At 40.2% G+C, this 72,089-nt stretch overlaps 1 long non-coding RNA gene across 1 annotated transcript; it reads left to right on the plus strand.

Moving 5' to 3' along the window:
- Positions 1 to 8,774: 8,774 nt before the first annotated feature.
- LOC308289841 lies at positions 8,775 to 12,484 on the plus strand. Its single transcript, XR_013962268.1, has 3 exons — positions 8,775 to 8,817; positions 10,380 to 10,519; positions 12,014 to 12,484. It is a non-coding gene; the product is annotated as an uncharacterized lncRNA (long non-coding RNA).
- Positions 12,485 to 72,089: the final 59,605 nt, after the last annotated feature.

A 72,089-nucleotide genomic window follows, 5' to 3' on the forward strand; every position in this document is an offset into this window, starting at 1 on the left:
GCGTTCCACATGTTGGTGGTATAGCAGGAGAACGAATTAGAGCCTTTTATGTTGTTAAATCGAGGTTGAGCATGATTAGTGGAGCTGCCTCTGGTGTTATGACCGTGTATCTTGTACTGTTTGCCACCCCCATGTTTTTGTGTGTGAAATGACACCTCTGTATGTGTGCCAGGCAGTGAGACCGGGATGGTGATCAGATCCGGTCCAGTCACCAGAGTGCTGGAGAGGACGAGACCTCATTATCACGCAGTGCTTTGTCCAACCTCGTTTCTGTGGTGCCAACACTGGCCTGATGTGAGGCTGCCAATGCAAAATGTAAGCTGGCAAGTCTCTCTGCCAATATGACTGGGCCTGCATGCTGTAGAAGGACATGGCAGAGAGAGAGAGAGAGAGAGAGAGAGAGAGAGAGAGAGAGAGAGAGAGATGTGATTTGCCACAGTCACAGTTGCCTTCAGAATCATAGTTTTATTGTAAATCGGTGGTTGAAAAGTGTTTTTATGCTATGCAGCTCAGGCATTGACACTAAGGCTTGCCCACCTGCCCCCGTCGGGTAAATAAAACTCTCGGGCAGGTGGATTTTGCTTTCAGGTTGCCCGACCGGGCAAGTGCTAGTTTGAGAGGGAACCCAACACCAGATATCTGTCTAAACACCTGAACGTGGCCAAAGTGCTGTGTCTTCTGGTGGAATGTAAAGTAAAAGCACTGTTTACCTATAATGTGCTGTTTTCACTGTTCACTATAAAAAATATAAAATAGGTGTTATATTTGAAGTCATATTCCATCATAACTATGTATGTACTGTAGGTATGTGGATAAACAAATATGGTATGACATTTTTAAAGGGTTAAATTGAACGGCAATTCAAATTTTACTTCATCATTTTCTAATGGGCAATATACTTTTCGGGCAAGTGGGCATGACCTGTGGGCAAGTAGAACATGACCTCAACCCCTGCAGCTCCATAATTGTGTTGAGAGAGAGGTAGAGTACAAGGAGGAAAACAGAAAGAAAAGATAGGCCTACTGTATTTAGCAGGGGTGTTTTGGGTCACCACGCTGGACACCCTGGCGTTCCCACAGTATTTTGAGCATACAGTAGCATGGTTTACTGGTGAGCGTCCTCATACATGCGATTAGCGATTAGCCGAGGGTTAGGGTTAGGGTTAGGGTTAGGGTCTGCTATTTTCACAATAGAACCGTGTTATCCAAAATGTAATGCCTTTTTTCCACGAGGACTCCCATCTTTGCCATACCCTAGCTTTTGCTGAACTGACGCCACTGATTAAGTGGGGGTCCGTAACCTAATGCATGTCAAACTGGGGGTCATTGAAATTAAAATGGTTGAGAATCACTGCTAGAGCCGTAAAAATCTTTTCAAATGGGTGTTCGTGGGCTAATAAGTGTCAATCTGGGGGTCCTTGACATGAAAAGGTCTGAGAACCACTAGACTCAGGCCATCACAGCGTCATCACAAGGTCACCAGTGCGTGTCCTGGGTTCATGTCATGTCTACATGTCAAAGAGTGTATAACATGATGTGTTTGTATAGGGATGTCATTATGTGTATGTATATTGATGCTGTCTTTGTGAAAAACATTCTGTTTGTATTATGTAATTCCTCATATTTGTCAATTAAATATAGCCTAGTCTCCTCTTTGCTCCTCATCAGGACCACCTGAGCAGACATCAGCTGGCTCGAGCTGAAAGTGAAAGTCCCCTGTGGGATTCTAAGGTTCACCCTCCTCTGTGTCCACACAGGTCAATAATGTCATACTTTTAACTGGTGCCACCCATCCTGACTCAAGAATGATATGCTTGCATTTAGGGATGGAAATCGGAATCGGCCAATATAAAAAATCGGCAGGTATGATATCAATCCGGCCGAATCGGTGACCGGCAGGTCACTGACATAAATACCGGTTTTATGCCAATTGTGTCTATGGCACTGCACAGCATGATGCTCTGGTTCCTTACCTTTGCAATGTAAGGATATATTCCATAATCCTGTGTCAATGTCGTCTCCAAAAAGAAGGGGGGAAAAAAGCATGCGTCACCTGCTTTCCTCCTGCCTAGTCCAGACGGTCATATTAGACTGGATATTGTCTGTGATTTTGGATATTGTACTATTGTAATTGATTTGGCATTAGTGTTCTTCTAGCTTATTGGTACTGAAATTGAAGTATGTCTTGTAGGCCTACTTGGCCTGAAAAGGGATCGATATCGGAAAAATCGGTTTTGGCAGTTTCAGACCTTCATAAAAGCGGTGGATCGGTATCGGCCAAGAATTTTGCAATCGGTCCATCTCTACTTGCATTATGATTAGGGTAGTTTTTATTTAGTTCTTATTTCGTTTTCATCAGTTAAAAAAGGTCATAGTTAGTCATAGTTTCAGTCTACGCTACTACTCCCACAGTTTTTGCGGCAGACACTTTATGTCAAATCAACCGGCTTCATTGATCATGTGCTTGCATCTAAGAGATACGTTTTATAGTATAATTTATATACATTTTTTGTGAATTAATTTTCTCCTTTGAATGGGAAAAAGGGAAAAAAAAGTTTCCACCTACGCAGTACGCATGGTCTATACTTTCTCATCAACGTATGTATTGGTTCACCTGAACGGAAACCACAAGCATGAATGAACACAGATTGACTGGGGCAGCATATCAATGGTGTTACCTGTTTATTAAGCTATTACTATCGACCACAACAAATGAGACATCAGTTGAATGTGTTTGGGAATGGACATCATGATGAGACAACACATTATTTTGATGCCGTGAGGGTGAAGAAATGAAACTCGGAAAGACTCTCTCTGACAAACCACAAATCATTTGACCTTTCCAGCAAACAGAGAACTGAGACAAAGAAATAAGGAAGTGAAATCTCACTTGTGTCACATGTACGGAACTGGGTGGAGCTCTGTCATCTGAAGAAAGAGAACTCGTGGACTAACCACACATCATCTTGACGAGACATTTCCAGCAGAAAGAGAACTAAGAACAAATAAATAAACTAGGTTACTGAAATGTAAACCATTTTTATACTTATTAAACTATTGACTTATTGCCTTTGCATTATTTGAATTAGGGGTCTAAAATAAGATGAAAAGGCAGTGGCTAAATCTTATGCCCACAGTGAGACTGTTGGGGCCCAGACTGTTCTAACCTTCTTGAAAATTATTGACCAGTTATTTTGTAGTTCCTCCACACAGCTGATTCATATCACTTAACAAGCACCATGTATTCATAATAGATAAAAAATAACATCAGAAATCATAACCAGAAATAAGACTCAAGACAGCCGTTTCTGATGAAGGCACTGTATTCCAAGGTACAGACAGGGGTTGATTACAGATACATTAAAGATGGTAAATGGTTCATTTATATAGTGCCTTTATCCAAGGCAGGGACCTGCTGGCCATTGGGAAAAGCGTGACAACTCCCGAACGGCCGGTTCATTCCCGCCCGGTCCAGGCCGGCCATTAGGAAAAATACAAATAAAATGTCGGCCTTCGTTCCATTTTTGGGCCTGGGCGGCCAACAAAGTAAATCGTCACTGTCGGGCAGAAACCTCGTATCTCCAAGTTTCAAATTTGTACATTTTTTTGCAAAGCAAAGCCCTGCTTCATCATACAAGGCCGTCGCACAAAAGTACTGAAAACAGCAGATCTACAAGCACACAACGCCTCGCGGTGCGAGGCGTTGTGTGCTTGTAGATCGGCTGTTTTCACTAGTTTAAATCATTTTTAAAATGATAAATACAAAATAAACGGTTTTGGACATACAAGGTTTCCACCCGACAACGACGAAATATAACTCATGTAACTGGCCCACTGGCTTGTCACTTTGTCACAAATCTTTGAGTAGCAGCAGCGCTATAGAGAGAGATCTCTCTCTATAGCGCGCAATGAGGGCCTCTCCAACTCTTTTTCCCGGGCTGAATCAGGGGCCCAGCACGTCCCCGCCCATTCACACACATATTCACACACAATGGCAGAGGAACAAAAAGGCACCAACCTGCTCACCATGCAAGAGTCTTGCTCAAGGACTCTTCAACACTAACTCTGGGGGAGCCCGGGATCGAACTGGGAACCCTCCGTGTCCTATTGACGGTTTCTCTACCCCTGAGCCACTGCCGCCCTGATGCAGAAGATGCATTCTGGGTTCCTACTCCTAATTACAGAAATGGAGACAGCTTTTAACATGTTATTATCTCAAGGATGTTTACACAAAGGTCAGGGATCCCCCGTGGGATAATAAAGGTATCTATCTATCTATTAGTTTAGTTTAGTTTAGTTTAGTTTATTTGATCATTTCATACTTTTATACAGGTCATACATTCATATAATCATTGTTACAGGTGATCAAAAGGAATAGGCAGAAGCTGAAAGCTTGTGAATGCCTATACGTATTCATGAATTAAGACATTGATTAGTTATAAGAGTGTTAAAAAATGATCATAAAAATAAAAATAAATAAAAATAAAAGAAATCTATCTATCTATCTATCTATCTATCTATCTATCTATCTATCTATCTACCGGTATCTATCTATGTTTTCATGTTGATATCTTCACATGAGTCTAAACGTTAATATCCAGAGAGGCGTCAGCAGGATGGTCATGAGTTCTTCTTCTTCTTTCGTGTATCATCGTCCTTGATAATTGGTTGGCAACATTTTATTTCACAAGATTTCCTGTTACTTATGATACAGTGTGGGCACACAGGAAACTTGTGGATATAAGTAAGTCCTCACTCCACTCCTCCACTGACCACACATTGAACAAGACACTTCTCTGACTGACGTCTCTTCAACACTTTGAAACAGTAGGTATCTATGCTTTTATTTTATTGTCTTTATAATGTAGACATGAAATGATTGCTATCTAGAATATCGTCGTTGTCGGGTGGAAAGTTTCAAATTTGTACATTCTTTCACAAGTAAAGCCCTGCTTCATCATACAAGGCCGTCACACAAAAGTAGTGAAAACAGCAGATCTACAAGCACACAACGCCTCGCCGTGCGAGGTGTTGTGTGCTTGTAGATCGGCTGTTTTCACTAGTTTAAATCATTTTTAAAATGATGAATACAAAACAAACGTTTTGGACATACAAGGTTTTCACCCGACAACGACGATATAGAGCTATTTAACACATCAAGGCCTGTGGCCGATTCCACAAAATGCCTTGTATTAATCAGAAGGCATTTCTTAAACCTCTCAAACGTTTTGTGCGTCAAGAACCCCCCAAAATGATAATGCCAGGAGACCCCCAGAAGAGAAGATTTGTTTTAAATATGTTACTTACAAAATGTCGAAAATGTGTAAAATGTCTCGTGCCGAGCATGGCGGATCTACAAGTAGGGGTGTAATGATACATTTTAAAGGAATAGTTCACACACAAACACACACACACACACACACACACACACACACACACACACACACACACACATACCTTTAAAACACACATTGACCTTTTAACAAGGAATTTGCGAATGAAGCTTGGCTTTTTCTACCGAAATAGATCATGCTTTCCATGGCCTAGAGGCTTATTGAGGCACTGTTCCTCTCTGCTCTGGATTATGGAGACATAATCTATAGAAATGCATCAGCTACCACACTTAAATCATTGGACTCAGTTTATCATTCTGCACTCAGATTTATAACAGGTGACAGCTATAATACCCATCACTGCATACTTTACAATAAGAGGATGGCCCTCCCTCGTGGCTAGAAGAGATCAGCACTGGTTTTTATTTATTTATAAAGCCTTAATTGGGAGATTACCTCCCTATTTAAACTCACTGTTGAAATGGAGAACCATTCCTTATCAAACGCGCTCTCAGGACTACTTGATCCTTGAGACTCCAGTTGTCTCCACTGAATTTGGGAAAACTGCATTCAGATTTTGTGCCTCAGATACCTGGAACACATTACAGGCTTCACTCAAGTATAAATCTCTTGTTCCCCTCGGACGTTTTAAATCGGACATATCAACTTTGGCAAATCAAAACTGTATCTGTTTTAATTGATATTGATAACTCATGTTATAGAAATTTCTTTGGATCATTAGTGTTATTTACATACTATGTATTCTCATTTCCCTTGCATATTGTTGTTGTATTTTGTATAACTATGTTTTTGTAAATCTGTTGACATTTTTTGTAATCTCGGCACTCCTGAAAAAGAGGGCACCAGCCTTCAGTGTGTTACCGAGAACTAAATAAAGGTTGAAAATGAAAATGAAAACACACACACACACACACACACACACACACACACACACACACACACACACACACACACACACACATCACTTATTTTTATTTTCTGTTAATTACACATTTTTTGGTTGTGTTCCCGAGCCAATAATTTGCTAATGATGGAAGGATGCTAATGTCTCCTACCAGAGACTCCGCAAGTCTGAAATTAATAATGATTACTCTGCCGGTCAGTGGCGAAATTAGACCTTATTCCCCATGGGTTTTCAGATCAAGGGGGCCCTGATCAAAGGGGCCCGGGTCTGTTGTCTTTGCGTGATTTAAGCGCAAACTACAATGATTAATCCACAGATTAGGAAAGTAGGGCCCTGGGACCCCTAATATATTGGAAATGACAAAATATATATAATATCCTAGTATGAATTTATGTAGATATGGGCGCATTTTTTTTATTTAGGCCTATTAAAAACAACATTTATTTTCACCACTAGGGGGGGCCCTTGGGTTTTTAAAACCCTATCAAATTACGCTTGTGCTGCCGGTCATCAGATGTAGGCTAAAATCTCACAGCACGTCACTTCATACTGCATTGCAAGTTTGTATACATTCTCTTCGGGATTTGTCTGGAAAAATGTATGCTTTCTTTTTTTACATAAATCTTCTCTTCTTGGGGTCCCTAGAACAAACCATTTTCAGATGGGGGTCCATGGATGGGGGATATTGTTTTTTTCTTTTGCTTGTTCAGCTCCCAGGCCTTGATGCCACCTCCCCAGTCCCCACATACTGTATACCTGTAAAACAATAAACATTTCATTCACAGAGAGAGTGAAAATATCACCAAGTCATTTTGAAAAGTCTGGTTGAATTTGATACACATCCATAATCACAGACTAATCACGCCAAGGAGGTTCCCCTGGCAGACCCCCGCCCTCAAAACCTTTTTCCCTCTCTAAACCAAATCTCTTCACCGAAAATAATTGTGAGCCTTATTGTGACCTTGTTATTTTCTCATCTTTCTTTTCTTTTTATTTCTTTTGCTCATTTTCGATGAACAGGGATGTTGTTAATGTAAAAAGTTCACAAAAAACATTTGGCGGCCCACCTTTAGTACCTCTGAGGACCCCCCTAGGCGTCCCGAACCCCCTGTTGTAGAGATGTGGTCGGACAGTGTTAGGACACTACTTGAGTATTTTCCTCTACAGTGTTATTGCAGTTATTTGGAAGAGGAAGGAATGCATGGAACTAGCCGTGTGTTTTGGTCAGAAAGAGGATGTTGGTCCCCCAAAGTCTATTCAGTGGTGAATGCCAGGGAGTCTCACATCACCCCACACTGCTGTCATTCTTTAACTGGCTCATGACTTTATTCTCTTCATACAATGCATCCAGTCATGTCCAGCAGCCTTAGACCTTCCCCTATACTGTCATGTCCACACAGAACAAATACCACCCTGAATCTGTAACTGCACTGTTCCTGTTTTGGAAATGATGGGCACGGGTCATTCAGCCATTTCCCAGAAGTACAGTACAGTCACGCAGAGAAGTTCATAAACTGTGTGGCAGCCCTTCATGCAACGTGAAAATATTCAAAGGTTTTTGTGAGGAAATAACTCACACTTTCTAATGTCATCTGACCAGTGTAATAAGTAAATCATATATTATTACTGTATTAACTCCACTGGCTCCCCGTTTGGTTTTAGAATAGATGTTCCCCTCCATATTTATCTGATCTAATTGAGCCCATCCCAACCAGAGCCCGAGATCGGCTAACCAGTCGCTCCTTGTGCCTGATATTCAGTACAAGACCCAGACTATGGAACACCTGGCCACTCCACATTCACTCTGCTCAGTTGTATTTGTTTTGAATGAATACTTCATTAACAGTTTGCAAATATTACAGTGGTACGATACAATGTTGCTAAAAGGATAAGACAAAACTACCATTGTGGTCCATGTACTGTATGTGTTTTTTTTATGTTTTAAAGACACACATCAAAAGCAGCGTCCAATTCCTTCCCTATGGAAGTCACATGGTTTTGAAGAAGCAACTTCCTTTACGGCTGCTTCATGGTGGGAAGGGCAGAGTATCTGTTTATTAGGGTTTTGAGCGGTGGTAAACCGCTCCTATTCATGGGTTGCATTTGTAGTCCTACGCCAGCCATTTTGAGGACCAACACAGGTGTTTTGATTAACGTAGAACATTGGTTCTATGCCAATCAGACACATTGAACACCTGTGTTGGTCCTCAATATGGCCGGTTTAGGACTGCAAATGCAACCCATGAATACGTGGCTGTGCGTGTGTCTGTAGCCTTTTTCCTCAGCGTTTTGCCATGGCAAAATGTGTGTACGTAGCATCATGTTTGTCTAGTGATCTCATATGTCGTATGTCTGTAGCCTTTTTTCTCAGCGTTTTGCCACAGCAAAACGTGTGTGTGTAGCATAGCCTTTACATCCTAGACTGTACATCCTAGACTCAAATCCTAGTCTGAAGACGTTATGCAAGCACGACCACCGCTCACTTCACATTGGGTGTGGTTTTTATATTTATTTCCCCAGATAATAAAAGGTGATCATTCGTGAGGACACATCATGTACAGTGAGTATACCCCACCCACATAACTTTATTACTTTCTTTTAAGTACATTTTGATAGCAATACTTTTGTACTTTTACTCAAGAACATTTTTAATTCCTAACTTTTGCTTGTAAGGGCACGCCGCACTTTTATTCTACCCATTTCTTTTTCACCCAGTGTGAATTTGTCTTATGTAATCCTGGGCGCTACTCTCCCTCTGCCAACCTGGGGAGAGCAATGGACCTCGTGCTTCCTTCTATGAGTCCAAGCATGTGGAAGGAACACGTTATTCCAACCAGTTCCTTTCCCCTCCATCAGGCTCCTTGGCTGGTCAGGGGGAGGCAGTATAGAGACCAGGATTACTGCATGTTTTTTGAACATTCCACACAAATTCCACACAGAAAGGCCCTTTTGCCAACCCTACCTAGGGTGTGGGCACTGATTACGTGGAGGAGAGAACACACCCCCCTGCGCCCACAGTGTCCCCAGTGGGAATCGAACCCCCAGGACCTTCTAACCCTTTGCAAATGCATTTCAATAGGAATGGAGCAGTTTGAAAAAAATCTGCTCAATTTCCATTGAAATGCTTTTGCAGAATCTGCCAGCATAGGTAGAATAAAAGTGTGGTATGACTGTGCCCTTAAAAAGTATTTCTACAATCCAGTATTGGTACTTTTACTTGAGTAAAAAATTAGTACTTTTCCAACCACTGACTACTACCGCCACGCCCACCTTGCATCCAAAAATCTTCAAAGATAGCAAACATAGCTGATCTACAAGCTAACAATGTATTGTGAGCTAGTAGATCAGCTGTTTTTACATTGTTTCAACTCGTTGAATATTGCCCCCATGTGACTACTCCCAGGGACGTGCTGGCCATTGGGAAAAGCGGCTTCATTCCCGGCCGGTTCATTCCCGGCCGGCCCAGGCCGGCCATTAGGAAAAATAAATAAATAAAATGATGGCATTCGTACCATTTTGGGGGCTGGGCGGCCAACAAAGTAAATCGTCACTGTCGGGCAGAAACCTTGTATCTCCAAGTTTCAAATTTGTAAATTTTCTCGCAAAGCAAAGCCCTGCTTCATCATACAAGGCCATCGCACAAAAGTAGTGAAAACAGCAGATCTACAAGCACACAACGCCTCGCGGTGCGAGGCGTTGTGTGCTTGTAGATAGGCTGTTTTCACTAGTTTAAATCATTTTTTAAATGATAAATACAAAACAAACAGTTTCCACCCGACAACGACGGAATATAACTCATGTAATTGGCCCACTGGCTTGTCACTTGTCATGATCTGAAATGGCAAATCTTTGAGTAGCAGCAGCGCTATGGAGAGAGACCTCTCTCTATAGCGCACAATGAGGGCCTCTGCATCTCTTTTTCCTGGGCTGGGGGCCCAGCACGTCCCTGACTACTCCATTACCAAAAAAAGAATACTTGCTTATGGGAGAACGCCCTCTAGCGTTATCACAGAATCAACACCTTACAAATTCCCAAATATTTTCATAGGTAGGGTAGCTGAGTCTGTCATCCAGCCGGGGCTAAGACTAAAACTAAAGACATTTTCTCTATATGCAACTCAGACACAATGGAAGGAGGGCAATCCACCCAGAACATCCCATTGATCCAAACCTATGTTGAATCACACCTGACCTGGTCATTCTTCAACACGTTCTGCTGCTGTTTCCCACTGGGCATCATTGCTGTCATCTACTCCAACAAGGTGATGATTAGTGTGCAATTACCTCTAAATCCACACGTTTCATGTATAGAAACCTTTTCATGTTTTGTCGAAAATGAAAGCCTTAACTTCATCATACATCGGGTGAAATTGGTATCCCGACCTAGCCTTGCGTAGCCAGGCTTACTCATCTGCGAAGAGAAAAGCCTGGTCAAGATATGAGGCAGAGACTGTTCTAGGAGGTGGGGATGAATATTTGCGGAAGTTGTCTTCTTTTCACAGTGCGGTGTCCCTGCAAACGTATTCCCCGCTGGAAAAAAATCGTGTCTACGTCTCCTGCTCCGTCAGTTGCGCTCACAATAAACAATATACAAACAAAAACATTGATTCAGGCGATATTACACCTATTAAGAGCAACCCATTTAGTGCTCCAGACGTGAACGGGTTAAAATGTCCAGCGTGCCTCTCGCAGGCTCCATCCGCGGCCATTCTCTTATTTTGAAGGCCAGAAGTCCATTGCGTAAACATTTCCGGTTTGACGTCATGACGTCATTCAACGGAAGCGATCGTCACCCCATGCCGTTGCTGTAATGGCCGATCGTTGCCTTTGTTATTACGTCATTGTAGCGATAATCTAATGCCATCCTTGGCTTTAAAAGTGTTTTTTGGAGAAAATGAACATTAAAGATGAGATCCACCGTCGGCCTCCATGTTAAGGGATTACTATTTTGTGCATGTGGATCCGTGATGATGATGAATCGGCGAGTCCAATCGTGCCAGGACTTTCCAACGGACCGTAGGGTAAGAGTGCCAGCGTTACTCTATATACAGTATTTTACGCGAGTATACTCGGGATCGGCACTCTAAATACTCGAGTATTTTTCACGAGTATACTCGGGATCAGCGTTAAATGAGTTAAGAGCGAGTTAAGAGCTACAATCAATTTTTGTTTGTTTTTTTTCGCTAGGGAATGTAAACAGACCCGCACTGCATGACGTAACTTCTGTTAAACGCAGCACTTCCGCTAGAAATCTTGGAACCAAGCGGAAGTCATATCTTGGCCAGGGTGATCCCGACCTGAAAATATATGTTCTGTTTACTAAAGAGCTAGACAGACGGGGAGACCCCTGTTACTGAACAAACACTCTATATCACTGTGAATATAGAGCTATTTAACTACAACAACAACTAGACTGCACTCAGTCAAGATGCCAACTTGCGCCTTGTGCATTCGTGGCCATATATGGCCTACATGTGCGCCAGCAGAGCGTGCAACTACTGACACGACGCGACGCGTTTTGAGCTTAGATAGCGTAGATCGGCTATTTTTGCTACTCTCACTGGAGATGAGAGGTTTTTGCTCGACAGCAACAATATGCCAAGGGATGTGGCCCTCTGGAGTGAATGTGGAAATATAGTGGCCCTCTCTATCATCAAAGTTGCCCACCCCTGACTTAGAGCACATCACAAAGTATCAGAAAAATATGAAAATATCTGAAAACGTATTTCTGAACATTTAATATACTTTTTTTACAGGCGCAAATGTGCACTCTTGTAGGGCAGACTGCAGCCGCTCAGCAGGCTTCCAGGACGGCTAGGAACCTCAACATCGCTTGTCTGGTCCTGGGACTGATTGTACTCGCCTTCTTTATATATCTGATTGTTGAGAGGGTGAGAAACCTTCCACCTTTTACGCCCCCCCAGTGACTGGGGGGCGTGAACTTTGGCAACAACCTGCAGCGAATCCACTCCACTCCACTGTTGAGATTTTGTGTTATTTTGCTTCCTAAACGTTTTCTTTAAAAAGAATTCTTTAAAGGCTGTTTAATCAAAATGAATTTTTCCACATACCCAGGGGGAAAGAAATCTCCACTTCAGTTGCAGTCATATACACCAAACTTTTCAGTTTTGTTCTTATCTATATCCTGAAGATTTTTACAGAAGGATTTGTTAATACAGTATATAATTCATGGCCTGATTTACGTCACGTTATTCCTAAAATCATAGGATTTATATGCCTGTTGACAATATTTTCTGATTTATGGAGTGATAAGAAGAGATAGCTAAAATCCCCCCTGTAATTTGTTTTGTCTGTAATTATGTCAAGAAAATGAAACAAGTTCTGAACCTGGCTTTATCCAGTATAAAGATTTATGTACCCGAAATATATGCAAATTAGGCATTATATAGCACATAATGCCTAATTTGTATATTTAAACATATAACTTCAGAAAACTAGTAAATACAGAAATGTTTACTCTAGTCACCTGCCATGTCTCGCCTTGTCATTGCAGCCCGACAGTATAACTAAGTACATTTACTTGAGTACCTGTATTGATGTATTAGCTTGCTTATTATAAATCACTATGGATTAAGAGTGAAACTCTTAAAACTGTACCTATTCCTATGCAAACTTCTAATAAATACTTCAATCAATCAATCAAAGTTTCAATTTTTCAATTGAGTGCCTTTTTGAGTGCCTTTGGCCAATGATCGAGAGTTTCATTCCTCTGTAGTTTTCATGATCCTCTACAATACAGACTACCAGTGACATCATAGTTAGGCAGGTTAGGTCATTTTAAAAACATATTTCAAATGTTTCATTCAATCATGGTGAGAACAATGCATGCTAACTTCCCAGGAGGAGAGAGTCTGCAGCTTCTATTGGAGAAGGTAGAGAAGATTCTCCACTGATGATGTCACTGGTGGTAGGTATAGTAGGTTTCTGAACTGTCCGCAGCAGCAGCCCTACTCTGATCGACAATGGGATAAAAAATAAAAATGGCACCATATAATAATGAGCATTAGTGAGGACCAATTTTATGAAGATAGCTAGGTTGAAAGTGGTTGAAGTGGTCCTTTAAGTCGCTGGTTCTCAAACTTCTTTGATTGCAGTAACCCCTTATATTGATTTCTACCCTTTACCCTGACTACAGCATTTTGCTTATAAAATCTACATCAAAAGTCCAAGTTGGCAGTTGCAATGCCAATATGTACAAAATAAAACAGCATAATGGCAAACAAACATTGCTTTCTATTCAATAACAGTTGTACTAGTCAAGATAGTGATGTAATTTGGTTTAACAATTTACAGATGAGAAGGTTCACACAAAGACTGTCAATGTTTTGTCATTACCCATAACGGTAAAATACATATTCCCATGTTCTATACTGTACCCCCTGCAGTACCCCTGTTCACCCCGATTTGGGAAACACTGCTTTATGTAATTTGTACTTAATTTGTACTTTTGAATTCTTCCTCCAGTACTTTTAACTCAATTACAGATGTAATTTAACCAAGTACAAGAGTCGAGTGCTTTGTCCAACACTGATGAAATGTCTGATAGAATGCTCTGCCAACCAGAGCCCTCCTGTTTGAACCTAAACCACACCCACCCAGTAAAATGTGGGACCCCAACTCAACACCCACCAAACCTATTGCATCCAGTCAGACATCCACAAAGAAAGTGCAGCATACAGTACGTCCACTATGGCAGAAGAACGCCAAAAGACCCCTAATTTGGAAACGTATCTGGGATGGTCCATCTTCAGCACTCTATGCTGCTGTCTGCCACTTGGAATCGTAGCTATTTGCTACTCCAGCAAGGTAGGTTATTATTCTATAATCACACACGCACGCACGCACGCACGCACGCACGCACGCACGCACGCACGCACGCACGCACGCACGCACACACACACACACACACACACACACACACACACACACAATCTGTCTTGTTTGCCCTGCTCCACACTGATTGCACGCAGCTGCGACCCCTGCCTGGGTGCATACCTGTTTATTTCCATGATTCAGAGAGACCCGACCATTGATTATTAAAACTCCTTAATAGTGTGTGCCTTTGCCTTTCATGTGCCCAGGTCTCACTGCAGCCGTTCACTGATTGACAGGGCACTGCAGCTAGTGTGTGTGTGTGTGTGTGTGTGTGTGTGTGTGTGTGTGTGTGTGTGTGTGTGTGTGTGTGTGTGTGTGTGTGTGTGTGTGTGTGTGTGTGTGTGTGTGTACATTGCCAGATTTACACTGACTATATTTAAGTCAGTTGTTTCCCCTGACCCTGCGGTCCCTTCTCGCCCTTAAGGCGTCTTACTTGTTTATAACATGTAGAACTAAGTTTCTATGCAACATCGGCTTTAGTTCTTAGTAATCTGTGGGCCATCATGCCATGAATTGGAATAAACCTAAGTTAAATATGATGAAATAGCTACAGAAGATAATATGATTAACTACCCACATTCATTTAACACACAAACAAAAGTCTTGGTAATGAAATTGACTGATTGAAAAGTCTCCTGTTCATTGCCAATCTCCCATTACACCTGCAATCACAGGGCTTTCATTATTTAGTGTTAATTCTAGAATCCTATTCCTTTTGAAAGATTTATCTACGTTAACAAGCCATGGCTGATTATGTGAATAATGTGAATGTTGATTTGGGATGGATTATTTGTTTAACGTTGACCCACACAACTGTCAGTTACTGTATAGAGTAGGGGTGGGCGATATGGGGATAATTATCGTGGAGACGATACAAAGTCTCCACGATATGCCTTTTCAGAGGTATCGTATATATCGTGATACAATTGAGAGAGCCTTGTAAAAAAATCCTGTTTAATTGTTAATACAGAGATTCATTGCAGAATTCAATTTAAACCTGCATTTTGGTCTAAATCACTAGTTCTCAAACTTTAAAATGTCAAGGTCTCCACTTAACTCAGACAGTATACAAATGAAACCAAATGGACCCGTAAGGGTCCATTTGGTTTCATTTGTATTCAGAGTTACATACTTAGATAGATAGATAGATAGATAGATACCTTTATACTTGTAAAGTTCACTTTAGACCTCCCAAAAGGAACCCAGAGAGACTAGTTTTTGTCAAGTCAAGTAACAAAAATAACCATGAAAAACCAGTGTGAAAAAGAATTGTGATAAAATCATGTATCGTGATACAGCTTGGGAAAATATCGTCATATTGTATTTTTCCATATCGCCCACCCCTAGTATAGAGTATAGAAATGTGTTGTACGTTCCAGAACCCCCTCAATGAACCCACTGAAACAACGGTTAAACTGAATCGAATGAATTAAATCGTAATTCTTGCAAATTGAATGTTAATGAGCACATGATTTGAAGACATCAGACTCAACGCACTGTTTTGCTTTGCTTTTATTTTGTTCCAAGGCGCAAACGGCAATTAACAACGGTGATACAGCTGCTGCTATGAAGGCGTCAAGCAATGCCAAGAGAATCAACATCGCTGCTGTTGTCTGTGGACTTGTGATTGTTGTCATCTTCATCTACATCAGTGCCACCCAGGGCCAGGGATAACTTGGTCCTGTTCAACTAAAGAGTTCCTTTTCATGTTTCTCCTCGCCACCATTTGTTGGAATATCAAGTTTCTTGTTCCCATGCGATCTTCTCGTCCATCATACATGCAGTATACTGTACCTCGGGATGGCTAATTGGAACCAGTTGTGCGTGTGCATGCACGTGCACGTGCACACACACACACACACACACACACACACACACACACACACACACACACACACACACACACACACACACACATGCACTCGCCACACACACAAGTTTGTGAGGAGATCAAATTTTAGACCTGTTGTGAGCTTGTCTAGATCGGCTTATTTCCTGTGCGCAACACTGCCAAGCAACTAACCCTCAAGCATAATTCTGACCCCTAAACCTAACCTCTAAATGCCTAACACTAATCCCAACATGAATCTGGTCCTAATTGTAGGCCTAACCCTAACAACATGTTTTTAATCACTTAATTGCCCAGAAGCCTTATGACCTTGAACCTGGCAGGCTTATGCAAAGCCTAACATGTTATTTAGATCAGAGGTTCTCAACCTGGGTGTCGGGACCCCCAGGGGGGTCCCCAAATTATTTTGGGGGTCCCCAGATGATTAACTTATTTGCAACATTGTTTTCTCACTCAACAGTAAACAAAGCAACATAAAGTTTAAGTGCACATTTCTAAAGTGACAATTTAAGGACTTTGTAATACCTCTAAATAAGTCTAAAATGACAAACTAAACATTGGCTAACTGTCAAATATTAGAGGCAGAAATTGTGAAAATAGCAGATCTACATGCTCACAATGCTTCACAACGCGAGGCGTTGTGAACGTGTAGATCAGCTATTTTCACAATAGAACCGTGATACAAAATGTAATGCCTCAACTCTCAGTGCTCGTCAGTGTGGGGGATCCCCAGTTAAAATATTATTATTTTGGGGGTCGCGGCCTGAAAAGGTTGAGAACCACTGATTTACAATAGATAGCATGTTATGTAGACTGATGCCAGGTCATTTACAGTTTTATAGTTTTGAATCTTTCGATGTACAGATTCTATTTTTTATATATTATACTGTTTAGACTGATGATAGGGTCTTGGTTTACCTATGATCCTGGATTACTATTTCTATGCATTTGATGTACTGTATGTGTGTGTGTCTATAGCATGGTAATGTCTGCTAAATGCTTAGATTGTAAAATTGTAATTGTAAATTGTAACCATAAAAACAACCATTTTGTTAGGTTCAGGAAAATAGTTCTCAATATCCATTTCTGAAATTCTATTATATATACTTTGGCCCTCACGTATAGTAATACTAGTACGACACCCTAAGGACGAGAGCACTGAGACCACATGAGAGACATTCCCAGATATGGGCTTATTATTGATGATCAGGGATCTCCATATATGGACATAAAAGGGACAATGACGGCCATATATGGAGCGTGAGTATGTGACCTGAGGCATGACTGACTGACATGAAGCGGAGGTTTTGATACTAACTGCTCCCATCAGTCAAGTCAAAGAGTAAACACACTCCAGGCACTGAACTCTTATGGTGTGTTATGATAGAAAACACATGTAAACCATGTTCATCTCCAACTTCAGGAGGAAGTTATTGGCTGGATGTATGATTAAATGTATTTTCTTTTTTATTTGCAATTTTGTTACAATAAATAAATATTGCACCATCAACCAGGGTGATCTTTTTTATTAAAATCAACACTGAAATAAATAAATACATAATTATAATGAAATACAATGCATCTGCAACAAATGTGTCCTATTTTTAGTCTTATTTTGTCTCATTTAGTCTGTCAGACCAATTCTCTGTATGCTCTTCCATGTTTTCTGTTCCCTTTTTGCATATATTCTGCATAATTCACTTCCTTTTTCGAATAATTACACCAAAGAGGATCCCCTGGCAGACCCTGCAACCTTGATACTTAGTAAAATTGACTGGCTCTGTACTTGGTCTGCTCTTTTATCCCGCTTTACACCAAATCTCTTCACTGAAAATTGCCGATCTATAAGCTCACAATGCATCGTGACGTGTTGTGACCTTGTATATCAAGTTGTTAATGTAAAAACAAAGTTCCTATGACAAAAAGCATTTGGTCTTTAGTACCTCTGAGGACCCCCCTAGGGTAGGGGTCCAGCACCCCCTGTTGAAGAGCTGTGGACGTGGAGTAGGGAGTGTCACAGCTTGAGTATTTTCCTCCACCAGGGGTTCCCAAACTTTTTTGTCTCAGGGCACCCCATAAATATTTTTTTAATCAGAGGGACCCCTACATTATAATTTTCACGCCCAACACCTTATATTATTTTATAGCATATCGTCGTTGTCGGGCGGAAACCTTGTATGTCCAAAACCTTTCCTTTCGTATTTATCATCTATAAAATGTACTAAACATAATGAAAACAGCAGATCTACAAGCACACAACGCTTGTAGACACAACGTTGTTTGCTTGTAGATCGGCTGTTTTCACTAGTTTTGTGCGACAGTCTTGTATGATGAAGCAGGGCTTTTCTTTACCAAAAGACGTACACATTTGAAACTTGGAGATACGAGGTTTCTCTCCGACAGTGAAGATATTTTAGTGATTATGTTCCGAGGAAAACGTTGAGATAATTGCCATTTTGGTTAGAACTGACTGAAAATAACTTTGTACTTCATGTTTAAAATGATACAAAATATTATTTCAAGTGTCCAAATAAATTCCAAACATTATCAAATTATCTCGCGGCACCCCTGGACTGCCGTCGCGGCACCCCAGGGTGCCCCGTCACCCACTTTGAAAACCCCTGCTCTACAATACAGTATTATTCTGTTATTTGAAAGAGGAAGGAATGCATGGAACTATAGCTGTGTGTTCTGGTCAAAGAGAGGATGTTGGGGTTTGGACGTGTAAGTGTGACCCAAACGCTCAGCAAGGACGAGGCAATAAAGGGTTAAAGCCCACCCGGGCGTGTTTATTAACCACAGAGTTAAACGCACAAGGTGCGGGGGGGCAAAGGCAGAATGGGCTCTGCTGCAGCTCTGCTGCAGCTCCGACTCGGTCCGGGCCGGGGTCTTGAGAAACTGGGAAGGAGCTACTGTATAGGAGAAGCACGGTCAGCAATAAATCCACAAGAATAGAGTGCACTGCCACTGTGTCTAGAGTGAACAGGCTATTAAAGAGCTCTGCTAAACTGGGAAAGCTAGTCTGCAAGCTGTACTTAAAGGTGATACACCATGAAATTTCACTTTTCCTATTTTAAAACCTTTTTTTGGGGTCCCACTAGCACCTTCTATCCTCACAAAGTCCCATTTCTGACCGTTGTGTCTTTCTCTGGTTTTGAGAAGGCGAAGGTTAAAAGTATCCCACGGGTTCTCAAAACAGGCTATCCAGATTTGACGTCATCATCGGCCGTTTTTGGGGGGGGGGGGGGGCGCAGTTCAGGCCAAAGGTGGTACTGCCACGGGTTCTCAAAACAGGCTATCCAGATTTGACGTCATCATCGGCCGTTTTTGGGGGGGGGGGGGCGCAGTTCAGGCCAAAGGTGGTACTGCAGCTGAAAATGCTCTGAGAGCCATTCAAAAATGAGAGAGGCTCTCTATTCAGGAGTGGTAATTTAGCCTCAAACCTTTTGAAAAACGTTTTTGGGACATAAACAATATGACATAAATACTTTTTAAATGCATGGTGTATCACCTTTAAGATGAGGATCCGGTGCAGAGTTGTGTGCCGGGCCAGGATCTTGTTAGCCTGGGATCGCTTCCAATTTCGGGGTTTGATCAACTCGTAGCGACTAGCAAGACTACTCTAGGCGGTTTACCTCGGCACTCTAACGCTGGTGAATGCTAACCTGGTGAAATGCTAACTTGCCAAAGCTGGTGAATGCTAACCTGGTGTTAAGATTGGGGATGTTTCAGAATGGAAACCTGCCCCAACACTGGGCTACTCGAGCATTTTAATTGGGGAAACAAACAAAGTGATGCCGCTTCTTCTCCCTGTTTCCAGTTTAGGCCACGCCTAGACCGGATCAAACGACCCGTTGTAAACCAATACCAGGCTTTCCTCCGAGGTGGAAAGACTGCTGACGCGAGGTTGGGATCTTGTTAGCCTCGGAAAAACCCAGGCTTCATTTGGCGATCGGAAGAAAATGAAGCCTGGGCGATCGCGTTATGATCACTGTTGGAGGAAGTGTAGAATTTCCCTAACCAATCAGAGTTGGTCCCCCAAAAGTCTATTTAGTGGTGAATGCCAAGGAGTCTCGCATCACCCCACACTGCTGTCATTCTTTAACTGGCTCATGGCTTTATTCTCTTCATACAATGCATCCAGTCATGTCCAGCAGCCTTAGACCTTCCCCTATACTGTCATGTCCACACAGAACAAATACCATCCTGAATCTGTAACTGCTCTGTCTGCACACTGTTCTGTCTTTCCTGTTTTGGAAATGATGGGCATGGGTCATTCAGCCGTTTCCCAGAAGTACAGTACAGTCACGCGGAGATGTTCAAAAACTGTGGGGCAGCCCTTCATGCAACGAGAAAATATGCAAAGGTATTGTGAGAAAATAACTGACACTTTCAAAATGTCACCTGACCAGTTTAATATAAGTATCATATTTTATTGAATTTAAATATGTATTAACTCCACAGGCTCCCAGTTTGGTTTTAGAATTGATTTTAAGATTGTATTGTTCATTGGCCCCTCATTATGTATCTGATGTCATTGAGCCATATATCCCAACCAGAGCCTTGAGAACGGCTGACCAGTCCCTCCTGGTTGTGCCTGATACTCAAACTTGACTATTCTAAATCTCTCTTCACTGGCCTCCCAGCATGTGCACTTAAGCCTCTCCAACTGATCCAAATTCTGCGGCACGGCTGGTCTTCAACCAGAAAAATTCTCACATCTCCCCCCTTCTCCGATCCCTCCACTGGCTCCTGGTTGCTACCCGCACAGAATACAAAACAGAAAACACTGATGCTGGCCTTCAAAGCAGCCAGAGGTACGGCTCCTCCATACCTCCAAAACCTGATCAAACCCTACAACCCCACCTGTTCACTCAGATCAGGTGTTTTGATCAGCATTTCAGGTGTACTAGGTTACCAGTTACAAATTGCAGACAGGTGTTCTTTTATGGCGATTTTGAAGGAGGTTAAGGAGGAGTCACATTTGGTAGTAGACTTTTTTTTTTCTTGTTTCGTGTCATGTTCAATTTATTTGCTTCTTTCTTTTTAATGATTTTTCTCTTTTCTTGGCTGTCTGTATTTTTATATGCTCTTTCTATACCTTGGTTCCACCTTGGTGGTTGGAAACGTGCTATATAAAGAAAGTTGATTTCATTTGATTAACCCTAATAGTGCCTATCCCGAACAAGTCCGGGATATTTTCAATCCAATACAATATTTTATTTGCTATTTTACTTACCCTGAGCTGCTTGGACCAACGTGGGTGGTCCTGGCTCGTCCAGCGCTTACCAACGAGAGACGCTAGGTCGTCCGACGATTTATTCCATTGAAAATGGTTTAAAATAAAGTTTAGAGCCCCCCCAAAAAAACTCAATCTATACTGTCGTCGGCGCGACGTATTCCAGGGTGCCTATCCCGATCTAGTCCGGGATATTTAATAAAATGAATTATTTAATCAGAGGCCTCAACGAAGCCCCGGTCTAAATTTCCATCCATGGCCGGGGCTTATGCTTCATTCACACTACAGATATATAGTTGAACTTTTAGCTTGGTAATTCAATGTAATCTCAATGGAAACCAGCTTTAAAGCTTTCAAAGCTTTGTTCTGAGCATCTCCTGCATCTTTAAAGCTGGTTTCCATTGAGATTACATTGAATTACCAAGCAAAACGTTCAACTATATATCTGTAGTGTGAATGAGGCATTAGACTCGGCCATCCACAGGCCGTATTCGCGCAAAAGGCCGCATCGCGCCGCCCACTCCAATAATAAGTCACATCTTTAGAGAGGATTTTCTCTGAATTGTGTTCCCAGACCAAAGAGAAAGTTTTTTTGCGACTGAAATAGCTTTAGATCGGGCTTCTAAAGGGGTTAGCAGCGAATGACTAAGTGTAAGCTAACTTCCTCCTCTCGTCATACATAACAGTGGCTGGAGTGAAATCCCAAGGCACTTTGGGCAGTGTCGACGGAAGCTACAGCGAAGGCCTAAGGAGATATTTCTGGCACTCTAGCGGCCACTTGTGGCCCGGGGCACTGTATGAGTTAAGCTGTCTGAATGTTTTATTTTTGCCAGACCCATGAAATGGGTAGGGCCTACATAAGCAAATGTCTGTCGGTCCGGGTTTTCTATATAAAGGGTATATATGATGATGACATGATGATGACATGCCTATAAAAGGCATGATGTCATAAATGATGATGACAGACAGGGGGTCTGGCACAACCAGGTTGACCTGGTCTAGTTTAAACTATACAAACTCATTTGCTGCGCCCTCCCGAGTTTCCCGAGTTATTACAGTACCCCCAGAATGCCATGGCCCAAGTTTCCTGAGTTTTCCCGTTTTTTTTTTGTTTTTTTTTCAAAAATGTTTTTTGGACCTTAAAAAAATTATTAGGCATGATTCCAATCGCAAAATTGCATGTTTAACCCCCATACCAACCACATCTTTCAAAATGGCAGCCATGTTTGTTTACATTTGAAGAAAACAATGGCTTCTATCTCATGAATGCCTGAACGGTTTTCCAAGCGGACTTTTTGGTTTGAAAGCTGTGGTGCATGATCTAGGCATGGGCGTGCACGATCCGTGCACAAAAAATTTATCTGTGCACTAAAGATTACATGGAATGGCAGTGTGGAACTTGGCGGCCATTTTGAAAAGGCAATGAATGAGTTTGTTCACACACTTTCCAATAGCTTATTTTTCTTTTCTTTCAATATTGTTCTCAAGCTGAAGTTCAGATTACTTACAACTTAAACCTTACCCAAAGTGCAAGATGGGAGTCTTCCCAGAATGCCTCTGGTTGTGTTTGTAGTTGTTCTTACTGTGTTGTTATTTGTAATGGGGAATGCTTTTGCAGGAATGATCTGTTATGGTGGTTAATGTCATTGATCATATAGTCAGTCATGTAATACTTTATTTTTGGAGCTGTGTGGAACACAAGCTCCCTATACGTGGCCGTGTGTGTAGGTATGTATGTTTGTTTGTATGTGGGTCTGTATGTAGCCTGTATGTAGCCTCTGGTGTAGCCTGAGTACCCTGGGTGACCAGAGAGGTGCTGTTGATAACCCTGCCCTGAGCATCAACTGCAATACACACACACACACACACACACACACACACACACACACACACACACACACACACACACACACACACACACAGTCACATCCACATGATTGGTAGATCTAATTCTAAAACCAGTCCCATCCCAATGATTTTTAGATCTAATTCCATCGGCAGTTCCATACCATAATTTGTAGCTCTAAATCCATCACCTGTCACATCAACATGATTTGTAGATCTAATTCTAAAACCAGTCCCATCCCCATGATTTATAGATCTAATTCCATCAGCAGTTCCATACCATAATTTGTAGCTCTAAATCCATCGCCTGTCACATCCACATGATTTGTAGATCTAATTCTAAAACCAGTCACATCCACATGATTTGTAGATCTATTTCTAAAACCAGTCCCATCCCCATGATTTGTAGATCTAATTCAATCGGCAGTTCCATACCATAATTTGTAGCTCTAAATCCATCACCTGTCTCATCCACATGATTTGCAGATCTAATTCAAAACCAGTCACATCCACATGATTTGTAGATCTAATTCTAAAACCAGTCCCATCCCCATGATTTGTAGATCTAATTCCATCGGCAGTTCCATACCATAATTTGTAGCTCTAAATCCATCACCTGTCACATCCACATGATTTGTAGATCTAATTCTAAAACCAGTCACATCCACATGATTTGTAGATCTAATTCTAAAACCAGTCCCATCCCCATGATTTGTAGATCTAATTCCATCGGCAGTTCCATACCATAATTTGTAGCTCTAAATCCATCGCCTGTCACATCCACATGATTTGTAGATCTAATTCTAAAGCCAGTCCCATACCCATTATTTGTAGATCTAATTCCATCGGCAGTTCCATACCATAATTTGTAGCTCTAAATCCATCACCTGTCTCATACACATGATTTGCAGATCTAATTCTAAACCAGTCACATCCACATGATTTGTAGATCTAATTCTAAAACCAGTCCCATCCCCATGATTTGTAGATCTAACTCCATCGGCAGTTCCATACCATAATTTGTAGCTCTAAATCCATCACCTGTCACATCCACATAATTTGTAGATCTAATTCTAAAACCAGTCACATCCACATGATTGTAGATCTAATTCTAAAACCAGTCCCATCCCCATGATTTGTAGAAATAATTCCATCGGCAGTTCCATACCATAATTTGTAGCTCTAAATCTATCACCTGTCACATCCACATGATTTGTAGATCTAATTCTAAAACCAGTCACATACCCATGAATTGTAGATCTAATTCCACGGCAGTTCCATACCATAATTTGTAGCTCTAAATCCATCACCTGTCACATCCACATAATTTGTAGATCTAATTCTAAAACCAGTCACATCCACATGATTTGTAGATCTAATTCTAAAACCAGTCCCATCCCCATGATTTGTAGAAATAATTCCATCGGCAGTTCCATACCATAATTTGTAGCTCTAAATCTATCACCTGTCACATCCACATGATTTGTAGATCTAATTCTAAAACCAGTCACATCCACATGTTTTGTAGATCTAATTCTAAAACCAGTCCCACACCCATGAATTGTAGATCTAATTCCATCGGCAGTTCCATACCATAATTTGTAGCTCTAAATTCATCACCTGTCACATCCACATGAATTGTAGATCTAATTCTAAAACCAGTCCCATCCCCATGATTTGTAGATCTAACTGAACCGTTTGTCGTACATACTTGTGGGTGGAGTCATTTGACTTGTTTCAGAGTCCTTCAGCTTAATTGGCTTAACTTAGCCCCGCCCCCTCTTCTGATTGGCCGAAACTTTATCTGGGGTTATCTCGTCAACCGTGTGTCGTACAGACGTGTGGGTGGAGTCATTTGAATGCTAATGCTAATGCTAAAAATGCTAATGCTAATGCTAAAAATGCTAATGCTAATGCTAAAAATGCTAATGCTAATTCTAATGCTAAAAATGGTAATGCTAATGCTAAAAAGGCTAATGCTAATGCTAAAAATGTTAACGCTAAACATACTAATGCTAATGCTAAAAATGCTAATGCTAATTCTAATGCTAAAAATGCTAATGCTAAAAATGTTAATGCTAATGCTAAAAATGCTAACGCTAAAAATGCTAATGCTAATGCTAAAAATGCTAATGCTAAAAATTTTAATGCTAATGCTAAAAATGTTAATGCTAAAAATGCTAATGAAAAAAATGCTAACGCTAATGCTAAAAATGCTAATGCTAAAAAGTGTAATGCTACTGCTAAAAAATGCTAATGCTAATGCTAAAAATGTTAATGCTAATGCTAAAAATGCTAATGCTAAAATAGCTAATTCTAATAATGCTAATGCTAAAAATGCTAATGCTAATTCAAAAAATGCTAATGGTAAAAATGCTAATGCTAATTCTAAAAATGATAATGCTAAACTTTTAAAATACTTTTACTTTCAATACTTTAACAATACTTTTACTCTTTGGTAATTTGAGGACTTTTACTCAAATAGGTTTTACTTCATAATGAGCACTTTTCAATTCTTATCTAGTACTTTTACTTTTGATACTTTATTGATACTTTGTGTCCTTTGGTATTTTGAGTACTTTACTCAAATATACTTTTACTTAATAATTAGTACACTTCATTCAAAATGAGTACTTTTACTTTGTATACTTATTTTTACTCTTTTGTATTATGAGTACTTTTACTCTTTTGTAATTTGAGTACTTTTGTACTTTTACTTTCGATACTTTAACAATACTTGTACTCTTGTTATTTTGAGTACTTTTACTCAAATAGATTTCTAGTTCATAATGAGTCATTTTCAATTCTTAAAGAGTACTTTTGCTTTTGAAACTCTAAGTACATTTCCATTTGAACTTGTCATACTATTTATACATAACTACTTCATACTATAGACACAGACTTGTGTACTTTACACCCTTGCGCTTAAATGCATTTTCTACTATTACTTCATAACAGTTTCGAGCGAGCCCACGCAGTTTCTGCAGGAACTGCTTTTCTAGTTGTGGGCTCGCTGGAGGCGAGTCCACCTTGTTATACCCCAGTTTATATTTATTTAGAACTTCCAAGGTTCCGTACCCTTTCTTCGTCCTCTAACTACTTCAACACACTTTGTGCTAGAAACTTCGTTCCAACTTCAACATGTTTAGCTTTCTACAGTGATGATTGCTTAAATTTTTCTTTTCAAAATATTTCATATTTTTTGAAATATTTAACTTTCAAACTTAAAAATGTCCTCCTTATAATGGGAGTCTATGCAGAAAAGTGCCCACTTTTCTGGTGCAAATTCTTTGTGCTCTTATAGCTCTTTCATACTTTCACATAAAAACCTCGTTCCAACTTTGAAATGTTCAGCGAGGTTTGAAGTTTCATTGTTATTTTAGAATTTTTTCAAAAGTTTATACTGTTTGAAATATTTAACTTTATTCGTAAATCTTTCATCCCATAGAGAATGAATGGGATCTGACTTTCAAATGTTCACTTTTTCACTAAACTTTATAGCCTCATTACTCTGGCATACATTTACGTAGGAACGCGATTCAAACTTGAAAAACGCTCACACGCTTTTGGACTTCTTCATGGTTCAAACGGTATTCGAAAACGTCATACCGTTCTTCCACAATCGCAGTCCAAAGGTGGAGTGGTTTGGGGTATTTTGGGGGTATTTTTGGCGGGAAAACCATTCCTAGAGTGTGGCTAGAGTGGAGGAGATTTTTTCTTGTTTCCAGATTTTCTGTGAATGTATTGTCCTCAGGCCAAAATATTCAACATTTATGCATGTTTTTTGGCACGTTTGTAGCCACGCTCGTCGTGTTTCATAAAGTGCGACTAAAATACAACAGAAACTTACAGAATTTCATCTATGGCCCTCTGAGTGCCGGGTCGCGCCTCAGACTCCCCATTCACCTCCATTCATTTTTTTCTGGTTTTCAGATTTTTTTTATTTTTCCCCAAACATTTCTAGCTTGCTCTCATGCGCACATTATTGATCATTTTAACATCAAAATCGCAACGTTCGTAGAGCAATATCTAAAGCCACTCCCCGAGCAAAGACTATGTGTTTTCAACTTTTCGTGTTTCCGGGAGAGCGATCAGTTCGTACACTTGCGCTCCGTATTCAAACCAATGGATATGGCCCATATCTTGAACAAACAGTTCTACAGCTCAGAAGCAAAGGTGCTCCTTATTAACTTTAATTACAGAGCTGAGCCAGTGGTCTCACATGATTTACAAGCTCACAATAAGTTGCACTGTGTAACTTTGTGAGCTTGTAGATCGGCTATTTATCTGGTTCTCAAAGTGTGGTCCAGGGAACACATGGACGCACGCACGCATGTATGCACACATACACATGCATACTCACACGCACACACACACACACACACACACACACACACACACACACACACACACACACACACACACACACACACACACACACACACAGTCACTTCCACATGATTGGTAGATCTAATTCTAAAACCAGTCCCATCTCAATGATTTTTAGATCTAATTCCATCGGCAGTTCCAAACCATAATTTGTAGCTCTAAATCCATCACCTGTCACATCCACATGATTTGTAGATCTAATTCTAAAACCAGTCCCATCCCCATGATTTTTAATTCCATCGGCAGTTCCATACCATAATTTGTAGCTCTAAATCCATCACCTGTCACATCCACATGATTTGTAGATCTAATTCTAAAACCAGTCTCATCCCAATGATTTGTAGATCTAATTCCATCGGCAGTTCCATACCATAATTTGTAGCTCTAAATCCATCACCTGTCACATCCACATGATTTGTAGATCTAATTCTAAAACCAGTCACATCCACATGATTTGTAGATCTAATTCTAAAACCAGTCTCATCCCAATGATTTGTAGATCTAATTCCATCGGCAGTTCCATACCATCATTTGTAGCTCTAAATCCATCACCTGTCACATCCACATGATTTGTAGATCTAATTATAAAACCAGTCACATCCACATGATTTGTAGATCTAATTCTAAAACCAGTCCCATCCCCATGATTTGTAGATCTAATTCAATCTGCAGTTCCATACCATAATTTGTAGCTCTAAATCCATCACCTGTCTCATCCAAAAGATTTGTAGATCTAATTCTAAAACCAGTCCCATCCCCATGATTTGTAGATCTAATTCCTTCGGCAGTTCCATACCATAATTTGTAGCTCTAAATCCATCACCTCTCACATCCACATGATTTGTAGATCTAATTCTAAAACCAGTCCCATCCCCATGATTTGTAGATCTAATTCCATCGGCAGTTCCATACCATAATTTGTAGCTCTAAATCCATCACCTGTCTCATCCATATGATTTGCAGATCTAATTCTAAAACCAGTCACATCCACATGATTTGTAGATCTAATTCTAAAACCAGTCCCATACCCATGATTTGTAGCTCTAATTCCATCGGCAGTTCCATACCATAATTTGTAGCTCTAAATCCATCACCTGTCACATCCACATAATTTGTAGATCTAATTTTAAAACCAGTCAAATCCACATGATTTGTAGATCTAATCCTAAAACCAGTCCCATCCCCATGATTTGTACATCTAATTCCATCGGCAGTTCGGGGCTTTAACAATACTTTTACTCTTTGGTATTTTGAGTACTTTTACTCTTTGGTTTTTTGAGTACTTTTACTCAAATATTTTTGTACTTCATAATGAGTACTTTTCAAATCTTAACAAGTACTTTGACTTCGATACTTTAATGATAATGTTTTACTCTTTGGTATTTTGAGTACATTTACTCAAATAAACTTTTACTTTCGATACTTTAACAATACTAATACTCTTTGGTATTTTGAGTACTTTTACTCAAATATGTTTTACTTCATAATGAGTACTGTTCAATTCTTAATGAGTACTTTTACTTTTGATACTTTAACAATACTTTTACTCTTTGGTATTTTGAGTACTTTTAATCAAATATGTTTTACTTCATAATGAGTACTTTTCAATTCTTAATGAGTACTTTTACTTCGATACTTTAATGATAATTTTGTACTCTTTGGTATTTTGAGTACTTTTACTACTTTTACTTCATAATGAGTACTTTTCAAAACTTAACGAGTACTTTTACTTCGATACTTTAATGATAATGTTTTACTCTTTGGTATTTTGAGTACATTTACTCAAATAAACTTTTACTTCCTAATGATTACTTTCGATACTTTAACAATACTATTACTCTTTGGTATTTTGAGTACTTTTACTCAAATATGTTTTACTTCATAATGAGTACTGTTCAATTCTTAATGAGTACTTTTACTTTTGATACTTTAACAATACTTTTACTCTTTGGTATTTTGAGTACTTTTACTCAAATATGTTTTACTTCATAATTAGTACTTTTCAATTCTTAACGAGTACTTTTACTTCGATACTTTAATGATCATTTTGTACTCTTTGGTATTTTGAGTTCTTTTACTCAAATATACTTTTACTTCATAATGAGTACTTTTCAAATCTTAACAAGTACTTTTACTTCGATACTTTAATGATAATGTTTTACTCTTTGGTATTTTGAGTACATTTACTCAAATATACTTTCACTTCATAATGATTGCTTTTGATACTTTAACATTACTTTTACTCTTTGTTATTTTGAGTACTTTTTACTCAAATGTTATCCTTCATATTGAGTACTTAGTTCAATTCTTAACGAGTACTTTTTCTTTTGATACTTTAACAATACTTTTACTCTTGGTATTTTGAGTACTTTTACTCAAATATGTTTTACTTCATAATGAGTACTGTTCAATTCTAAACGAGTACTTTTACTTTTGATACTTTAATACTTTTACTCTTTAGTATTTTGAGTACTTTTACTCAAATATACTTTTACTTCACAATGAGTACTTTTCAAATCTTAACGAGTACTTTTACTTCGATACTTAAATGATATTTTTTTACTCTTTGGTATTTTGAGTACATTTACTCAAATATACTTTTACTTCATAATGATTACTTTTGATACTTTAACAATACTTTTACTCTTTGGTATTTTGAGTACTTTTACTCAAATATGTTTTACTTCATAATGAGTACTTTTCAATTCTTAATGAGTAGTTTTACTTGTGATACTATATTGATACTTTTTGCCAATTGGTATTTTGAGTACTTTTACTCAAATATACTTTTACTTAATTAGTACATTTCATTCAAAATGAGTACTTTTACTTTATATACTAAATTTTACTCTTTTGTATTTTGAGTATTTTTACTCTTTTGTACTTTGATTACTTTTACTCAAATATGATTTTACTTCATAATGAGTACTTTTCATTTCTTAACTCATTGAGTGCCTATCCCGAACTAGTTCGGGATATTCGGGATCAAAAACATTTTTTTATTTGCTATTTTACTTACCCCGAGCTGCTTGGAGCAACGTGGGTGGTCCCGGCTCGCCCAGCGCTAGCAAACGAGCTACGCTAGATGCTCCGACGATTTATTCCATTGAAAATGGTTTAAAATAAAGTTTAGACCCCCCCCAATGTTCACCCAATGTTCATTGTAGGCGGCGCGACGTATTCCAGGGTGCCTATCCCGAACTAGTCTGGGATATTTAATGAAATGGAATAAAATGATAAGAGGCCTTCTGAAGCCTGGCCTGATTTTTCTAGCTACTAGCCGAAAGCTAACAACGTCCCGGTCGGACGTTATTTGCGAACGAAATCGCCAATCTCCGCCTAATCCAATGAAAGACCAATCTTTGAAGGCTTATATCTCTGGATTGTGTCTTTAGGGAAGCGGCGCGAGGTTTATTTACGGCGAAATCGCCCAAAAATGATCTTTTAGATGACAAAATGGGAATAGCCATTCTGTTAGCATTATCATCCGGGACATTTCCATGACGTGCATGAACGTGAGCACATGAGGTCCTGGAAGGTGAGGTCCTGGAAGCTAAAGTGCTCGCCTATGAGAGATGCGCTGACATTCTATGGCCCCTAGAGGGCGCTGGCACTCAATGAGTTAACAAGTACTTTTACTTTACATACTTTAACAATACTTTTACTCTTTAGTATTTTTTTTTTTTGATCAATTTTTTATTTTAGTTTTATAAGGGAAAAAACAATACAGCAGAGTGCCCAAGGCACCTAAACGGCCATATAATGACAACAAAGACATAAAAGCAATAGACATGAAAACAATAATACATAGACACATACATATACCTCTATACAACCAACATCAACATGCAACTACATACATGCACATGCAGCAAAATGCTTACAGAACAAGCAAAACAATAAGCCCACTAAATCTGCATGCACAACCACCATAGAGGAACCTCCCTCAAACAAAACAAGACAGAGGCGAAAATAATAATACAGATAAAAGTATGAATTCAAATGAAAGTAAAGAGCAATTCAAGCTAACACTAGACATGCACAGACAGCACAGATAACCACAGGACAAGAACAGACACTGACAACCACAGGACAATACAAACAAGTACATACAACTACAGACAAAAACAGACAATGACAAGACAAGTACAAGACACATACAGGTACAAGGTACAAGGTAACAAGGTACAAGGTACAAGGGCTATAGATATGAGCAAGGGGGAAAAAAAAAGGTTATCGAAATCCATTAAACATGATAATTAATTAATTAACTGAACTGCATCTAAAGCTTTGGACCAGTTATCTATGGTATCAATTCTGGCGCCGTTCATTCTGGCGGTAGAGCGCTCGAGTAGACATATATCAGTAAAACAATTGAGCCAGTTTGACTTCAAATTTATAGTTGGTTCAAACCAATTTTTAATAATTGTTTTTTTAGCAGCAGTTGAGGCAGCTAATAATATACGTGTATCCTGAAATGTTAACAATATATTTGGGTTATAACCAATAAGCAAAAGTGCAGGGCAGCTGGGAAGAGCTTTACCAATGATAGTTACAACTATATCCTTAATCCAAATCCAAAAACATTTAATAGAAGGGCAATACCAAAACATATGTAAATAGTCTCCTTTAACAGAAGAACAGATGGTGCACAAATCGGAGTCGACTAATTTACATTTAAATCTACGCTCAGGCGTGAAATAAAATGTATGTATAAACTTATAATGAATAATCTGGTGAGCTGTATTTTTGGATGAGGAAAAAATAATGTTCCAAACAGAGGGCCAATTCCAAACAAAGTTTAAAGACTGGAACATCCTTTCCCAACTATTTGTAACCAAAAGTGGTTTAGAATTAGCCGAAATAAGTTTATCATACATTGAGGATACTAATTTAGTCTTAGTTGTAACTAATGAAACCAAAGGATGTTGAGGTAAAGCTGCATCCCAGGGTACACCATAGGTTCTAAGAGCAGTACGAAGCTTCAGATAAAAGAACCACGAGGAACCTGGAAGAGAATAATCATCTTTCAAATCCTGAAAAGACCGGAGACATTGATTATTAAAAACATCGCCTAAAACGTGCACACCTTTTTTTGACCATTGTGGGAAAGAAAATGGTATGGATCCAGAAAGAAAAGCATTATTGTGCCAGATGGGAGAAAGCACATGGAACTTACAATCAATAGACAACTGTTTCAGTATACAGCGCCAGATAAATAGTGTGTTGGCTATGATTGGACCCATTCGTGATTCTACAATGTTTTGTTTGATTTTAGCAAAGGGTAGGTCCTGAATCCTAATTGGAGAGGATAGAGCATTTTCTAACACTCGCCAAGATGTATCTGATGCGGAGTCCAGCCAGGTATTGATAGTTCTTAGTTGGAAAGCCCAATAGTAATATTTAAAGTTAGGTAAGGAAAGACCACCAGCACTTTTAGGCCGAGAAAGAGTGGAAAAGCTGATCCTGGGCGTTTTCCCATTCCAAATGAATTTCCTACACATAGAATCAAGATCCTTGAAAAAAGTTTGTGGAGGAGAAAGAGGTAGCATAGAGAATAAGAAATTGATTCGAGGGAGTATATTCATTTTTATAATGGACACACGACCGTGAAGACCTGCCTTTAAACCAAGCCAGCCGTTAAGATCTTTCTTCACTTTAGTTAGGACCAAATTGAAATTATCTTTGATTAAGTTTGAAATTACAGGTCTGATTTGAATACCTAAATAAGTAAAACCCTGATTTTGTGGACGAACTGGAAGGTGACTCAAATCGACGGATTGTGTATACAGCGGCATAAGTATCGATTTAGACCAATTAATTTTATAACCAGAGAAACCGCTGAACTTATCAAAAAGATTTAGAACTTGGGTGACAGAGTTAGCTACATCTGACAGAAATAATAAGATGTCATCGGCGTATAAAGAGATATGATGGGGTGTTCCTTTTATTGTAATAGGAGATATTGACTGATTTTCCCTAATTGCTTGTGCTAGAGGTTCTAGTGAAAGAGCAAACAAAACCGGAGAAAGTGGGCAGCCTTGTCTTGTGCCTCTGTGTAACATGAACTCAGGAGCACCAGGGTGCCCGGTATGGACTCTTGCCGTTGGGGAATCATATAGTGTCTGAATCATTTTTATAAAGTGGGGTCCAAATCCGAATTTTTGCAAGACTGCCCATAAATAGCTCCATTCTACACGATCAAAAGCCTTTTCGGCATCTAATGATAATATTGCCCATGGATGCTCATCTGATGCAGCAGTTATTACATGTAATAAACGACGAATATTATCAGAGGCCAAGCGTGTCTTAACAAAACCAGTCTGATCTGAATGAATCAAAGTTGTGATGCAGGAATCCAATCTTCTAGAAAGTACTTTGGCAAAAAGCTTAAAGTCAGAGTTTAAAATTGATAGGGGGCGGTAACTAGCAACCTCTAACGGATCCTTATCCTTTTTTAAAAGGAGGGAAATAAGAGCTGTTTTTTGATCTCTATGGAAGGACCCACACTCAAGTGAATAGTTGATAGAGTCAAGCAAAATAGGGCCTAATAAGTGCCATAGCTCAGAGAGCAGTTCAGGAGGGATTCCATCCAAGCCTGGAGATTTATTTTTTGGCATCATGTCCAAGGCATCTTTGAGCTCTTTTAACGTAATAGGAGCATCCAAGCAAGCGGATTCAGTGGCAGAGAGAGACGGTAAGTTCAAGGGGCCCAAAAATGCCCGCATTTCCTGATCGTCATCCGGAGCTTCGGAGGTGTACAACTGGGAGTAAAAAGCGGTAAAAGCTTGATTAATGTCTGAAGGAAGTGTACATATTATACCACTGTTATTTTTAACACAGTCTATTGATGCCTGCTTTTCGGATTGCTTTAGCGTTAGTGCCAAGAGTCTACTGGGCCTTTCTGCAAATTCATAGTGTTCTTGTCGAGTTTTGAAATGAATGAATTCAGCATCTGCAGAAGTAAGCAACCTGTATTCTAATTTAGCTGCAGCTAGCCTTATCTGCCTGTCCTCAGTATAGTTATTCTTTTGTCGGGATTCAAGAGATGCTATGACCGAACTGATTTCCTCAAGTTTCTTACGACGGGTTTTATTTAAATGAGATGAGAAAGATGTGCAAGTTCCTCGTATATGACATTTAGTTACTTCCCAAAGTATATGTGGGTTAATTTCTGGTTGAGCATTGTAGGTTAAAAAGTTTGTCACACTCTGAGAGATAGTTGTTAAAAAGTTTTGGTTTTGCAGAAGGGAAGTATTGAAACGCCATCTCTTAGTCTTAGCTGGTCCTAAGAAATTGTCCAGGGATAAAACAATGGGAGAGTGATCAGACAGTAACATAGGAAGTATAGTAACACTAGCAATGCACTTTAATAATACTGGTGAAATAAAGAAATAATCTATACGAGAAAAGGTACGATGGCGTGGAGAAAAAAAGGTAAAATCCTTAGTGGAAGGATTTAACAACCGCCAAGCATCTACAACATTTAGATCTTTTAGGAATGTAGATATACATGATGATGTGGCTCTACGTGATGAGGGCGCTGGGTTGGAGGAATCAATATCTGGCTGAACTAAAAGGTTATAATCACCTCCAAGGATCAGTACGGCATCTGTAAAGTTTAAGAGTGTATATTTGATTGATTCAAGGAAATCACTGTTAAAAATGTTGGGGGCATATACTGAAGCTAGGCAAAATGTGGTACCCTTAAGCAAAGCAACAACGTAACAGAATCTGCCTTCAGAATCTGAACCGGAAGTTCTTAATGATAATTGTAAGCTCCTTCTGACAAGAATCAACACTCCCTTGGTCTTATTTGGTGCACATGAAAAGGCGGCTACTTTGTAAGTTTTGTTCTGAAATCTAACAATGTCAGCGGCCTTTAAATGGGTTTACTGCATAAAAGCAATATCCACATTTTTATGTTTTAAATATTCCAGGCACCTCAGTCTTTTTACTGGTGAATTTAAACCTCGCACGTTTAAAGTCAAGAAATTAAGATTAACCATATTCCCCTATGGTTAAAACATTTGCAGGTCCGATTGATAAACTATAGCCCCTGTACGCAGATACAATGACACTAACATAAAACACAAAACACAAAAAGACATCCCTAAAATATATGGCCATAAGTGCAAAAAGGCAATCTACTAAATAACAGTAAATAAGGTGGAGCCAGTGTGCCAGGGGAAAGTCCGTAGAGACCCCTGAAGGGTAACTTAAGATCATATTTGAACTTCTCGAGTTCACTGACATAGGATGGGGATGCTCAAACTGAGCTCACTCTGCTTTAAACAAAAAAGAAAATGGAGGGATGAAATCCCCATATGTTAAGGTGTTCCATAAAAACAGCTATTACCAAAAGTTAAGATGATAACAACCACAACCAAAAAGAAAAGAAAGGAAAAATGAATTGATACAATGAGAGAAAATATTAATAATAATAAAAAATAATACGTCCGAATGATGTCTATAAGCTACAAAATAGTTATTTCTCTCATAATCTATTGATGACACCCACTAAGCTTCACATCCACAAATGTATCCATTAGTAACCGGTAGGGTGCAAAAGCAGCCAATCGGGCTACTAGGAGTCCTTTTGGCTACGCGTGCACGCCCCCAGAGACAGAAAGGCATGAATTACATTTTTTAAGTATATTTCCCCTATTTACCTTAACTAGTAAAAAAAATCCTGATTCTGATGTCTGTCCCGCATTTTAGTTATCCCAACCCCAAGGAAAATTAAGAAAGAGGAAACAAAATAATGTAATAAATAAATTAAAAAAAGGGAAGTCATCATCATTCTCATCTTGACAAAGTCATTTTAATGATAATTATAAATAGGGGTGTAAAAATAACCAATCATTGATCCCGACAGTTGAGGAACTGCCTTTCGGCCTGGCGGAGAGAATTAAATAAATTGTGTAATAAGAATGATGATGATAGCAATAATAGTATTAAGATATTAATACCAAATATAACCCAATAATAATACTGAGGACAAAAGCTTAAATAATGAAATAATAATTCTTTATTGGGCCTATAACACCATGAAAATCGACTAAATATCTTGTTAAACACCTGAGAATCACCATAATGGTAAATAAGACGTTTTGGATTAATATTGCAGACTCCAGCCTCACAACAAAAAATAAAGAAATGAATAAAAATAAAAGCACAATGCCCTTTAGACTAGCTAGAAACGAAAATCATCTATTAAGAATCAGGTTAGTGAGGCATATCAACTAAACATATGCTTACACACTGATGTGTGCAGAGCCATTGCAATAACTATAATATTGGAAAACAGGTGCTTAATAAGGGACAACCAAGTTAATGCCGTTAAAAATCAGAGAGAGAGAGAGAGAGAGAGAGAGAGAGAGAGAGAGAAAGAGAGAGAGAGAGAGAGAGAAAGAGAAAACGAATAAAAATTAAAGGGGAAAAAAACGAAGGCGAAAGACGGGCAGAGGGGGAAAAAAAAGAGAAAGAGTTGCAAAATATGACTGTATTGGTACAGATAACAGATAACAAACAAGCCAAACTAATTGATCAATTCAAAACCATGTTAAAAGAAATATAAAGAATGATCAAATAACCTCAGAGAACTTGTCAATTGCGCGCGCGTGTGTGTGTGTGTGTGTGTGTGTGTGTGTGTGTGTGTGTGTGTGTGTGTGTGTGTGTGTGTGTGTGTGTGTGTGAGTGTGTGTGTGCGCGCGCGCGTTGCGGCGCAGGGCACGCATCTGTGTACCATGAGATATGACAAATTAAGCAGCCATATAAATAAATAACGGCCAGGCCCGGCCGTGACTAAACAAATACAAAATACAGACTGTAAGACTATGATGGCGTTCACTTCCAAAGAGTCTAGTGGCCATAACAAACAAAAAACAAACGAATAGAAAAACAAAATATAAACATGTGTCCACATTAAACGCCAAATAATCTCAGTACGTTTGTCAACAAAAGAGAGAGAAAAAAGAGTGTGTGTCTGTCTGTCTGTCTGTCTGTCCCTCCGTCCGTCTGTCCGTCTGTCTGAGTGTCTGTCTGTCTGTCTGTCTGTCTGTCCGTCCGTCTATCTGTCTGTCCATAGCTGCGCGCAGCGCGCAAAACAGATGGTGTCTATCTGTCTGTCCATAGCTGCGCGCAGCGCGCAAAACAGATGGTGCGCGTAAAGATGGATAGATCAACAATATGGATAGAAATGGAAACTCGGGATGAGTGTGTATAAGTGGAAGGGTGAGAGAGTGTCAATACATATCTTATTTAGAACCAATGATGGAGGTGAAGAGAGGCACCTGTCTTTGTGGTGGAGAGGGACAGATCATGGCAGTGTATCCAAGAATTTCTGCACCTCCTCCGGAGAGTCGGACAGAAAAGTGTCCTGTCCGCGTTTGATCTTCAGTTTAGCAGGTGCCAAGAGAAAGTTCTCGATTCCTTTCTTTCTCAGTTCCTTCATGACAGGAGCAAAGGCCATTCTGCGTTTTGAGGTAGACAGACAATAATCAGAAAACAGCAGCAGCTTATGTCCCCCATGGGAGATGGAAGAGCCAGCCTCTCTATAGGCATCCATGATGGCTTTCCTGTCAGGGAAACGAAGAAGTCTAAATATGACGGTTCTTGTTTTGTTCTCCCCCGGGGTCCTGGCGTTGAGTCTGTGGGCCCGCTCCATCTCCATAACTCCTCTGGAGGCCAGTTTGGGGAGCCATATAGGTAACTGCTTCTGGAGAAAGGCAATTGTACATGGCATTTCTTCGCCCTCTGGTAGGAAAACGAGCCTCAGATTTAATCTTCTTCCATAATCGTCCTGTTGCGCAATTCGCTCCTCTAGTAGCTGGATCTGCTCACTATGTCGTTGAGAAGCCTCACGCTGTGAGCGAATCTCGGACTGCATGATGTCCGTTCTTTTAGATAGAGTTGTAACAGAGCTGGCCAGACCAGAGAACTCGGACTCCATTTTGGAGACAGTTGTTTTTAAACAACTCATATCTGCTTGGATTGAGGAGACGGCTTCATTTGTGGCTTTAACATCTTGCTTGATCTCAGCCAGAAATGCCTTTAAGCCAGTAATAGGTAGCGATACTGATCAGATAGGCAGTTGCGTCCGGAGTAGTGAGCGCTTTGTTGCATACCAGCGGTGTTTGGCTGGTGGTGGAGGGTTCAGCCATGTCGGCGTCGGCGTGGTCACAACCAGACAAAAGGATTCTTGATTTCTTGTCGTCTTGGCTTGCAGTAGGAGAGGGTGTTGCAGGATCCATCAAATCATTGGTTCTTTTAGGAGTATTTTCCATTCCACTCATTTTTCCCGAATAAAAAGTCAGTTATCATGGGACACCTTTGAAACAAAGAATTGCAAAGCGAGAGCCCCAGTTTCACGCAGCCATCTCACTCAGAGACCGGAAGTTTTTTTGGTCTTTGGTATTTTGAATACTTTTACTCAAATATGTTTTACTTCATAATGAGTACTTTTACTTTTGATACTTTATTGATACTTTGTGCCCTTTGGTATTTTGGGTACTTTTACTCAGATATACTTTTTTTTTTTTTTTATAATTTTTATCCCACGATTTTTGTAACCCATTTTTTCACCCGGTGCCAATTGCCTAAGCTGTGATCCTGGGCTCTACTCTCCCTCTGCCAACCTGGGGAGGGCCCCGAACTGAGCTCATGCTTCCTTCAATGCATGAGGAGTGAGCAGGCCGCTTCTTATCACCTGACAGGGGGAGCTTCCCCGGTTGGACGTAGCGCGTGGAAGGAACACGTTATTCCAACCAGTTCCATTCCCCTCCATCAGGCGCCCCGGCTGGCCAGGGGGAGGCTTTATAGAGACCAGGATTACTGCATGTTTTTGTGAGGGTATCTACCCTAGGAGACACGGGGAGAACATGCAAACTCCACACAGAAAGGCCCTTTTGCCAACCCCACCTAGGGTGTGGGCACTGATGACGCGGAGGAGGGAACACGCCCCCAGCACCCACAGTGTCCCCCGGCGGGAATCGAACCCAGGACCTTCTAGCTGTGAGGCGACAGCACTACTGACTGCGCCACCATCCATTTGAACTTGTTATACTATTTATACATAACTACTTTATACTATAGACACAGACTTGTGTACTTTACACCCTTGTGCTTAAATGCATTTTCTACTATTACATCATAACATTTGCGGCAGTTTCGAGCAAGCCCACGCAGTTTTCTGCAGGAACTGCTTTTCTAGTTCTTTCTAACTTCCAAGGGTCCGACCAAATTTTTTGTCCTCTAACTACTTCAACACACTTTGTGCTAGGAACTTCGTTCAAACTTCAACATGTTCAGCTTTCTACAGTGATGATTGCTTAAATTTTTCTTTTCAAAATATTTCATATTTTTTGAAATATTTTACTTTTAAACTTTATTTTTTCTTACTTATAATGGGAGTCTATGTAGAAAAGTGCCCACTTTTCTGGTGCAAATTCTTTGTGCTCTTATAGCTCTTTCATACTTTCACATAAAAACCTCGTTCCAACTTTGAAATGTTCAGCGAGGTTTGAAGTTTCATTGTTGTTTTAGAAATTTTTTAAACGTTTACACTGTTTGAAATATTTAACTTTATTCATAAATCTTTCATCCCATAGAGAATGAATGGGATCTGACTTTCACATTTTCACTTTTTCACAAAAATTTATAGCCTCATTACTCTGGCATACATTTACGTAGGAACGCGATTCAAACTTGAAAAACGCTCACACGCTTTTGGACTTCTTCATGGTTCAAACGGTATTCGAAAACGTCATACCGTTCTTCCACAATCGCAGTCCAAAGGTAGAGTGGTTTGGTGTATTTTGGGGGTATTTTTGGCGGGAAAACCAGTCCTAGAGTGTGGCTAGAGTGTGGGAGACTTGTTCTTAAAGTCATGAAGTTCTCTGAACGAATCGACCTCACGGCCAAAATATTTAAAATGTATATATGTTTTTTGGCACGTTTGTAGCCACGCTCGTCGTGTTTCGTACAGTGCAACTAAAATAAAACAGAGACTTAGAGAATTTCATCTATAGCCCTTTGAGTGCCAGGTCGCGCGTCAGACGCCCCATTCACAGAATTCTCAGAATTTTTTTATTTTCCCCCAAACATTTCTAGCTTGCTCTCATGCGCACATTATTGATCGTTTTAACATCAAAATCGCAACGTTCGTAGAGCAATATCTAAAGCCACTCACCGAGCAAAGACTATGTGTTTTCAACTTTTCGTGTTTCCGGTATAGCGATCAGTTCGTACACTTGCGCTCCCTATTCAAACCAATGGATATGGCCCATATCTTGAACAAACAGTTCTACAGCTCAGAAGCAAAGGTGCTCCTTATTAACTTTAATTACAGTGCTGAGTCAGTGGTCTCACATGATTTACAAGCTCACAATAAGTTGCACTGTGTAACTTTGTGAGCTTGTAGATCGGCTATTTATCTGGTTCTCAAAGTGTGGTCCAGGGAACACATGGACGCACGCACGCATGTATGCACACATACAGATGCATACTCACACGCACGCGCACACGCGCACACACACACACACACACACACACACACACACACACACACACACACACACACACACACACACACACAGTCACATCCACATGATTGGTAGATCTAATTCTAAAACCAGTCCCATCCCCATGATTTGTAGATCTAATTCCATCGGCAGTTCCATACCATAATTTGTAGCTCTAAATCCATCACCTGTCACATCCACATGATTTGTAGATCTAATTATAAAACCAGTCACATCCACATGATTTGTAGATCTAATTCTAAAACCAGTCCCATCCCCGTGATTTGTAGCTCTAAATCCATCACCTGTCACATCCACATGATTTGTAGATTTAATTATAAAACCAGTCACATCCACATGATTTGTAGATCTAATTCTAAAACCAGTCCCATCCCCATGATTTTTAGATCTAATTCCATCGGCAGTTCCATACCATCATTTGTAGCTCTAAATCCATCACCTGTCACATCCACATGATTTGTAGATCTAATTCTAAAACCAGTCACATCCACATGATTTGTAGATCTAATTCTAAAACCAGTCCCATCCCCATGATTTGTAGATCTAATTCAATCGGCAGTTCCATTCCATAATTTGTAGCTCTAAATCCATCATCTGTCTCATCCACATGATTTGTAGATCTAATTCTAAAACCAGTCACATCCACATGATTTGTAGATCTAATTCTAAAACCAGTCCCATACCCATGATTTGTAGATCTAATTCCATCGGCAGTTCCATACCATAATTTGTAGCTCTAAATCCATCACCTGTCACATCCACATGATTTGTAGATCTAATTCTAAAACCAGTCCCATCCCCATGATTTGTAGATCTAATTCCATCGGCAGTTCTATACCATAATTTGTAGCTCTAAATCCATCACCTGTCTCATCCACATGATTTGCAGATCTAATTCTAAAACCAGTCACATCCACATGATTTGTAGATCTAATTCTAAAACCAGTCCCATCCCCATGATTTGTAGATCTAATTCCATCGGCAGTTCCATACCATAATTTGTAGCTCTAAATCCATCACCTGTCACATCCACATGATTTTAAGATCTAATTCTAAAACCAGTCACATCCACATGATTTGTAGATCTAATTCTAAAACCAGTCCCATACCCATGAATTGTAGATCTAATTCCATCGGCAGTTCCATACCATAATTTGTAGCTCTAAATTCATCACCTGTCACATCCACATGATTTGTAGATCTAATTTTAAAACCAGTCCCATCCCCATGATTTGTAGATCTAATTCTAAAACCAGTCCCATCCCCATGATTTGTAGATCTAATTCCATCGGCAGTTCCATACCATAATTTGTAGCTCTAAATCCATCACCTGTCACATCCACATGATTTGTAGATCTAATTCTAAAACCAGTCACATCCACATGATTTGTAGATCTAATTCCAAAACCCTTCCCATCCCCATGATTTGTAGATCTAATTCCATCTGCAGTTCCATACCATAATTTGTAGCTCTAAATCCATCACCTGTCACATCCACATGATTTGTAGATCTAATTCTAAAACCAGTCCCATCCCCATGATTTGTAGATCTAATTCCATCAGCAGTTCCATAGCATAATTTGTAGCTCTAAATCCATCACCTGTCACATCCACATGATTTGTAGATCTAATTCCATCGGCAGTTCCATACCATAATTTGTAGCTCTAAATCCATCACCTGTCACATCCACATGATTTGTAGATCTAATTCTAAAACCAGTCACATCCACATGATTTGTAGATCTAATTCCAAAACCAGTCCCATCCCCATGATTTGTAGATCTAATTCCATCTGCAGTTCCATACCATAATTTGTAGCTCTAAATCCATCACCTGTCACATCCACATTATTTGTAGATCTAATTCTAAAACCAGTCCCATCCCCATGATTTGTAGATCTAACACACACACACACAATCTTTCTATTCGTTCTTCACCTTAATTGGTTTAACTTAGCTTCGCCCCCTCCTCTGATTGGCCGAAACTTTATTTGGCTTTATTCATCAACCGTTTGTCGCACAAAGTCGTGGTTGGTGTCAATTGACTTGTTTCAGAGTCCTTCAGCTTAATTGGCTTAACTTAGCCCCACCCCCTCTTCTGATTGGCCGAAACTTTATTTGGGTTTATCTCGTCAACCGTTTGTCGTACAGACTTATTGCTGGAGTCATTTGACTTGTTTCAGAGTCCTTCAGCTTAATTGGTTTAACTTAGCCCTGCCCCCTCTTCTGATTGGCCGAAACTTTATTTGGGGTTATCTCGTCAACCGTTTGTCGTACAGACGTGTGGGTGGAGTCATTTGAATGCTAATGCTATAAATGCTAATGCTAAAAATGCTAATGCTAATGATAAAAATGCAAATGCTAATGCTAGAAATGCTAATGCTAATTCTAATGCTAAAAATGCTAATGCTAAAAATGTTAATGCTAAAAATGCTAATGCTAATTCTAAAAATGCTAATGCTAAAAATGCTAATGCTAATTCTAATGCTAAAAATGCTAATGCTAAAAATGCTAATGCTAAAAATGCTAAAGCTAAAAATGCTAATGCTAAAAATGCTAATGCTAATTCTAAAAATGCTAATGCTAAAAATAATAATGTTAATTCTAATGCTAAAAATGCTAATGCTAATTCTAATGCTAAAAATGCTAATGCTAAAAATACTAATGTATAAATAGTATGACAAAAATGCTAACACTAATGCTAAAAATGCTAATACTAAAAATGCTAATGCTAATGCTAAAAATGCTAATGCTAAAAATGCCTAATGCTAAAATAGCTAATTCTAATAATGCTAATGCAAAAAATGCTAATGATAATGCTAATTCTAAAAATGTTAATGCTAAAAATGATAATGGTAATGTTAATTCAAAAAATGATAATGCTAAAATTTTAAAATACTTTTACTTTCAATACTTTAACAATACTTTTACTCTTTGGTAATTTGAGGACTTTTACTCAAATAGGTTTTACTTCATAATGAGCCCTTTTCAATTATTAACTAGTACTTTTACTTTTGATACTTTATTGATACTTTGTGCCCTTTGGTATTTTGAGTACTTTACTCAAATATACTTTTACTTAATAATTAGTACACTTCATTCAAGAAGACACCTGGAGACGAGACGAGACACTGAGGCAGAGCTGAAGAGACATGGAACCAGCTGGGGAGAGGCAGAAAAGACAGCCCAAAGCCGTGTTGGATGGAGAAGAGTCGTCGATGGCCTATGCTCCACTTGGAGCGATGGGCCTAAGTAAGTAAAGTACACTTCATTCAAAATGAGTACTTTTACTTTGTATACTTATTTTTACTCTTTTGCATTATGAGTACTTTTACTCTTTTGTAATTTGAGTACTTTCGTACTTTTACTTTCGATACTTTAACAATACTTGTACTCTTGTTATTTTGAGTACTTTTACTCAAATAGATTTCTAGTTCATAATGAGTCATTTTCAATTCTTAAAGAGTACTTTTGCTTTTGATACTCTAAGTACATTTCCATTTGAACTTGTCATACTATTTATACATAACTACTTTATACACAGACTTGTGTACTTTACACCCTTACGCTTAAATGCATTTTCTACTATTACTTCATAACAGTTTTGAGCGAGCCCACGCAGTTTCTGCAGGAACTGCTTTTCTAGTTCATCTATCAGGCAGGCATACTATATCAAGTTCTCCTCAAAACTTCGGTTCCTTTCTACTCCTACATACTTAGACAGAAGATGAAAATAAAAACATCAATGTGTTCAGCTTACCAGTGGCGAAGTGTGCTATTACTTTTTACAGCAATCGGCCCAATGGTGGCGCTGTAGGAAGCCTTCGAAAGTGTGAACTTTGAACAGGTAGAGCTCATGCTCTGTTTGAGGTACAGCCATGAAACTTGTATATACGTATGCGTCTCCTCATGCCGAACAACTTTTACGCTCTGACTTTTGACCTCTGACCTTTAGATCCCCCAGAATTTTGAATTATATGAAAAACAGTAAAAATCTATCTCCTCCTGGGATTTTTGCGTTACGCGCACAAAACTTTTTTCCCATGAACTTTGGACCAATACGGTCAAATTGATCAACCAGATTTTTTTTTAAAGTGAAACATTGTTTTTTAATAATTCACTGTATATTGCAGTTTTATGCAAATTATTCTTTTGCCTCTAAATCATACATACAAAGTCACACGTTCATGGCATTTGGCAAAGATGTAGAGGGTTAGTCAAAATATCACTGAAACCAATCTTATTCCAATTGGCCAAAGGGGGGCGCTATACGAAGCGTTTGAAAATTCAAATTTCAAACAGGCATAAGTCATGACTCGTTTTGTTTGAAGACATGCAACTTGTTACGCGCATGCTTTGACTCAAGCGGAAGACATCTGTGTCGTTGTTAAGTAAGCTCCGCCCTTCGATTTTCCGCCATTTTGAGCAGTTTGTAAAACGCATAAACCCGCTTTTATTCTGGAATTTTTGCGTCACGTGCACAAAACTTTTTTTACGTGAACTTTGGACCAATATCTAAAGATTTGTCAGATCGGATTTTCTTTTTTTTTTAAATTGAAACATGTTTTAATAATTCAATGAATATTGCAGTTTTATGCAAATTATTCTTCTGCCTCTAAATCATACATGCAAAGTAACATGTTCATGGCATTTGGCAAAGATGTAGTGTTAGTCCAAATATCACTAAAACCAATCTTACTCCAATTGGCCAAAGGGGGGCGCTATATCATTTTGAGCAGTTTGTGAAACGCTTAAACCCGTTAGGATTTTTTTTAGCAATTTGCATGAAACATTCTACACACAATCTAAGGACCTTTATCTAATATGCCTATGAAGTGCACACACAAAAAAATTATAATAATAATAAATATAGCTGCAAGCAGCGATAAAGTGGCCAAAGCCAAAAACACCTCAAATCATGAACACAGCCTGCAATGTGCGTGAAATCTTGCAAGCACATTCCCAATAGGTCAAGGAACAGATACCACCCTTCTCACATTGGCCTGTTATAGCGCCACCAGCGGGTCAACTCTTGCACGACACATTTTTGGAACAAAATGGACCAATCTTTGACGTCAGTAACGTCAAAGAGAGCATGCACTGCCTGCGATCTTGACATTTTGTACTTTTATAGCCATTGTTTTCTAGCTTGAAGCGAGCCCACAATTGTTTCGAAGGAACAATATTTTCTAGTGACATTATAATATTATAATGTCATTGTAATGTCATTCTAGGTGATCAGCATCTTCACAGACTAAATGTCTGCTTTAATCCAGATGATCAGAGGCAGGAGGCCATTTCACCTGAATCCAACATGTTTACTAGAAAGGTTGTTTTTGTTTGTTTATCAGATTATTTCATTGGAACAGAATGTAAATCCATGTCAATTAATAGGGCCCAAGGCAAAACTAAAACAATTTATAATTCACAATTATAACTCCAAATACAACTCCCAGTGTAATCACCTACAACTATCTAGACAATATGAGCTTATTTAAAAGATATGACATGAAGAATTATGTTTATAAAGACCTGCATTGGCTTTTTCAGCCAGCAGTTGTCGTGGCAACAACATGAGACCAAAATACTTGATTGATTGGTTGATGATTGATTGAATATTTTATTAACAGTTTTCAAAGACAAACAGTAAAGTACAGTTCAATACAAGGTCTGTTAAGAGGATTTTAAACCCATGAAAACACTATGGCTTGTTTCCATTGGGGTCCTTTGAACTCAATTCATCTAAACTCTTAACTCATTGACTGCCAAGGCCCGAGTTTCCCGAGTTATTACAGTATTCCCAGGCTGCCACAGCCCGAGTTTCCCGAGTTGGAAGCCATTTTGAAAAAAAAAAAAAAAAAAAAAACTTTTTTTTTTTTCAATTTTTTTTTTTTTATAAAAAAATGTCTAAAAATGCCTCAAATGTATTAGGCATGATTGCAATTGCGAAGTTGCATGTTTAGCCCCATAACAAACACATCTTTCAAAATGTCAAAAATGGCTGTTTTGTCTGACTTTGAAGGCTTGTATCTCATGAATGCCTGAACGGATTTCCAAGCGGATTTTTTTGTTTGAAAGCTGTTAAAAAGTACTACGCATATGGTGCATGATCTAGGCATGGGCGTGCACGATCCGTGCACTAAAAATTGATCCGTGCACTAGAAATTTAGGAAGGTGGCGGGGTTTGTTTTGTCTGACTTTGAAGGCTTCTATCTCATGAATGCCTGAACGGATTTCCAAGCGGATTTTTTTGTTTGAAAGCTGTTAAAAAGTACTACACATTATGGTGCATATATGGTGCATAGGCGTGCACGATCCGTGCACTAAAAATTGATCCGTGCACTAGAAATTTAGGAACGTAGCATCCTGGTACTTGGCGGCCATCTTGAAAAGGGCATTCAATGAGTTAATGACAGACAAATATACAATACTACTGTATGCAGAAAATGGAAAAAAAGAAAAGAAAACATCAAATAAACAAGTAAAACAAATCGAGGACATTTGACACAACGTAAGCACAGCAGAGAAGATGCACAAACAATTCAGCGTGTGTCGCTGATCAGGATTTTACTTATATGTCTCTGTCATCCACTCAAGTCCGTTTATAAATACTTTGTGTCGGTTAAGTAGTTATATAACCAGCCAGTCAACGGATACGATTTGAAACACAACTTTCGCATGTGAGACGGATTTTTTGACTGAATGAACCAACCACGCTCACCTCGAGACTCCAGTTGCTCCCATCTCTCCAATCTGGTGATTAATCAATAACCAACAGGATTTAATATTGTCCGTCTTTTGCTGTCGGTTTAAAGTGCGAGGTGCTGTATAAATATGATTGACATAAAATCTGAAATGCCATTCTTACCCCGATGATGCCCCAGAGAGAATGAACGTCTTTGAATGAATGTCTTTCAGGCTAAACCCCAATTTGAAAAACACGTTTGTTTGTTTATTTAGCCCATGACAATATTGTGCTACCTTTCTATAAAGTGACTTTGGGTAGGCCTACTTAGAAGAGCCGTATATAAAGATGAGCTATTGTGGAGATGATATATACCATCTTTTTTTTTAATGCGGGTTGCGGGGCGGGCGGATCTTGTTCTGCGGCGCGGGCGCGGGCAGGTTACGTTCCGTGCGGGCTGTGGGCCGTGCAGGTTATGAAAAAAACCTGACCTGCGCATCACTACCAGGTGTCACTTTGTGAATGAGGTCAATGTGACTGTGATGAAAGTTCTTAAAAAGACATGAATCTGATTGGATTTACATTTTACAAACGGTCAGAATAATCATTTAAACATTAATATTATGAAATGTATGTTTTGACATAATTTGTATTTTAGTTAGTCTGTGGACGGAGTTACTAATCCATTGATTGTATGCACATAATTATGATTGAGCGATGTACAGTAGGCTACAATAGACTATCTTTGTATATATTGTTGTAATGAGATCGTTGTGAGTTATATTGTACATGGCACAATGATTGTATATTGATAATCAGTGTCATTATTGTTGATAATTATCTGGTTTCATATCTATGAATCATCTTCATCTCTCACACTCATCACGTCAAGCTGGCTGGCAACTTCACTTTCATATCCTGAAGAGGGCGCTATTGGTCCATGGTGTCTCTTCAGCAGCCAATCAACAACGTTGTCAGGTGACCAGCAGTATGAACTTCCTGCTTCAGATGGAGTTCCACCACTCACTGAAACACAAGACAACACACAACAATATACTGATTATTACTGTTATCAATATTAATATACCACCACTCACTGTGTGTGTGTGTGTGTGTGTGTGTGTGTGTGTGTGTGTGTGTGTGTGTGTGTGTGTGTGTGTGTGTGTGTGTGTGTGTGTGTGTTTTATCACAAAGAGATAATTAAACTATGAAACGATCCCGTTGAAGTGTGTTATCAGATCAGTTATATTGATACTCACTGCTTGGAGGAGTCCATAGCATGCTCCTGGCTCTCCTGAGAGCTGGCAGGGTTGGTTCTTCTGGCTCCTTCACCACAAACTGCAACATCCTGTCTACCATCTCCTCCTCTCTTCTCCTCCCTTCCTTCTCTCTGTTCATCAATTCCTCCTCTCTCTTCTTGAATTCTTCTTCTCGTCTGTTCCATTCTTCAACAGTAAACGTTTGCTTTCCTTTCAGTCTTTCAAACAGTATCTTCTGTCTCATCTCATGTCCCTCCCTGAGGTGTCCTGTGTCTCTGACAGACCCGTCTTCTCTGGAGTCTGAAGGTCCAAAGTGTCCTCTGTTCCTTGTCACCATGTCTTCTACTTTCTCCATCAGCTCTTTAACGTCTGATATGTCCAGCTTGGAGCAGTCTAGAATCTGGTACCTGTAGCCACATTTCTCCAGGATCCACCTCAGAGGTTCTCCTTCAGACTCTATGTACTCCTCAACACGTCTCTCTCCTAACCAGAATCCCATTGTGAACAGAACCAGAGCGTGTCTCCAGACTCTGTCCCCCAGCAGCTCCATGTGTTCCTCCACTGATCTCCTGTTAGCTTCAGAGAAACTGTACCAGACAGGAACATTGACCAGGACAGCATGGGGTCCAGGAGAACACAGAGTCACACCGTGTAGAAGGACATCTTTGATCTTCTGTGATGGACGTGTAGTCGACCAGTCTGGACAGATCACCACACTCACATTTCTCTCAGCAACTCGTCTCTGTTGTCTGACACATTCTGTCAGTTTGGTCTGGAATATGAGGTTTACTGTATGTTAGTTATAATAATAAATATATGTAACTAAGGTTTAAATCAAAGCCCCCCCCACTCCCCCCCCCAACACACACACACACACACACACACACACACACACACACACACACACACACACACACACACACACACACACACACACACACACACACACACACACTTTGTCTAATAGCACCACAGTAACACACATTAAATATACTCTAATTAAAAATAGAATAATTAGACCTAACAGTATCTGAAGCAGGTTTAATAATAATTACAGTGCGTGCAGAGAATGACAACCCGCAAAAAAGCCGATCTACAAGCTTACAACGCGCCTGGTTGCAATGCATTGTGAGCTTGTAGATTGGATATTTGCAGTGCACAACTCAGTGTTAAACTGACTATAATCAAGCCTTTACTGGAGATGCAGCATCTGTGTGTGTGTGTGTGTGTGTGTGTGTGTGTGTGTGTGTGTGTGTGTGTGTGTGTGTGTGTGTGTGTGTGTGTGTGTGTGTGTGTGTGTGTGTCTCACTGACAGTTCATTGGTCACATGATCGTTATACATTCATGACATCATACTTTCACATAATCATCATAAAACATTGATATTTGATTATGAGGTCATTCATTATAACATGAAGTTCATATAATATTACTCACATTCCAATCTGGAAACACATCCTCCTGCAGTAAGTGACATCCAGCCACCATCCTTGTCCTCTGGTCTCCTCCAACCAACATCAGCCTCACATCTGGTAGACTCTGATGTTCTCCTGACACACACACTCTACATTAGTTCACTATTTAACATCTGGTAGACTCTGATGTTCTCCTGACACACACACTCTACATTAGTTCACTATTTAACATCTGGTAGACTCTGATGTTCTCCTGACACATAAACTCTACACACTATTTACCCATTTAAGGTCTGGATTCAGAGATTAAGAATAAGATATATTATTATTATAAATAAAATAAAAAATAATGCTGTCTGACTTTATCACATAACAGTGTAACTAACACATTGCTCACATCATGGTATTATATTGTATTGTATTTTCTCATCTGATCAATCATGTAAATATGTTGAAAATGAATGAATGAATTCCAGGAATAAGTTACTCTTCAGGTCATTAAATCAGTTCTAACATCAAACTTTAATTTAACATCAGTCCTCATGTCACTGCCGTCAGACAGAAACCCTGGATCTCCATAGTTCAGTATTTTTTCATGTATTCATTAATGTTCTACTTCATCATTCAGACAAGAGTGTTGGACAAAATTAAACAGAAAAAACACAAAAGTACCAAAAATAGCTGATCTACAAGCTCACAAGTAGTGGAGATACAGTATAACAAAAATAGGCTAATATGTTCACTTCCGGCAGAAAGCGTGAAAATTTGCACCTAGGGGCATTTTTGTGCGCCAAATTCAAATTGACGGATCCAAGCACTTTTCCCATGGGATCTGGTGGCTGTAATTCACTTACCATACAGGGAAAAAAGACCCCCCCCCAAGAAATCTTCTTTAAATAGCATGTGAGGGGTCTATCTAGGGGGTTTTCATGATTCTGAATCCATTGCAAGCATTTGTTTTGCACGAAAAACATTCCTTGGGCTAAAAATGGACCCTACAAAACTGTGAAAAGTGATGACTCATCACTAAACCATACTAAACCATAGTTTTGTGGGGTCCATTTCTAGCCAAAGGAATGTTTTTTTTTGCAAAACAAATGCTTGGAATGGATTCAGAATCATGAAAACCCCCTAGATCAGGGATGTCAAACATACGGCCCGCGGCCCGCGAGATGATTCAATCCAGGCTTGTAGAGCATACATTTCTAAGTAAGTCTATAGCCCATTCCTGTCAAGAGTTATGATTGTTTTAAGAATTAACCTAACTAATGCCTGCTCACTGCAGGGTGGTTTCTCCCACCAGCTGGCAGTGATTGAGTTGATTGATTGTGACCAGCTCTCTCTCTCTCTGAAGATGACAGCATTGCTAGGAATGGGGTGGGGGGTCTGGCTATGAATAATACCTGAACACACCTACAATATTCGAACTGTACTCAAAGATTACATAATATATTAGACATGGAAATTAATGTTGTTAAGAAAATAACTTATTTAAAAAATATAAGAATAATAAAATGTAAAAGTTTTATTATTCAGATATTTCCTGAATATGCCATTGTTGTTCATTACTTTTATTATTTTTATTATAAAATACAATAAAAATAATTATTGTCCTGCATCAATAATATTTTTTTTAGCCATTTACAAATTATAGCAGAGACTAATAGGAATTGAATTATTCTATTATCAAATGGTTTATTCTTATTGGCACTTCTTAAAGGAGTAGTTCACCCCCAAAATGCCATGGAGCCAATGGAGACTCATTCCTAAAACAGAAATTTGATTACAATAAATGCATGCCTATTGATTCCGGATCCGGAATCAATGGGGGGAAGTGTACTATCATCACATTTTTGTCTTAGTAATGCGACAAATGAAATAAAAATATATTATTGAACTCAAGTCTCCATGGCGTGAGTAATAAAAAAATCATTTTGGGGATGAACTACTCCTTTAAAGTAAACAAATAGCATCTCTCGTACCTAACTCCAACTGTAATACCAATAATGAAAGTAGCTATTTTACTTAATAATGAACACAATTTGTAAAATGATATACTGCTATACTGCTAGCTATAGCAGTGGCTGAGACGACAGGAAGAAAAACAGAGCGAACATGTGCGCGAGTGTGCATGCCATCCGATCCGCGACTGGTTCGGCCCTCATCAAGTCGCCTTTCATCCAATGCGGCCCTCACCCCAAAATGAGTTCGACACCCCTGCCCTAGATCATACACGGGCAACTGGCGGCCCGGGGGCCACATGCGGCCCTCACCTTCACTTAATGCGGCCCGCAGGTTAATACCTGAATACTGAGATATTATTGATTTCAGCTGTTACAATTCCAAACATGACCTGCTTTAATTCTGTCAGTATTAGTAGCTTAATGACTAGTATAGTAGTATTATTATTATTTTTTTATGTCCAATGTATTTGTATTTAGGTTCAAGTAGGCCTATACAACTAAATGCGTTTGAAATCAAAATGTTACATTTCAGGATTCCAATTAAAAAATAACAAAAAATTATTCCAGGATTCCAATAAAAAAATAGCCGATCTACAAGCTCAAAACGCATCGCGCTGCGATGTGTTTTGAGCTTGTAGATCTGCTATTTGAGTTTCGACGCTCACATCAGTCAGGTAACCAAGACTGCCTTTTTTTCATCTGAGAAATATTGCGCGCATTAGAGCCTACTTGTCCTTGGACGACGCTAAAACATTAGTCCACGCTTTTGTGTTTTCTAGGCTTGATTACTGTAATGCTCTTTTCTCCGGCCTCCCAAAGAAAACTACTGACAAACTGCTGGTCCAAAATGCGGCGGCCAGGGTTTTAACTAAAACCAGGAGATGGGAACATATTACTCCAGTTTTGATATCACTTCACTGGCTCCCAGTTAGTTTTAGGATCAATTTTAAAATTCTTTTACTCGTTTATAAAGCCCTCCATGGTTTGGCTCCCTCTTACCTTTTAGTCTATTTACCGAGACACGTTCCTGCTCGCCCCCTCAGGTCTTCTACCACTGACCTCCTTGATGTCCCAGACATAAGGAAAATGAAAGTAAAAAAATACGGCCAAGCAGCATTTTGCTTCTATGGCCCGACGGCCTGGAATGAGCTCCCTCTTCACCTAAGACAGGCTAGCTCTGTGGACATTTTTAAAAGACAGCTTAAGACTCATTTATTTACCATAGCTTTTAGTTAACTTTGTGCTGTTTGTGCCCACCATTTTCATTTCTCCTATTTTAACTGTTCCACCCACTAATTTTGTTTTATGATTATTTTCTCTTGTCATTATTATCATTAGTTTTATTATTACCCTTATTATTATTATTGCCATGCTTTGTTGTACTGTTATTACTGCTTTTCTACTTTTTTGTGAAGCAATTGTGATGTTGTTTTTGTTTATGTGAAGCACTTTGAGCTGCAGTCGCCGTATGAAAGGTGCTATATAAATAAGGTTTATTATTATTATTGTTATTATTATTATTATTACCATAGTAAAACTGCATTCATGGTCTGGAGAGGGCACTTTTTACATGAAAGGGCAGGGGCTCAAGCCCTCTTTGATGTCTAGTGTGCACATGCCTGAAACACCTACACAATTACAGTGGTGGTGTCAGGTTAGACGCACGCACGCACGCACGCACGCACGCACGCACGCACGGGAACCGCTGTTCTAATCTACAAGTGTTACTGACTTTCTGTCTGTCTGTCTGTCTGTCTGATTTATTGAATTGATTTTTATAAATAATCACCTTCAAACAGAGCTTTCAGAGCAGCTCTCTGTCTGTGTGTCTTGGTCATCAATGTCAGGACACGTTCCTCTATGTTCCTCTTCCTCTCTGACAACTTCTCTGCAACATCTCCATCAACTTCATAGTGTCCACCTCTGTTTCCTGCCACCATTTGGTCTATCTTCTCCAGCAGCTGTGTGACCTGAGTGTCATCTCTCTTCTCATTGTTGAAGACATGGAACCTGTTCTCACATTTGTCAAGAAGCCAGCGGAGGGGTTTTCCTCCAGCCTCAGTGAGCTGCTCAATGCTTCTGTCTCCCAGATGGTCTCCATAGGTGAACAGTACCATAGTGTGACTCCACACGCTCTGTGGCAGAAGTGACATGTTTTTCTCTACTCTTACTCTATCTGCTTTGGTGAATGCTTCATGAAGAGGAACCGTCAGAAGAGCAGCATGTGGTCCAGGAGGACAGAGACACACATTGTTCTGGATCTCCAGTTTGTCCATCTCTGGAGTGTTCTGTAGTGGTCTGTTGTAGAACCAGCCTGGTGAGTCCACCACTGTCAGACGTCTCCCTGCTACTTCACCATGTCTGACCTCACACTGCGCTGACCTCTGACCTCTCTGACTAACTTTAAAACCACTTCCTCCCAGAATGGTGTTTCCTGATGAACTCTTTCCAGACCTCCACTCTCCCAACAACACAATCCTGAGGTAAGCCATTCCTGTCATGAGAAAACATTTTGTTTAGTCACAATAAGTCAAAATAACTATAATTATTGAATTATTATTATCATCACAATTGTCTGTATACGGACACATTGATGACCCCTGGCAGCCGCACACACACACACACACACACACACACACACACACACACACACACACACACACACACACACACACACACACACACACACACACACACACACGGAGGGAGGGAGGGAGGGAGGGTTCAGTATCCCAGAACAACACTAGAAAGCAGAGTGTAGTGAAATGACTCAACGTCATGTTAACAAGCTGTTCATAAACATGGTGTTGAGTGATTTAAAACCTCCAACACATAGAGGAATCATTATTGACAGAAAGTGTCTCATAACTAACATGACAACACATAGAAGAATCATTATTGACAGAAAGTGTATCCTAATAGACCCATAGACCCAATAGACACAACCTCTCCCACCCTGCTCACTCCACTGATGGACTGTCTCACTGCAATAAACTCCTGGATGTCAAACAACTTTTTGCTACTCAACAAGGACAAAACCGAGGTCATTGTCTTTGGCCCAAAAAGACACAGAGCCAGTGTCTCTCTGCTCTTAGAATCTCAGGGTCTGAAATGCTCTAACGAGGCCAGAAACCTCGGTGTGGTCTTGGACTCTGATCTAAATTTCAATAAGCATTTCTCCAACATCACAAAATCTGCCATTTTCCAATTAAGGAGCATTTCCAAAATTAGATCTTTCATTTCATTTTCCGATGCACGAACTGTTATCCATGCCTTCGTCACTAACCACCTGGACTACTGTAACTCTTTTTTCCGGTCTCCCTCAAAAATGAATCAATCGCCTCCAACTCGTCCAGAATACTGCAGCCAGGGTGCTTACGAAGACCAGGAAATACGACCATATCACCCCTATTCTGGCCTCACTGCACTGGCTTCCTGTGGCTCTTAGAACTGACTTTAAATGTTATTGTTTGTTTTTAAATCACGAAATGGTCTTGCACCCGCGTATATCTCTGACTTGCTGTCCCCCTATACCCCTACCCGCAACCTCAGGTCTTCTGACCAGCTTTTGCTCGAGGTTACATCTGCAAACCTGGTCACAGAAGGGGATAGGGCATTTGCCATAAGGGCCCCGCATCTGTGGAACAATCTTCCTCTGGAAGTCAGACAGGCTACCTCACTGGCCACTTTTAAGACTCTTCTAAAAACCCATTTCTACAGAATGGCTTTTAACTAGCTGTTTTTAACTAGTGCCGGTCAATTGGATTATTTGTTTTATATGAGGACTCTATTTTTAATGTTTATCCTTCTTGCTGTTTTTGTTAATGCTTTTTATTTTCTTGCTGTAGGCAGCGTCTTAACCGAATTGCCTGCGTTTTTATTGTTGTTTTTTGTTTTCTTCCCCCAATCTGTTCTCTGGGTTTTGTGATGTGTGTGATGTGAAGCACTTTGTTAACTTGCTTTTGAAAAGTGCTATACAAATAAAGTTTATTATTATTATTATCATAACTAACATGACAACACATAGAAGAATCATTATTGACAGAAAGTGTCTCATAACTAACATGACAACACATAGAAGAATCATTATTGACAGAAAGTGTATCATAACTAACATGACAACGGAGTATTTCTTTCAAACAAAGTCTTGACAGAGACAAAGAGGATAATCCAAGCTGTCTGTAGGTTAAATATTGATTATTTTATCGTTTAATACAATCAGATGGACTTCTATGTTTCATGAAGGGCTGTCAATGGAGGGTATTACAATTTAGTGAGTTGTCACAGACTCTTCCTCCTTGGATTAGTCCCGTCCCGTTTTTTTTGGAAAATAACAGATCTATAAGCTCACAGTGCAGTGTAATGTGATGTGTTTTGCAATAATTATCTAAATCTCTAAAGTAGTAGCCTAACTAAAGCTGTAAAAAATAATTGTAGTGGACTAAATTACTATATTTTCCTCTTAGATGTTGTGAGAAGTATAAAGTAAAAAAAAAAGAAAATTCTCAAGTTAAGTAAAAGTAGGCCTGCCTACCATAATGTCAGAGTTAAGGGGAGACGTTGAAATGTGAAAGTTTAAGAAACACTGCTGTGTAGACCACACACTCTAGAGAGCATGTTGTCACACACACACACACACACACACACACACACACACACACACACACACACACACACACACACACACACACACACACACACACACACACACTCTCCCCCTCACTCTACTCCCCCCTCTCTCTTTAGTGAGATCATCATAATCTTACTCATTGACTTTATGCAGGCGCATAGCCTTGATAATTGTAGGCTACTATCATCAGGGACGTGCTGGCCATTGGGAAAAGCGGGACAACTCCCGAACGGCCGGTTCATTCCTGGCCGGTCCAGGCCGGCCATTAGGAAACAAAGAAAATGTCGGCCTTCATTCCATTTTGGGGGCTGGGCGGCCAACAAAGTAAATCGTCACTGTCGGGCAGAAACCTCGTATCTCCAAGTTTCAAATTTGTAAATTTTTTCGCAAAGCCCTGCTTCATCATACAAGGCTGTTGCACAAAAGTAGTGAAAACAGCAGATCTACAAGCACACAACACCTTGTGTGCTTGTAGATCGGCTATTTCACTAGTTTAAATCATTTTTATTTTGGATGTACAAGGTTCCCACCCGACAACAACAAAATATAACTCACTGGCCCACTGGCTTGTCATTAATTTTGTCATGATCTGAAATGGCAAATCTTTGAGTAGCAGCAGCGCTATAGAGAGAAATCTCTCTCTATAGCACGCAATGAGGGCCTCTCCAACTCTTTTTCCCGGGCTGAATCAGAGGCCCAGCATGTCCCTGACTATCATAGCCTCTATCATGGTATTGATAATTGTACTATGATAGTCTCTATCATGGTATTGATAATTGTACTATCATAGTCTCTATCATGGTATTGATAATTGTACTATCATAGTCTCTATCATGGTATTGATAATTGTACTATCATAGTCTCTATCATGGTATTGATAATTGTACTATCATAGTCTCTATCATGGTATTGATAATTGTACTATCATAGTCTCTATCATGGTATTGATAATTGTACTATCATAGTCTCTATCATGGTATTGATAATTGTACTATCATAGTCTCTATCATGGTATTGATAATTGTACTATCATAGCCTCTATCATGGTATTGATAATTGTACTATCATAGCCTCTATCATGGTGTGGCCGGGTCAGGGTACACTGGGGTTGATGACGAGTATTGTGGGTGGGCTCCTGGCATCAGCGCGAATTTCAGTGCAGCCAGAGGACAGTTGGAACACACTTCCGTGAGAGGCGGCAGCAACAAACTTTTCCCGAGGGACACACGTCTCGAATGCGTGCGGAATTGATATTACGCTGGTGAGTTGGAATTGCAGTTTACTCCCGCACTATCGCTAAAAGACGTGTAGGTTGTCTGTCATCTTTCGTCTAATTTGACATTGTTAAGATATGATCTCAATTGTATATTGACTGTTATTGTGAAAGGACAAACAGGAAACAGGAAATGCTTGTTAACCATCACTGCCGGTTTTGTTTAAAATGAGTGTGAATAAACCGAGCCTCAGTTGTGTGTGACTGAGTTCCAGCAGGAAGCTGATGTCTCTGTGTCAAGTTCTTCTCTACTTCACTTCGAGTATTTCTGGTACATAGAGCGCTGAAAGTTACAATCTTAACAGGTTATGGGCCCAGCGTAACCAGACTTATTTTCGAGGTGAAAAGTTTGCCGGCGTGCTAAGCTAACGACATGGCTACACGAGGTGGCCCGACTACTAGCAGCCGCTGGTCAAGGCTATGTTTTGACGGAGACGAGCAGAGGTATGAACTTTGGGAGGCTAAGTTTTTGGCCCATCTACTACTGCAAGGATTGAAGGATACCATCCTAAATGAACCTGGAGAAGAGGATGATGACAATGAAGGAGAGGATAAAAATGCCCTTGCCTACGCCGAGCTGATTCAATTTCTAGACGACAAAAGCCTGTCGCTAGTTATGCGAGAGGCGGCTGATGATGGACGCAAGGCACTGAGAATCCTCAGAGACTATTACATAGGTAAAAGCATGCCGCGGATCATTAGTCTATATACTGAACTAACTTCACTGCAAAAGTTATCGAGTGAAAGTGTAACTGACTATGTGATCCGCGCTGAGACTGCTATAACAGCCCTGAGAAATGCTGGGGAGACATTGAGTGATGGGCTGTTAGTGGCAATGGTATTGAAAGGACTTCCAGAAGAATTCAAACCATTTGCTGTTCATATATCACAAAGCGACGAGCCAGTGCCTTTTCCCGAGTTTAAAACCAAGCTCAGAAGTTACGAGGACACTGAAAAGATGCACACAGCAGCAACAGCGGGCGACAACGTCATGAAGACCCAGATGCGGCCGACTGTGAGGTGGGCGAGTGCAGGTGATCGACGGAGAGCTGAGCGCTTCGATGGGTCGTGTCACCGGTGTGGTGAGTGGGGACACAGAGCCAACGTGTGCGACCTACAGCAGCAGCGAGACAACGTGCAGAGGAGCTCTGAGTACAACGGCGGCGGCGGCGGTCACGAGTACTCATTCAGTGTGAGCGACGGTGAAAAGAAGGTTCAGCAAGGACGTGGTGTCAAGCAGACAGGTCTGATGGTTGATACGGGAGCGACTTCACACATCGTCACAGAAATCAAGAAATTCACAAGATTTGACAACAGTTTCCAGCCAAAGACTCACAGCATGGAGCTAGCTGATGGTACGAGATGTAGCGGCGTGGCACAGCACAGAGGAGACACGCAAGTGACTCTGATCGACAGCAGAGGGCAATGCCACAGCCACACTGAGACAGGCATTGTATATCCCTACATACCCACAGGATGTGTTTTCTGTGCAAACTGCAACTACCAGAGGTGCTACTGTTGTTTTCACGAAAGGTAAAAATTTTCTCAATTGTAGAGATATAATGTTCAACATCCGTACGTATAACCGATTATATTACTTGAACACAGTGAATACGATTGATGTTGATCAGTGTAATGTGTGTTACAATGATTACAGACAGGTGCAGAAGCACAAGGTGAAGTGTGTGGACCAACAGACACAGACAGACCAGATGCCAGTTTTGAGCTACCGAGGCAGACTAGGTCTAGGCGAAAGCATTCACGCATACCACAGGTTCCCGAGGCTGTAGTAGTAACACCTCAGAGAAGGCAGTCTCAGAGAAGGCAGTATCATAGTCTCTATCATGGTATTGATAAGTATTATAAAAAGCAGGCAGACAGTAGGACAGCTGAGTGAGTGAGACAGTCATTTCTGTCTTTACCATAAAAGGTTGAAGCGCCTGTCAGCAGCTCTGTGTGTGTGTGTGTGCGTGCGTGCGTGCGTGCGTGCGTGCGTGCGTGCGTGCGTGCGTGCGTGCGTGCGTGCGTCTGCACAGGAAGTGAGATCCGTTGCAAACAGGAAGTGGGAGTGTGGCAGAGTTTGCTCCACTACACCTCTCTCTCTCTCTCTCTCTCTCTCTCTCTCTCTCTCTCTCTCTCTCTCTCTCTCTCTGTCTGAACACACTTTAATATTAAACTGTTTAATTCATTTAAAATATATATTCATTTAATATTAAACATGTTTGTGGTTGTGTCTAGTGCACAGCACACGAAGCGTGAAGCCACGTTGAGTTTCGAGTGTGAGTCAATCAGCTGTTTTGTGTCTCGGTGAGTCCGTGGCTCATTCATATGCATGCGCTCTGCAATGTATGATAATGATAAGGGGATCATAAATGGTCAATGTGCTGTGGTGTTTATTAGTGGCCAAGGCCACGAAGTGGCAATGCCTTGGCCACTCATTGTTATTGGACTTCATCACTATTATTATTATTATTATTATTATTCCGCCACTTTTGCTCTAGCGGCTAGACCGTGCAGTCGCTTTTTACGAAACTCGGCAGTATGGCAGAGGACTATGCCAAACGGCTAAAACGCGAAGCTCGCAACAATCGGCCAAAGGGTGGCGCTGTAGGAAGCCTTCGAAAGTGCAAACTTTGAACTGGTGTAGCTCATGCCCTGTTTCAGGTACAGCAATGAAACCTGTATACACTTATGCGTCTCCTCATGCCGAACAACTTTTACGCTCTGACTTTTGACCTCTGACCTTTACCTCTCCCACAATTTTGAATTCTATGAAAAACAGTAAAAATGTATCTCCTCCTGGGATTTTCGCGTAACGTGCGCGAAACTTTTTTTACATGAACTTTGGACCAATACGGTCTGAAAAGTTAGCCGGATTTTCTTTAAAGCGAAACATTATTTTTTAATAATTAACCGTATAATGCAGTTTCATGCAAATTATTCTTCTGCCTCTAAATCATACTGCAAAGTGACACGTTCATGGCAGTATGGCAGAGGACCATGCCAAACGGCTAAAACGCGAAGCTCGCAACAATCGGCCAAAGGGTGGCGCTGTAGGAAGCCTTCGAAAGTGCAAACTTTGAACTGGTGTAGCTCATGCCCTGTTTCAGGTACAGCAATGGAACCTGTATACACTTATGCGTCTCCTCATGCCGAACAACTTTTACGCTCTGACTTTTGACCTCTGACCTTTACTTCTCCCACAATTTTGAATTATATGAAAAACAGTAAAAATGTATCTCCTCCTGGGATTTTCGCGTAATGTGCGCGAAACTTTTTTTACATGAACTTTGGACCAATACGGTCTGAAAACTCAGGCGGATTTTCTTTAAAGCGAAAAATTATTTTTTAATAATTCACTCAATGTTGCAGTTATATGCAAATTATTCTTCTGCCTCTAAATCATACATGCAAAGTGACACGTTCATGGCATTTGGCAAATATGTAGAGGATTAGTCCAAATATCACTGAAAGCAATCTTACTCCAATTGGCCAAAGGGGGGCGCTATACGAAGCGTTTGAAAACTCAAACTTTAAAGGGGCATAAGTCATGCCTCGTTTCGTTTGAAGACATGCAACTTGCTTACACGCGTGCCTTGACTCAAGCTGAAAACATCTGTGTCTTTGTTAAGTAAGCTCCGCCCTTCGATTTTCCGCCTTTTGGAGCAGTTCGTAAAACACTTAAACCCGCTTTTATTCCGGAACTTTCGCGTCACGTGCACGGAACTTTTTTTACATGAACTTTGGACCAATATCTAAAGATCTGTCAGATCGGATTTTTTAAAAATTGAAACATGCATTTTTAATAGTTTTTAATAATTCAATCAATATTGCAAGTTGTATGCAAATTATTCTTCTGTCTCTAAAACAAACATTTAAAGTAATATTATCTCACTGTGCAGAGCTGTGCATAGCTCACCTGGTAAGGCCTTTGTCTATCATTCCAGAAGTCCCCTGTTCAAGCCTTACCTCATGCATTTAAAATACATTTGACAACATTTTGCCGTGAAAACCCTGGTACTGCAACTGAACATGGCAACCCGACCAAACATGGCAACCTTCTTAAGCAAGGGTATAAATAGTGGTTGAGTTGAGGCCACTCCCCCCCTCTCAGATTGTTTGGACGCTGCATGGTGCTGGTGGTTGCTGCTACTCACTGCTACATTATGCAGCAGCTGCAGGTCTGTACACTGTTCATTATTCCAACAACTATTCCAATTTCTAACAGTTTCATTCATTATACTTACCCATACTATAATTTGGCTTTTAGATTTACCTCACCTGACCATACCTACCTGATCCACTCCATACACTGGCTGTGTGTGATGGAGGAACAATGTGACCATGTGCTCTGAAATGTTATGTTGTTTTTGGTTTTGGGATCTAAATGTTAAACGATTTCTTTTGGAATGTAATGCTTGTATGTTAGCTGCAACGTTGATTATTGAATTGATGTATTTTGAGTTTAATGTCAATGCCTAGTTGGGCAGATTAATGGAATTATTTTGTTTCAAGCCTGTAGCAGATTATTTGAATTTGTGTTTTTCTATTCATTTGGCCTTTTTCTTTGATCCAGGCCAGGTTTATTGCCTAGAACTGAATCTGAAAGATGGCGAGCCTGCAGAAAGACTGACACAATCCTGTCTGACCTATGGTTATGGGTAGGAAAAAGCAGCTGCAGTGACACTCATTCCTAGTTAGTGGCCAAGGCCACGAAGTGGCAATGCCTTGGCCACTCATTGTTATTGGACTTCATCTCCTTCTTCCGCCACTTTTTCTCTAGCGGCTAGACCGTGCAGTCGCTTTTTACGAAACTCGGCAGTATGGCAGAGGACTATGCCAAACGGCTAAAACGCGAAGCTCGCAACAATCGGCCAAAGGGTGGCGCTGTAGGAAGCCTTTGAAAAATGCCAACTTTGAACTGGTGTAGCTCATGCCCTGTTTCAGGTACAGCAATGAAACCTGTATACACTTATGCGTCTTCTCATGCCGAACAACTTTTACGCTCTGACTTTTGACCTCTGACCTTTACTTCTCCCACAATTTTGAATTATATGAAAAACAGTAAAAATGTATCTCCTCCTGGGATTTTCGCGTAATATGCGCGAAACTTTTTTTACATGAACTTTGGACCAATACGGTCTGAAAAGTTAGGCGGATTTTCTTTAAAGCGAAACATTATTTTTTAATAATTCACTCAATGTTGCAGTTTTATGCAAATTATTCTTCTGCCTCTAAATCATAGATGCAAAGTGACACGTTCATGGCATTTGGCAAATATGTAGAGGGTTAGGCCAAATATCACTGAAAGCAATCTTACTCCAATTGGCCAAAGGGGGGCGCTATACGAAGCGTTTGAAAACTCAAACTTTAAAGGGGCATAAGTCATGCCTCGTTTCGTTTGAAGACATGCAACTTGCTTACACGCGTGCCTTGACTCAAGCGGAAGACATCTGTGTCTTTGTTAAGTAAGCTCCGCCCTTAGATTTTCCGCCATTTTGAGCAGTTTGTAAAACACTTAAACCCGCTTTTATTCCGGAACTTTCGCGTCACGTGCACGGAACTTTTTTTTACATGAACTTTGGACCAATATCTAAAGATCTGTCAGATCGTTTTTTTTTTTTAAATTGAAACATGCTTTTTTAATAATTCAATCAACATTGCAAGTTTTATGCAAATTATTCTTCTGCCTCTAAAACATACATGCAAAGTAAAATTTTCATGATGAACTACCGTAGAGGGTAAGTCCAAATATCACTGAAACCAAAAAGAATCATATTTGAACTGGGGACCCCCCACCCTGACGTGAGTAGGGTTTTCCCATGATCTGGGCCTTAGGCTAGATGCAGAATAGAGCTGGGACGTTCGCGAACGAATCGAATCTTTTGAACGGCTCTTTGAAGTGAACGTTGGGATCCGGTTCGCGCAGTAGAGAGCCGTTCATTTGGGGGGGAGACCCCCTCCCCCCAATTCAACATCTCCTTGCTACTCCACTGAGTACTGACTGAGTACAGTGAGTGAGAGAGAGAGAGAGAGAACAAGTGGAGGAGCGAGTTCATTGTTGCCTGCTTGTTTTTTTTTTGGTGTTTTATGAATAACAAAAGTCAAGGTAGCTTAATTTACACACACATTTTATGAAAAGGGTAAATACTAAATTGTGATCTCAACTGTCAGCAGAGGAATGTGGTGCCACCTTGTGGATTCATGTTTAAACAAATTCTTCTTAAAAATATATAAATATACAAGGAGCCAAATGAGCCAGTCTTTTGAACGGCTCTTTTCAGTGAGCCAGATCGATGGTACTGTCTCACTTCAAAGAGCCATAAATCCCACCTCTAATGCAGAATGGTTAGGCACAGGTGTGTGTGTGTGTGTGTGTGTGTGTGTGTGTGTGTGTGTGTGTGTGTGTGCGTGCGTGCGTGCGTGCGTGCGTGCGTGCGTGCGTGCGTGCGTGCGTGCGTGTGAACTGAATCTAACTGATGGCTTAGTTTGGTTTTCAGAAAAACTACATTTCCCAGAATGCAGCAGCTAAGATGGCTGCTTGTTGCAATCAGTTTGATTTGTCAGCACCTGGCCGCAACACAGCTTCTCCGAGTCAGGCAATCCAAATGTTTTTGCTCTTAACCACCGAGCTCTGCTTCACTGTGTAGCTGGCTCTCGAAGGGACTCTTCCATCGAGCAGTAAGCAAAACTCCACTATGTTCTCCTCTGTCGCACATTTGCTCTGTATTTTGCCACATTGCTAATGGTGGTTCTATCTGTTCCCATTGTAGGCAAATTAGGAGCTGCATCTGAGTCTTGGAAGAGAAATGGCATGTGTTAATGGAAGCAACGGCATACTGTGAAACATATGTTTCGAATGTAACCCCTGTTTGTTAAGTTCTGGAAAGAAGCATATTTTGAGTTAAAAGCCCCGGTTTTGGGAAGAACTTTATTTCATGTTTTAGGGGAACGCCCCATTGAATAACACAACGCTTATTGCGTTTTCACCTTGAGAACTGTTTCCGTGTGCTGGTTTGGGTTCAGACTTCACAATACTTAATGTTTAAAAACTTTATTTGAAGACGTTTACTACTTGAATTATTTAAAAACATTGTGATTTAAAAGACATGCCTGAAAATGGCTAGGTTGTTAACCCTCTGTTTTGAAGGTTTACAACCTGATGACCAACTCTTCAACAACTAATGAAAAAGTTGGAAAATAAAGATATTGAGTTAAAACCTTGAGGAGTTCTTTGGAACTATTTTATGTCTGTTGCATATAGTCTTTTGCATAGATGTTGTGTAGAGGTCAATTTGTGCTTTTACCAATAACTATGCCGATTAGTGTAAAATCGGCAGAGTCTCTGTCATTTATAGCGCCACCAGAAGGCCGAAAACGCATTCTTCAATATTACTCCTTCAGATTTTATCCGATAATCACACAAATGGGCACACAGTATCTCTACAGTGATGTAATCATGACGGATTTGTCCAATATCATATTCTATCTAATTGGCTAACATTGAATTCCAATGTTTGCAGGATTGCTCCTTTTTGAATAAAATGTCTCAAACGCAGCCTGCTATTTGTGTGAGATTCTGCACGCACATTCCCACTAGGCCAAGGAACAGATGCCACCTTTCTCACATTGGCCTGTTATAGCGCCACCAGCGGGTCAATTTTTGCAAAACCCATTTTTGGAACAAAATGCCTCAAATCCCGCATGCAGCGTCCGATTGCCGTGAAAGGCCAAAGAACACGTGGTACCCTTTTGACTTTGGCCTATTATAGTCACCACTAGGCCAAAAAAAAAACACCTGACCTGCTGGAGACCTGTTCGGAAGAACACTACTTCTAGTTTTTCTTTGATTTCTTCTTTGCTTTCCCTTGATGCCTTTTTGCTTTCCTGCTATTTATGCCTTGGCCACTTTATCGCTGCTTGCAGCTATATTTATGTTTATGTCTGTGCCATCACAGGTGGTGATCATCCGTGGTCACTGCTTTAAGTCTTGCTATTGAGTTAGGAACAGGGGTTTGTTAGGGTAAAGTATTGTGAAGTTCCATCTGTCTCTATTATTAGTGGCCAAGGCCACGAAGTGGCAATGCCTTGGCCACTCATTGTTATTGGACTTCATCACTATTATTATTATTATTCCGCCACTTTTTCTCTAGCGGCTAGACCGTGCAGTCGCTTTTTACGAAACTCGGCAGTATGGCAGAGGACTATGCCAAACGGCTAAAACGCGAAGCTCGCAACAATCGGCCAAAGGGTGGCGCTGTAGGAAGCCTTCAAAAGTGCAAACTTTGAACTGGTGTAGCTCATGCCCTGTTTCAGGTACAGCAATGAAACCTATATACACTTATGCGTCTCCTCATGCCAAACAACTTTTACGCTCTGACTTTTGACCTTTGACCTTTACTTCTCCCACAATTTTGAATTATATGAAAAACAGTAAAAATGTATCTCCTCCTGGGATTTTCGCGTAATGTGCGCGAAACTTTTTTTACATGAACTTTGGACCAATACGGTCTGAAAACTTAGGCGGATTTTCTTTAAAGCGAAACATTATTTTTTAATAATTCACTCAATGTTGCAGTTATATGCAAATTATTCTTCTGCCTCTAAATCATACATGCAAAGTGACACGTTCATGGCATTTGGCAAATATGTAGAGGATTAGTCCAAATATCACTGAAAGCAATCTTACTCCAATTGGCCAAAGGGGGGCGCTATACGAAGCGTTTGAAAACTCAAACTTTAAAGGGGCATAAGTCATGCCTCGTTTCGTTTGAAGACATGCAACTTGCTTACACGCGTGCCTTGACTCAAGCTGAAGACATCTGTGTCTTTGTTAAGTAAGCTCCGCCCTTCGATTTTCCGCCTTTTGGAGCAGTTCGTAAAACACTTAAACCCGCTTTTATTCCGGAACTTTCGCGTCACTTGCACGGAACTTTTTTTACATGAACTTTGGACCAATATCTAAAGATCTGTCAGATCGTTTTTTTTTTTAATTGAAACATGCTTTATTAATAATTCAATCAACATTGCAAGTTGTATGCAAATTATTCTTCTGCCTCTAAAACATACATGCAAAGTAAAATTTTCATGATGAACTACCGTAGAGGGTAAGTCCAAATATCACTGAAACCAAAAAGAATCATATTTGAACTGGGGACCCCCCACCCTGACGTGAGTAGGGTTTTCCCATGATCTGGGCCTTAGGCTAGATGCAGAATAGAGCTGGGACGTTCGCGAACGAATCGAATCTTTTGAACGGCTCTTTGAAGTGAACGTTGGGATCCGGTTCGCGCAGTAGAGAGCCGTTCATTTGGGGGGAGACCCCCTCCCCCCAATTCAACATCTCCTTGCTACTCCACTGAGTACTGACTGAGTACAGTGAGTGAGTGAGAGAGAGAGAACAAGTGGAGGAGCGAGTTCATTGTTGCCTGCTTGTTTTTTTTGGTGTTTTATGAATAACAAAAGTCAAGGTAGCTTAATTTACACACACATTTTATGAAAAGGGTAAATACTAAATTGTGATCTCAACTGTCAGCAGAGGAATGTGGTGCCACCTTGTGGATTCATGTTTAAACAAATTCTTCTTAAAAATATATAAATATACAAGGAGCCAAATGAGCCAGTCTTTTGAACGGCTCTTTTCAGAGAGCCAGATCGATGGTACTGTCTCACTTCAAAGAGCCATAAATCCCACCTCTAATGCAGAATGGTTAGGCACAGGTGTGTGTGTGTGTGTGTGTGTGTGTGTGTGTGTGTGTGTGTGTGTGTGTGTGTGTGTGTGTGTGTGTGTGTGTGTGTGTGTGTGCGGGTGTGCGTGCGTGCGTGCGTGCGTGCGTGCGTGCATGTGAACTGAATCTAACTGGTGGCTTAGTTTGGTTTTCAGAAAAACTACATTTCCCAGAATGCAGCAGCTAAGATGGCTGCTTGTTGCAATCAGTTTGATTTGTCAGCACCTGGCCGCAACACAGCTTCTCCGAGTCAGGCAATCCAAATGTTTTTGCTCTTAACCACCGAGCTCTGCTTCACTGTGTAGCTGGCTCTCGAAGGGACTCTTCCATCGAGCAGTAAGCAAAACTCCACTATGTTCTCCTCTGTCGCACATTTGCTCTGTATTTTGCCACATTGCTAATGGTGGTTCTATTTGTTCCCATTGTAGGCAAATTAGGAGCTGCATCTGAGTCTTGGAAGAGAAATGGCATGTGTTAATGGAAGCAACAGCATACTGTGAAACATATGTTTCGAATGTAACCCCTGTTTGTTAAGTTCTGGAAAGAAGCATATTTTGAGTTAAAAGCCCTGGTTTTGGGAAGAACTTTATTTCATGTTTTAGGGGAACGCCCCATTGAATAAAACAACGCTTATTGCGTTTTCACCTTGAGAACTGTTTCCGTGTGCTGGTTTGGGTTCAGACTTCACAATACTTAAAGGACCTACACCATGAATTTTCACTTTTTCTATTTTAAAACCTTTTTTGGGGGTCCCACTGGCACCTTCTATCCTCACAAAGTCCTATTTCTGTACATTGTGTCTTTCTCTGGTTTTGGGAAGACAGAGATGAAAAGCTTTCCACAGGTTCTCAGACCAGTGCTGTTCTGAGAGTTGATCCTTGTGACGTCACACGGATTCCCGTTTTTTTTTTTTTCAGAGTCAAAAAAAAATTCAAAAAAAATATTTTTTCAAAAAGTTTTTTTTCAAAAAAAGTTTTTGAAAAAACTTTTTGAAAAAAAATTTTTTTTCAAAAACTTTTATTTTCAAAAACTTTTTTTTTTTCAAAAAAAATTTTATCAAAAACTTTTTTTTTTCAAAAAACTTTTTTTTTTCAAAAAACTTCTCTGTCATTTATAGCGCCACCAGAAGGCCGAAAACGCATTCTTCAATATTACTCCGATAATCACACAAATGGGCACACAGTATCTCTACAGTGATGTAATCATGACGGATTTGTCCAATATCATATTCTATCTAATTGGCTAACATTGAATTCCAAGGTTTGCAGGATTGCTCCTTTTTGAACAAAATGTCTCAAACGCAGCCTGCTATTTGTGTGAGATTCTGCACACACATTCCCACTAGGCCAAGGAACAGATGCCACCCTTCTCACATTGGCCTGTTATAGCGCCACCAGCGGGTCAATTTTTGCAAAACCCATTTTTGGAACAAAATGCCTCAAATCCCGCATGCAGCGTCCGATTGCCGTGAAAGGCCAAAGAACACGTGGTACCCTTTTCACGTTGGCCTATTATAGTCACCACTAGGCCAAAAAAAAACACCTGACCTGCTGGAGACCTGTTCGGAAGAACACTACTTCTAGTTTTTCTTTGATTTCTTCTTTGCTTTCCCTTGATGCCTTTTTGCTTTCCTGCCATTTATGCCTTGGCCACTTTATCGCTGCTTGCAGCTATATTTATTATTCTTATTGTGAATTGTGATTACTGCACTGTGCTTGATGATGCTTTAGAATCTTATTGTTGAAACGTACTATTGACTATATTTTTATATCTTGATATCATTAATAACGATTATATATTTTAATATAAAGTCGTTGTATTGCCTGTTACGTTTATAATATTGATAATTGTACTATCATAGTCTCTATCATGGTATTGATAATTGTACTATCATAGTCTCTATCATGGTATTGATAATTGTACTATCATAGTCTCTATCGTGGTATTGATAATTGTACTATCATAGTCTCTATCGTGGTATTGATAATTGTACTATCATAGTCTCTATCGTGGTATTGATAATTGTACTATCATAGCCTCCATCATGGTATTGATAATTGTACTATCATAGTCTCTATCATGGTATTGATAAGTATTATAAAAAGCAGGCAGACAGTAGGACAGCTGAGTGAGTGAGACAGTCATTTCTGTCTTTACCATAAAAGGTTGAAGCGCCTGTCAGCAGCTCTGTGTGTGTGTGTGTGTGTGTGTGTGTGTGTGTGTGTGTGTGTGTGTGTGTGTGTGTGTGTGTGTGTGTGTGTGTGTGTGTGTGTGTGTGTGTGTGTGTGTGTGTGTGCGTGTGTGCGTGCGTGCGTGCGTGCGTGCGTGCGTGCGTGCGTGCGTGCGTGCGTGCGTGCGTGCGTGCGTGCGTGCGTGCGTGCGTGCGTGCGTGCGTGCGTGCGTCTGCACAGGAAGTGAGATCCGTTGCAAACAGGAAGTGGGAGTGTGGCAGAGTTTGCTCCACTACATATGTCATATATGATATGACATTGCTATTGCTATTGGGGATACTAATGCTATTTAAATATTTAATATTTAACTCTCATACGGCCAGATTATTTATTTATTTATTGGGTCTGGTGCCATCAAAAAGCGGCTTACCTTTGCGACGTTATAGTAGATAGACAGACAGACATTTATTTATTTATTTTTATTTTTTTGGGTTGTGCAATAGTGCACTTTGGTCTGCCAGGCAGCAGAGGGCGGCGTCATGCGAGAATGAATGTGAATTGTCCTGCTATGTGTTGCCGTACATTCAGAGCAGTCACTGGCTACAGAGCCTTACAGCCAGAGGAAATCAACAAGGAAGTGAATTGTTCTCCGTTGATCTAACGCATAATGGATTTTTTACACCATCACCGCGGAAAATGTGTTTACAGTAGACGGCCGCGCGACCCCTCATCAGCTTACAGTCATCAGACGAACGAACCGAACGAGCGCCGTATTGGCGGAGAGGTCTTGCGCAATCGGGCGAACGTGAACGTTCGAAGCGGTGGGAGAGTTAAATAGCATTAGTATCGCCCCCCCCCCCCTCTCTCTCTCTCTCTCTCTCTCTCTCTCCCTCTCTCTCTCTCTCTCTCTCTCTCTCTCTCTCTCTCTCTCTCTCTCTCTGAGTGGAAGGAGGGTGCGTGTTGAGCGTTTGTTTGAGAGGTGTTTGCGAGTGTTTTTCTATCTTTTTTCTATCTATCTCTTTATCGACATACTGCATGTGAATAGTGAGTTTATAGTTTTTATTGTTTAAGGTGTAAATCGCCAGGCTTTGGGAGGAGGTGGTTTTTGTGTGTGTTAGTGTGTGTGCTGCAGCCGACCAGCACACGCTGGTCGGTGCGCATAAACGGTACACACGATTATGGAGTTTGTTAATTTGACAAGAAAGCACGGTGTGAAGATCGCATCAAAGTTTCAGTTCTCAGTAGAGGAGTGTAGTTTGGCGATCGGGAAGGTGGTCGGTAATAGCAGCGTTAAATCCGCGGCACGGATGAATAATGCTGTTGTGATTTTTGTTGACAGTAGTTGACAAAGCAAACACGCTGGTGGAGAACGGTATTTATAAATTACACGTTTGTTCCTGTTGCGCCTCTTGCTACTACAGCAAAGAAGTTGATCATTTCTAATGTCCCTCCATTCATTAGAGATGAAGTGTTGACACGGGAATTATCCCGACATGGTAAGATTATTGGCCAAATTAAAAAAGTCCATTCAGGCTGTAAATCTCCTGAATTAAAGCATGTCGTGTCACACAGAAGGCAGTTAAATATGATTCTGCACAAGAGTGGGGATTTGAACTTGGCTTTCAAGCTGAGAATTGATGACTTTGACTATGTGATTTTTGCATCATCTGAACAGATGAAATGCTTTTTTTGCAAATTAAGTGGACACTTAGCCAGAGCTTGTCCAGAAAAGATTTTGGAGCAGATTAATGCAACAGAGGAAAATATTGAAAGTGGGGAAAAGCAGGGGGAGACAGGAGATTTGCAACAAGACAGTCAAGAGGGTGAGACTGAGACAGGACAGGGGGGGACAGGGGACATGAAACAAGACAGCCAGGTGAGTGAGACAGAACAGGGGGGACAAGTGACATACAGGGAAACAGCCTTGTGAGTGAAACAAGACAGGA

Source organism: Nannobrachium achirus (assembly GCF_963921795.1).
Source record: "Nannobrachium achirus genome assembly, chromosome: 8".
In the NCBI taxonomy this organism is placed as follows: Eukaryota; Metazoa; Chordata; class Actinopteri; order Myctophiformes; family Myctophidae; genus Nannobrachium; species Nannobrachium achirus.